Here is a 72,089-nt window from a genome sequence, read left to right as displayed (position 1 = left end):
CACCTGACTTTCAAAGCATTAGCTTTGGAAATCGGTAGGATTAGCTTACATTTATAGTTAAATTTACGTAACATTACCTAATATATAGAGCAAGGCCATGTCCAGGATTTTGTTTTGGGTTAGGGGTATAAAAAACTTAAAAAGCTCGTCAGAAACTTGCATATATGCATTTTTGTTACGTTTATATGAGTCTGACAAAAAAAAAATTGAGGGAGGTGGGATTCAAACCCTCTGACCTCTCCCCTGGGTATGGCCATGATATAGAGTTCAAGTGTACTTGGTGCTTCCTACGTTACGGATAAAATTTCTTCAGTAAGATTTCATAATAAAATGTAAAGCCTTAAGTTGTGGTAGTGGAGAAGGCTCGACGGTCAACAGTGAAAGCCCTAGTAGACATTAAGTGGCTTTCACACTATGTGCATAATTTTCTGTGCCAAGGTGTTAAGTTAAGCGCATGATCTTTCACAGTTAATAAGTTTTTTTACTAGGCTGACCTGAAAATTCGTAAACACACTATGTGCATAATTTTCTGTGCTAAGTGGTTAAGTTATACGTATGATCTTTTACAGTCAATAAGTCTTTACTAGGCTGACCTGAAAATTCGTAAACCATCATAATCATCAGCAAAGATCACCACAGCCATCATAAGCAAATTTTTCAAAAATTAAAAACAATGGGTGCAAAAGAAGAAGAAGAGATAGAGATTATTAAGCTTACATAAGCCTGAAAGGGTTTCCAGAAAACAGTTGATCAGTTTACTTTCAAAATTTATTAACTTTTCATTCAGAAATTTGATTTTGTTGCTGCTACGTTGAAATTTTAATCAACTTTGCGTTACCAGCACTAGGGACAAAAATCGCTAAGTGAGATTACGTAACGTAACGAGACTTGTTACGCGCTGAGCACGCTTTGAACAACAGCTTTAAATGAATTATTGAGCTGGGCAGTCAAATGAATAACGATTGAAACGAATGCCATCTTTTTCAAGGTTACTGGATTTATTTCAAATCCAGTGTGTTTTTTTTTTTTCACAACCCTACAGTTAGTAGCGTAATTTTGTCAAAATCCTAAGGAGGGGGGTGGAGAGGCAATTTTCCCAATACAACTGAAAATGGCGAAAACTAAAAAAGGAGCGATGTAGCGAAGATATTAAAGAGAAAACTGACATGTTTCTGTGAATGATTTAATTATCCAGTCTTATCTTAGTTTTGACAATTTTTGAAGAAACTAAATTTCTGAGGGGGACAAACTGTGGTCTGGGGGGGGGGCAAACCGAGGTCTAGAAGGGGCAGTTACCAAACTCCCCCATAGCATATTACGCCCCTGCCTACAGTAGTTTGATTCTTGACTACACATAGAATTAAAAAAAAGTATTGAAGACTTCAAGGACAAAAGTGTCATAATTTAGAAGAAATCAAACTTGACATGCCACATTTTTATAGATGCACAGACGCTTGGGTGACTGAACCATTTTTACTGTTACTGATCGAAGTTGCCGAGGTTCAACTGTACCGCTATTGGGAACAGTAACAAGGATACCAATTATGCATAAAACCTTCGTAATTTGGATAAATCCCACTTAATCTCGTGTTTACTGATCTAAGTCGATTTTCTCAATTCATTTCTATGGGATCAATATGTGAGTAAACCCATCCTGAGCCAACTTTTTAATCTGCAAACCACTTTATTTGCTCGATTAAACGGAATTTATCTCACTAAAAGTCGTCGCTAACCTTAATAAATCTTCATTTATCTAAGTTTCAATTACCCACGGTGAAAAAAAATTTGACACGTCATCAACTAATTGAGGGTGGTGTGAATCGCGATCAAAAGGTACTGCTTTAAGTCCATTTCTATTTCAATTTTTAAGTACCGAGAATATCAATATAATACCATTTTGCCCTCTAGACCCATCTTAGGTCAGTTCATTCCTCAAACCATGGTTTTCTAAAAAAAAAAATTTTTTGGGTTGTTTCCAAATTATGAAGTTTTAAGGGTAGTATGAGTTTTGCCAGTGTTGCCACGTTGAATTGTTAAAATTAAAAAGCAAAATTAGTTGATTATCTGACAGTTTTTTGAATCCGTGAAAATTTAAATGAAACACTTCTTAAAAAAATTTCTCAAAATATAGGGAGATCTAATTCTATATTAAAAAATTCCAAACAAATGTTTTGAAATCTTGAGGGGGGCAATTGCCGACACTTTGACACTCTGTATCCTTAATAAGTTTTCTTTTATCTGAGTTTTTAATTACTCGCTATGAAATAAAAATTATGATCGTCATCAACTAATTGAGGATGGTGTGAATTGTAATCAAAGGATATTGCTTAAAGTCTATTTCTGTCTTGACCTTTCAAGTACCGAGAACATCAAAATAAAATCATTTTAGCCTTTAGGCTTGTCCTAGGTCAATTCACACCTCAAACAATGATTTTCAAATATTTTTTTTCTTTTGGTTGTTTCAAAATTATGAAGTTTTAAGTGTAGTATCAATTTGGTCAGTGTTGCCACGTTGAATCGTGAAAATTAAAAAACAAAATTGGTTAATTATTTGAAAGTTTTTTATTCGTGAAAATTTGAGTAAAACACGTCTTAAAAAATCTTCTCAAAATATAGGGAGATCTAAAAATCTTTATCAAAAAATTCCAAATAAATGTTTTGAAATCTTGTGGGGGAGGGCAATTGCTGACACTTTGACAAACCACTTTGGGTGCTTTATTTAAGGAAAGTTACCTCAATAACAGCCTCCATATCCTTAATAAGTTTTCTTTTATCTGGATTTTTAGTTATTCGCTGTAAAATAAAAAGTTGGAACGTCATTAATTTATTGAAGTAATGCGTATTGTAATCAGAACATATTCTGAAAGTATTTCTTTCTTGACCTTTTAAGTACCGAGAACATCAAAATAAAATCACTTTGCCCTTAGACTTGTCTTTCACACTTCAATTCAATGTCAATTCACACTTCAAACAATGATTTTCAAATATTCTTTCTTTTGGTTGTTTCAAAACTATGAAGTTTTTAAGTATAGTATCAACTTTGTCGGTGTTGCCTCGTTGAATCGTTAAAATTAAAAAGAAAAATTAGTTAATTGTTTGACAGCTTTTTTATCTGTGAAAACTTGATTTAAGCTCTTCTTAACAAATCTTCTCAGGAAATCTCGTGGGGGGGGGCAACTGCCGACCCTTTTCCAAACTACTTTGTGGGCTTTATTTAATCAAATTTCCCTCAATAACAACATCCATATACTTAATAAATTTTCTTTTTTCTGGGTTTTAATTGCCCGCCAGGATATAAAAATTTGACACGTCATCAACTAATTGAGGGGAGGGGTAAATCGTGATGAAAATGTACTAAAAAACGCCATAATGAGAATATTGTTGCCATCCTGGAGCCGCAGAAAGTCTGTTCACCTGAAATCCGTGATTTTCTAAGATTTCTCTTGTACTACTACTAATAACTCACTGTGGCACCAAGCCGCCTGAGGCCAACACAGCTACGCACGCTCCTCCTCCAACCTAATCTATTCAAGGCCTCTCTTTTTACACCTTCCCACGAAGTTCCCATTTCCTTTAAGTCTTTATTTATGACATCCTCCCACCCCAGACGAGGACGACCTGCTTTCCGTGTAGCCCCAGTTGGTTGGCCAAAAAGGACAATCTTCGGCAATCTGTCATCCGCAGAACGTGACCTAGTCATCTCAACCTTTCTTTCATTATAGCCCTAGAAAGTGGGATTGAACCACATTTTTCGTACAACCTACTGTTTAAAATACGATGTGAAGTTTTAAGAGGCGTTCATGCTCGTTAGTGTTGCCACTTAAAAACGCGAAAATAAATAAGCAGAAATTAGTTAAATTTCACAATGTTGTTCATCCCTAAAAACTAAAGGGCTGATGATTCCCAGAGACAACAACACCTTCATATCGAAGTTACACCTTGTTTAGCTGTACCGTGTCTTATATTTTCAGCTAATTTTTTGCAGATTCTTTACCTATGTCTGATTTTGTCTTTAATTTGGTGCACACTTTTATCTGAAATTGCATAACTGTATATGGAGGTAATTTTCATTAAAAACTGGAAATTTTTACCGAACCAGTTCAAACGTTAGGTTTCGTTGTCCTTTGTTTGTCAGAATTGAGGATTCAACCTTTAGCTGAGAGATACTTCTGGTTTACACAACTTCGGAAAATATATGCCCTTTTTTCAAAAAAAGGGCATATGATTTTTTTCCATTAAAAAAAATCAAAAGATTTTTTTAATGAAAAAAAAGGAGATCGGGATTTTTTGGAATCATAAAATTCGGAATCACTTTTTGGAAATCTTTTGAAAAATTAGAACAGGAACTTTCTGAGGGAAATTTGTTCAATTGCTTCAGGCTTTGAGAGGGTTGCTGTTTTACCAGGATCTTATTAATTTTAATGTCTCCTTGTCCATCAAAAATTTTTCTTCAACAATTTTTGGAATTCCTAAAATTCACTAACAATTGTTTGAAATAATTTTCTGCTAGATTCCGAAAGCTCAGCTCACATAAAAATTGAAATCCAAAATTTTAATAGAAAGGCGGAAAAAAGGCTAAGCAGTATTTTATTACATACAATCCTGTACAGGAGGGGGGTGGGCAATCTCCCTGAAATTAAAGTGAAACGATGGATAATTTACTTCTGAGGTTAGTTGGACCGGTCACTCATCCCAGAAAAACTTAGATACAAAAATAGAACTTCGGCTCTTCTAACCTCCCTGTTAAAAATTGGTGAGAGTCAAAGCATTGTCATAAAATTTAAATCTTAATCGTAGTGAGCAGGGCATTGATAAGGACAAAAGCTCCCTTTATATTTTGGAAAATTTCGATTGTATGAAGTCCTCTGAAATCGTGTAAAAGTTTTAAGAAAGAAAAAATAATTGCAGTTCAATTTTTAATAATTTATCTTGAGATTTTTTCTTCTCGATCTATTCGCAAATGCAGATTTAATACAGCTTTTGTGAATGACTTAAATTATCGAGGTCACTAAAATAAGTCATGTTGGACCCATATCAAGTCTATTTGCTTCTGAAAACCGCGGTTTTGTAAGGTTTTGACTTTGACTCTTTTAAAATTGTGAAGTTTTTTGGGTGGCAGTACATTTTTGTCAATGTTACCACATTGTGTCTTGAAAATAAACAGTGGAAATTAATGATGATTGAATTTTACAACGCTTCCTGTTCCGTAGTAATTTAAACATTACCAGTCTGTAAATGTTTCGACCTTCAGGTTGAACTTTTAATCCTATGTACTTCGTCAAGAGGGTTCAAATCCCGATGGAGCCAACACTTTGGCTCTTGGGTGGCAGCACTTTTTTGTAGTGTTACCAAGTTGTGTCGTGAAAATAAATAGTGAAAATTAATGAGTTAAATTTAGCAATGCTTCCCGTTCCTTATTGGTTTCAACATTAACAATCTGTTAGTATTTCAACTTTCAGGTTGGACTTTCAATCCTATGTACTTCAGGGCAAGGGTTCAAATCCCAAAGGTGCCAATCCTTTGGCTTGGGGGTGCGGGCTATTGGTAAGACTGCAAACCAAGCCATCGTGAGTCTGGGGATCATATGGTTTAACAAAGCTCCTCGAATCAACTGAATGTCAGATGCCGGATGAAGGGGGAAACGCCTGGTCCTACTGCAAGTTTTTATTTTAATCTGTTGATTCCAAGTGATAGCTACGCATTAAAAATAAACCGACACATTTTAGAGCTCTTTGGTACCTCGTGTCTTATCTTGTTTTGGCTGATATTTCATCCCCGTTTTTTTTCTCAATTTGGTTATAATTGTCATTAAATTTCATTTTACAAACGCAACTACCAAATGTAAATGTTACCTTGTCATGTTTTAAGAAATTTTTGGTCAGATTCGAGATTATCAAGCTGCTTTTTCTGCGTATCAATGTTGCAATGATGTATGTCCTCCAGTTTTTACCAATTTTTTTTCGAGTAAATCGTTCACTCCATGGGTATGACACTAGAGAGGCAGATAATTTGATTGTTGAGTACCGAGACACCACACGTGCAGCTTTCGGAATTAGGTATTTAGCTCCGGCTATTTGGAATGATATCCCAGCTGGGATTAGGGAGGCGGAACACATTGGGTCATTTAAAGTAAAATTAAAAAAAACATTTATTGGGAGTGGGGAGATATTTTCTTTTTTTTTTTATTATTCTTGTTAGCCTTTCCAGCTAGCAACTTTGCAGCTAAAGTTGCTAGAGGTTTGGGAATTTTCCAACATTAGGCAGTTTGAGCCTTACCCGGGGCGGTTGTGTGTATGTATAGTTTTTGTAATTAGTAGTTAATAAAGCAAGTAAAGTCAAAAAAGTCCACATGGAAGTCTTTTTCATTAAAAATTAGTTTAAAAAACTTTCCGACAAAGATGTTTTTCAAAAAAAAGTCAAGGCCATACTAAACTTAAGATTACCAGATACAGATACCTGTTAAAATTCAAACTAGAAACAACAAGGAGTTATTACTAAAGAACAAATGAATCCCAAAACGAACTGCAATTAAAAAAAAACAATCATAGAAAAAAAACATACAACAAGTACTAATATAAATGAATAAATTAAAAAAATACTATTCAAGGACAAATGAAACCCAAAACGGACAAAAATTAAATAAACAATCATAGCAAACAAACATACAATAGGTACTAATATAAATGAATAAATAAACCTTAAACGAGTGAAGCTCAAATTGAATATGCAAATCAAGCTTAAAACGAACAAAAATCAATACAAACAAGAGTTTGGGTTTTGCCTCCTTCTCTCACTGTAAAAGGCTAAAACCTACTGCGCCATTGGCGCTTTACTGAAAACGAATTATATTAAAAACATTTTCTTTTGTTCTTATTACAACACTTAAAATGAACATAAAAATTAGAGTAGAACTAAATTTTGAACTGATGAGCTTTCAGCAATTAATATCATTATATATCAAATATTAAGTTTAATTTTATTAGTTCTTTCCAAGACTGCTCAAGACAAATATAGTTTCGCTGCAAACAAGAGTTTGGATACAGCCCCCTTAATTAACTGTAAAAGTCTAAAGCCTACTCCGTCATTAGAGCTTCACTGAAAATGAATTATAAGACAAATATTTTACTTTCCAGTTATTACAGTATTAAAAATAAAAATAAAAACTACAGCGAGATAAAATCTTGAACTGATTATCTTTCAGCAATTGATATCATTATATATCAAATATTCAGTTTTATTTTATTTGTACTTTCCAAGACTGTTCAAGACACTTAGTTTTCAGTAAAATGCCAATGACAAGTGGGTTTTAGACTTTTACCGTGAGATAGGGCAAAACCCAAACTATTATTTGTAGGGATTTTCGTTTGTTTCAAGCTTGATTCGCCTATTCAATCTAAGTTTCATTCGTTTTAAGATTTATTTATTCATTTATGTTAGTCCCTACTGCATGTTTGTTGGCTATGGTTGTTAATTTAGTTTCTTTTCGTTTTGGGTTTCATTTATTCTTTAATAGTAATTTTTTGTAACTTATGGATTTATAGTAGTACTTGTTGTATATTTTTTGCTATGATTGTTCATTTAATTTCTGTTCGTTTTCGGTTTCATTTATTCTTTAAACGTAATTTCTTGTCGTTTCTAGTTTGAATTTTAACAAGTACTTGCATCTGGTGATCTTGAGCTTAATATGGCTTATACTTTTTTTTAAAAAACTTCTTTTTCGGAAAGTTTTTTAAATTAATTTTTGTTTGTTTTCGATTGCAAAAAGTTTCAAGTTTTTAGAAAATGCCTTATTTTAAATTCAGTTTTTTTTTTTCAACATCAAACTTTCATCAAAGTATCAAAACTAGTATGTTGACATGAGCATCTTCGTGAAAGATTATTAAAACTATTAAAGACTTTTTGATACTAACAATAAGTATAGGGTTTTCTAAAATGCAGACATCTACATAATACAGTATTCTCTACATGAACATCTACATAATACATCTACATGAAATGACGTGTTACTACATCGACATCTACATAATAAACATCATGTAGTTGTTTTACATGAACATCCTTATGAAAGACTATTAAAGACTATTTAACACTAGCAATAAAGTTAGTGATTTGCTATAATGCAGATATCTACATAATAGAGAATATGTAGTAGTCTTTAAATGAGCATCTACATAATGTAGATCAAGTTGTAGTTTTGGCATGAGCATCTTCGTGAAAGATTATTAAGACTATTACAGACTATTTGATACTAACAGTAAATATAGGGTTTGCTATGATACAGACATCTACATAGTACGACTATTAAAGACTATTTAACACTAGCAATAAAGTTATTGATTTGCTACAATGCCGATATCAACATGAAAGATATTATGTAGCAGTCTTTAAATGAGCATCTACATAATGTAGATGAAGTTGTAGTTTTGGCATGAGCATCTTCGTGAAAGATTATTAAGACTATTAAAGACTATTTGATACTAACAATAAATATAGGGTTTTCTAAAATGCAGACATCTACACAATACAGTAGTCTCTACATGAACATCTACATAATAAACATTATGTAGTTGTTTTACATGAACATCCTTAGGAAAGACTGTTAAGACTATTAAAGACTATTTAACACTAGCAATAAAGTTAGTGATTTCCTACAATGAAGATATCTACATAATGGAGATTATGTAGAAGTCTTTAAATGAGCATCTACATAATTTAGATAAAGTTGTAGTTTTTGCTTGGACATCTTCGTGAAAGACTATTAAGACTATTAAAGACTATTTGATATTAACAATAAATATAGGGTTTGCTATAATACAGACATCTACATAATGCAGTAGTTTCTTCATGAACATCTACATAATGGACATCATCTAGTTGTTTTACATGAACATCCTTATGAAAGACTTTTAAAACTATTAAAGACTTTTTAATACTAACAAAAAATTAGTGATTTGCTACCAAGCAGATATCGACATAATGCAGATTATGTAGTGATTTCTGGATGAAACTCCTTTTGAAAGACTATTAAAGGCCATTTAACACAATCAAATAAAGTTTCCAGTTCACTCCATAGCTCAAACAAACTTTGATTTCATCTCCTGGAGGAAAAAAGAACAATAATAAAGACGTGATCTAGTTATATCAGACATGAAAAGGAGAAAGGATCATTAACTGAACTTGACAAAAGAAAATATAAGAAGGTTTTTAGAAAAATAGACAGTTCTAATTGTGGACAAAAAATATAACACATAGTAGTTTGAACCAATCAATAAAACGTATTTTGCCTCAAAAGGGGGTCGGATACGTTAATTACACAAACAAGATTCCACAACCAAGAAAAATTCGACACTCTTGGCTTTATTTAGTTCCGCAGTTTGTTTTTTTCGCCGGCAGAATTTTGTTTTTATTCAAAATTTTTTTTTCACTGAGGTGGCTGTTAGATATGTAGTTGAAATATTTATTTTTTCTTTTTCTTCTATATGTTTTCTTTATTCCTCACTATAATATCTTCTTTATAATCTTAAACGAACAATAATTGTGTATGTATATATTAACTCGAAAACGGTAATTTTTTTATGAAAATTGGCATACCAAAACAAAAGATAGGTCACGACTTTGGGTAAATTTGTCCCCCCCCCCAATTGCCCTTAATATATTTTTCCTAAGAGGATTCAGTATTTTAAAGGTTCATCGTCATCCTATCTCATCCATTACAAACTTCTTCAGTTTGTAGGCCAAATTAATTAGAGCTGATTGGACGGTTTTGCCTTAGCTTTTAGAACATGGGTAAGGGATTGGAAAAAAACAACAGGAAACTGAAACCGACATCTAATTTCCGAGAAATCATAGAAAACTTTTCGGTTTTTTGCCAGATATAGAGATGTTCAGTTTTATTCAGTTTTAAGTTCAGGGAAGCGCAGTCCTTAAAAATATTCTAGCACATATGTTAAGAAAACGCCAGAAATCAGCTTAAAAGTAATTTCATTTAATCGAATTTGGTATTTTTGGGAGTTCCCTGTTGTAATATCCGCTTTGATTGAAAACCTTATCGACACATTAAAAATAATATTTAACCTTAACCTTCTTTTCAATCAAATTTGATAGTCAACCACAAAGTTTCAATAGCTTTCAAAGATCACTAATCCCCTTGGAGAGTTCACTATAGGCCCCTTTATCTTTGAGACGTTCAGCCAGTGTTGAGGCTCGCAAAAGAATTTTTAAGGTATCGAGTCCTCTCAAATCCCTTGTGAAGTAAAACTAAGAAACTAAAAGACCGAAAAACTGTCAAAATAAAGTTTGATAGCATGAAAATAGGGCCCACAAAACAGGGCCCTGTTTTATGTCTAAAATTCGCTTCACAGAGCGAAGCTCAGTCCTCTGGTACTTTTTCTCCTTTGAATGATTGTTCTAAAACACAAAATCTAGAAAAATCGCATAAAGAGGTTATTTTTTAGTGAATTAGGGTATGGGGTATGAATTTCCGGGGGGAGGGGGCTATTCCAACGCCGTTTTTATATCTAAAATTCGCTTCACAGAGCAAAGCTCAGTCATTTGATGAATTTTCTCCTTTGTATGTTTGTTCTTCAAAAAATAAATCTAAAAAAATTGCAAAATGAGTTTTTTTCTTTTGTGAGTGAGGATACGGGGGGGGGGGTTACTTTTTCGGGGGGGGAGGATACACTGGACACTATTTATTTGTCTTAAATTTGCTTCAAAGGGCGGAGCTTAGTCTTCTGGTACTTGTTTGAATGATGGCAAGGGGTGTGGTTTTTCAACAGTCGACATTCAACATGAATTTGACATTTCCCAAACCAAGGCTGCATAGACTGCGCATGCGTTTAGATGTGGATCGGCTTATAGGATCACTTTAGGTCCGGATTAGTTTAAATCTAGTGTCACCTGTATCTTTTGATGATGGTACAGTATTGCCATTCCATAATGATTATTTGATTTTGCTATTTCTGCTGCAGTGTTCAAGAAGAACACTAGATTTTATGGTTTTTTAGGCAAAGTGGCCCGTCTTTTTTTTAATTTGTCAGACAGCCTCAGCCTCCATTGGCACCTTTAAGACTCAAAAAGGCAAATCAGACATATTTGAAGTGGCTTTTTTTCAGAAAAGTCTGTTTTCCAACGAACAAAAAACTTTTTAAATGGCCAACATTACCCGAAAAAGCCATTTTGAAGACAGATCTTGATACTTAATCACTTTTTCTCCAGCCATTCCCTTAGCGAAATTTGCTTGCGAAATTGCAAAATCAGTTTGCTCCCTCTTCTGTCAAGTCAAATCAAATGTCGACGCATATTGTCAAATCGTACCAAGGTCAGAATCATGTTCACTCTCCCTCCTTATTATATCAGCTGCGAAAATATGGGTTGATAGAAATTTGTGGTACACTTATATGTTGTATAGTTGATATATATATATATATATATATATATATATATATATATATATATATATATATATATATATATATATATATATATATTATATATATATATATATATATATATATATATATATATATATATATATATATACTTATATGTTGTATAGTTTATATATATATATATATATATATATATATATATATATATATATATATATATATATATATATATATATATATATATATATATATATATATATATATATATATATATATATATATATATATATATATATATACATATATATATATATATATATCATGAAAAGAGAAATCACCAATGCAACAGCACAAACACAAAAAAAAGAAAAAAAAAGGAGAGACAGAAGGAGAAAAGGAAGACTGTTTTCCTAAATTAGTGATTAATATAGACCAGCACTTGAATGAGGCCTTAACCCTACTCATCCATACAATCACATAGGTCAAACAGCATAGCCATACACAATCAACCATAAAGAATAATCCATGGACAGGCAGTCATGTCGTCAATAAGTATAAGTCGTCATTTACCATACAATAGAAAAAATAATAAAGACAAATAATTCAGAGGCAACAACCCAACACAAGGGCGCATCAGGAGAATACACTGGCCTATATAGGGTTTCGCCACTTTAAATTCTCTACCCAGCCAAGTGTTGTGGCTACCACAGAATATCCATGGCATCCCCGTGTCAGGTATCACCCCCAAAATACATGCCTATGAAAGAAAAAAAAAACAGCAAATGTAAAACAACCAAGTAACACCAAAACAAGCTTATCCTGTTAATATATCCCTCTTTTTAGCAACAATAGGTAAACTAAATATAATAAATTTTACCAAATCACAAATACTAACACATTGCAAAAAACCTGAATGAACTAAACAATTATAGAATTCATCTTTACCATGTGGCTAATTTTAAAAAAAATCAGCTCAATTAGAAACACAATTCAAAATAAATGGCGCTGCAACAACATTTCTCGAACCTCCGAAATTAGTTGAAAATTTCTTTAAGTATTTCTAGATAATTCTTTTGATATTTATTTAAAAATTCGTTATAACGAAAACTAAATTTTTTAAATTGCCAAGTTAATTTATTTGCAGAAAAACCTCTTGATATCAATTTTTGGCTTAAGATTTTACATCTATTTTTAAAATCAATATAATTACTACAAATCCTTGCATAACGAAGTAACTGTGAGAAAAACGCTGAATATGTGATATTTGAGTGTATATTACGTTCAGCGAATGGGAAACTAATCACTTCAAAATCAAAATCATCCGTTTTATTATACATTTTAAAACTTAATTTATTATTATCATAAATATTAATATTTAAATCTAAGAAATGATCTTCATGACCAGCACCATGACTAGGTTCAAGAATAAGCTCTGATGGATATATATTTTTAGAAATATCAATGAAATATTTACAATTTAAGACCAAAATATCATCTAAATATCTTTTATTATTTGACAAAACATGTTTTAAATTAATTAGATTATTCTTATCCATCATATATTTATATTCTAGTTGACTTAAAAACAAGTCAGCTATAAATGGGCTGGCATTCCCCCCCCCATGGGAATTCCCGCAATTTGCTTGTGCAAATCACCACCAAATCTTATATAAGTATTGTATAAAACAAATCCTAATAACTCAAAAATCATATCCAAGCTGTAACATCTCAAGTTAACTGTAGTATCAAAGCAATTTGTCCATATAGCGTTTTTATTATAAGTGTCTATTTTTAAGAACCTCTTACTAGATAAGAGGAAAGATTTCTTGATAACAGTTTTTAAATTATCAAACACTACATTAAGTGATAAATTAGTATACATTGTCGCAAAATCGAAAGACTCAATTCTTTTAGCTGAAACCATTGTTAAAGAATCTATCACCTGCAGTGAATTATTAACACTCCAATATGGATTAAAATTCGAAAATTTTTTAATACCAGAACAATAGGTTTTAAGTTTATTTACAATTTCCTTTAAAATTAAAGAGAGGTCAGTAGCAGCAATGCGGGTTGGACATTTAGCTGCTCCAGCAATAAACCGTGGTTTAGGGGGATTCTTATGAAATTTTACAGTCCAATATAGGAAAGGGAACTTTTTATCATTGTCATTTATTTTAATATTAAAATTTTTAAAAAGTATTTCTTCAGTCTTTTCAATTAAATTCTCATCCTCTATATTTACCTTTTCGTAAACATTAGTTGTGCATAACTCCCTTTTTAAGATATCACAATAGAGCTTCTGACAAATTATGGCAAAATTATTATTAGCTTTATCCACTGGCACAATTACAAATTCATTCTTTAGATTAGCAATTGCTTGTTTAATCTTCGCATTAAAAAATAATGATTTAGTGTTACTATTTTTTAAGTTAGAATATATTTTATTTCTTACTCTACTAATAATTAAATTCTTCCAACTTTGAAAACTCTCTTTATTTTTATTCTCTTTCTTACACCACTTATCAATAAATAAATCAAATCATTTTCCAAGCCATCAAGAACACTCGATGGTTTCAGATGATGAGAAAGACGGAAATTAGCCCCTTTATTCATTATAATTTGAAGATCATCTTGCTTTATTATTGACAAGTCCCCTGTTATAACATGTTTGTAAGTAGGATTTACAAATGGGCCAAGTTGCTTACAATTACAAACCGGTTTCCAATTTATATCACTATCTAATCTTTTTAGTATTAAATTATAATTAAAAATAATTTGCCCAATAGTTTTTGAAAATTTATAAGTTAAAACTGGACTATCATTATAATTCAAATTACTAGGAAGGGCCTGTTTCACATGCCGCTGATTTAAAATTTCTGGTAAATTAATATCTTCAATCTGCTTACAAGTAAAATTAATAGGTAAATATAATCTGTTAGCCTTATTACTAATCTTATCGAACTTTTTCTTTTTTGAAATAAATTTCGTTTTAGTTAGAATGCAAATTGTATCACATATTACTTTAAAATTATAATCAAGAGCTGTATTATTTTTAACAATCCAGAAAAGTTTGATTAAATTCCTCTTGGATAAATTATTTAGACATTTTATTACAGAAATCATACCCCTAGATTCAAGTAGCTGGCATAGATCTATAGAAAGCATATGTACATCTAATTCATTTTTTCTATTATTTTTCCTATGTCCTCTCGATCGTTTTTTACGTTTAGTAGGACAAGTAAAAGAAGGATGGTCCATAAAACCATCAATACATTTAACAACAACATGAGACATGTCACCATATTTTGCTACATGATCATTTAGCCCAAAAGGATAAGCTGTACCAAGAGTATGGATCCAGAAATCCTCCTGTTTACGTAGTCTATTATTCTTCTCTTCTTTCCCTCTTTACACCCTCCCAGGAAGTTCCCATTTCCTTTAAGTTTTATTTATGACATCCTCCCAACCCAGACAAGGACGACCTGCTTTCCGTGTAGCCCCAGACGGTTGGCCAAAAAGGACAATCTTTGGTAATCTGTCATCCTTCATCCGTAACTTAAGAACGTGGCCTAGCAATCTCAACCTTTTTTTCATTATAGCCCCAGAAAGCGGGATTGAACCACACTTTTCGTACAACCTACTGTTTGAAATACGGTCAGTCAGCCGGATACCCAGAACAATCCGTAGGCAATTTCTCTGGAAAACATCTAGTAAATTTTCATCTGCTTTTCGGAGTGCCCATGCTTCAGAGCCATATTTGACCACTGTCATCACTGTAGCTTTCAATATTCTAATCTTGGTTTGTAGACTTATCTTTCTATTCTTCTAAACTTTTTTTTAACTGTGAAAAAAATACCCTGAGCTTTAGCTATTCTTCTTTTAACATCTTCACTGCTCCCACCATCTTTACTAATAATACTACCAAGGTAACTGAAGCTTCCAACCTGATCAATCTTTTCGTTACCTAATGTCACCTGTTCATCTTCGCTTATTCCTAGCCTTAGTGACTTAGTCTTCTTAACATTAATTTTCAGCCTATTTTAGCACCCTGAACTCGTAAAACCTCTAAAAATTCATTCATTTTGCTCACACTTTCATCTAATATGCTTAAATCATTAGCATAATCTAAGTCTAGGAGCATTCTTTCTCCCTATTTGATTCCATGGTCTCCAATTGCCTTTCCTGTGCTCCTTAAGACATATAAAGGGGGATAGAACACAACCCTGCTTAACTCCTGATTTAATACAAAACCAGTTGCTAACCTCATTTCCTACCTTAACCGCAGCAGTATTATTCTCGTACATAGCGCAAATCACTTTAATGTATGTTTCTGGTATACCATATAACGGTAAGACCTTTGTTAACGCTGTTCTATCAACAGAATCGAAAGCTTGCTCATAATCGATAAAACTAAGGACCAAAGGTGTTTGACAACGAAGGGACTTCTCAATTATTAACCTAAGAGTGAAAACATGGTCGACACATCCTCTACCTTTTCTAAAACCGCATTGTTCTTCCCTTAAAACTTTGTCTACAGCATGTCTCAGTCTAAAAAGTATCATATTACTCAGTAATTTGCTACTTACAGAGACCAGACTAATGCCTCGATAATTACGACACTCACTCTTGTCACCTTTCTTATACAGTGGTTTAATTAAGGTTTTCCTAAAATCATTGGGTACTTCCCCTTTTTCAAAAATCATGTTCATAATCTTCAGTAGCTTATTCCTAACCTCAGAGCCACCATATTTAAGAAACTCATTAATCATACTATCAGTACCTGGGGCCTTATTATTTTTTAATCCTTTTAGTACTGTCGCTAATTCTTCCTCACTAAACAAATCTTCCTTCACATCCAAGGTATCACAAACTTTTTCGTTTTCATCTATATCTTTTCCTGCAACTGTATCTCGGTTTAGCACATTCTCAAAATGTTCCACCCATCTTTCTTTAACTTTTTCCTTATCACTAATTGTGGCCCACAAACAATACAATACAAAACAATACAGAATAAGAACAGGATAAGAAAATACGAAATAAGAATTTAGAATTTATTTAGAATTTAGAATTAATTCTAGAACTTAATTTAAAATACAGATTTAGAATATATATATATATATATATATATATATATATATATATATATATATATATATATATATATATATATATATATATATATATATATATATATATATATATATATTTATATATATATATATATATATATATATATATATATATATATATATATATATATATATATATTTATATATATATATATATATATATATATATATATATATATATATATATATATATATATATATATATATATATATAGACATTTAGATACATGCATAGACTATCGATTATTAGCATAGATTGTAGAATTATATAGACGCCATTCAACGTTTTTTGAAAGTTCAATCTCTCAAGTAAAGAAAACAGTTCAATCATCTTTTTTTTATTTGGTTCCTAAGACAATTTTTATCAGTCAAAATACGCTATACGTTCCTTTCCCGCTCTCAAAAACACGAATAATTGAACGTTGGAGACAAAAATAATTATTTATTTTTTATACAGTCTTTGAAAAAAATTACTGTGACAAGAAAACTTGCTTTTATCAGCAGTCAAACAGACAAGCTGACTATATAAAATTATTCTAGATACTAGCATAATTTTGCGGTTTTACGAGTTTTACAAACATTATCTATGTTTGTTTTTTTGTAGGGAGGGGGGTCAAACCCCTAACCTCTTCCCAGGGTACAGCCTCACGTGTGACATACCTCCTTTTGAATTGCTCTGACCGATGTATATGGCCTCAAGGAGATTTAATTTCAACAAGATTATTTAGTTTTCAGCTTCAAGAAGAAATCTTTTATTTTTCTTGGTTTTTGAAAGGGAACAAAATTTCCGTATAATGATGTCTTAAAATGAGCAAACATTAAATTCAATTTCTGAACAAACTTCATTCGTCCAAATCATGTCTTATGAGGTCTTCTAGTGTTTGTCCATTGCTGGAATATATTTTCTCAGTTTTATATTATGTTTTCAACATGAAATGGCCGGAAATTGAAATATTCTTTGAAGTGGATATGTTTGTCAATTTGAAAAGAAAAGATCAATTGACAGACTGAAAATCAATTATGGGGGTATCAAAGTGCACAAATGGTATTCTCAGAGACTATTTAAATGGGACTATCTTCTCAATTTTGCATTATGTTTTTTACAGAAAATGACAGGAAAATTGAAATTATTTTTGAAGTGGACGTCTACGTCACTTTTGCGAATAAAAAATGAGATTTTTGGTGTCACTCAATTGACTGAGCGAAAATCACTGAAGGGAATATAAAATCGCCGGTGCATGTGTACCTGAGCCACCGTGTACCTGCACCACAAGCAACTCAACCCCTGTGACTGAACCACCGTGTAACTGAACCACCGTGCAACTGAACCACCGTGCAACTGAACCACCGTGCAACTGAACCACCGTGTAACTGAACCACCGTACAACTGAACCACCGTGCAACTGAACCACCGTGTAACTGAACCACCGTACAACTGAACCACCGTGCAACTGAACCACCGTGTAACGGAACCACCGTGCAACGGAACCTCTGTATAACCACACCCCGTGCAACTAAACCCTCGTGTAACTGTGAACCAATGGGCAACTGATCCTCATTCAACTAAACCCTCGTGCAGCTAAACTCATGTGCAACTCAGCCCTATTTAACTGAATCCCGGTGCAGCTGAACCACCGTGCAACTGAACCACTGTGTAACTGAACAATCGTGCAATTGAACCATTGTGCATCTGAGCTAATGAACTCAATTTTTAGTATTATAAAAATATTAGGCAATATCATTGGGTAAAACACAAGTTAGAATTTTTACATGTTCAACCTTGTTGGAACTACTTGTCTTTTAAAGTCATGATATAAACACATGTCAATATGATTCATAAAAAAGCTTTTTTTGCAAATGAAAAAGAGGATCCGAGGTCACAAACCATCAAAACTGATTTTATTTCTTTTTTTTTCAGATGAATCAAACCTTTCTGAACGTCAAGTAATAAACATATGTCTTTAAAATATTTGACCTTTGTCAATCTAGATAACGGATTTTAATCAGATGTCTTTGTGGAGATTGCAGCTGAAAAGGATATGGGAGGGGGACTGGTTGCACTCCAGCCTTTTTAACATTTCTTCAACATGTCCTGAAAGTTTTAACTTCATACCCTCAGGTTTATACCCTTAGCTGTTCTCGAAACATTGCAGATGCAACGTTTTTTAATCTGGATGCACATTATACCTCTTGATTTAGTTGAAGATGATCCTAAATACTTTCCGAACAATGTGAAGGCTCATACCATCAGCCATTGTAAATATTACTGGTATTTCCTTTTTACAACTATTTTAGGAAAAAAAATTTTTTTAATTGTTTTTGGTATTCTTCTTGACATTTCCCCAAGGTTTGACCTTAATACTCCATGCTTTTTTTTTATTTACAGGATCAAATATGTCCTCTTTTCTTGACAAGAAAAACCTCTTAAGTTAACAATAGGCAACTTGTATAAATTAGAGCCCTTGCACCAGAGACCGAGGGTTGTGAACCCATAGTGAATTAACTATGGCATGGTTATTTGATCTTTGAACTGTTTGAAATGAAATGGCCGTTTCAAAATTTAGATCAGAGGTCTTTGGGGAAAAAAGACGGGGGGTGGAAGCCCTCTGATCACTTTTTACTCAGTACATCCTCAAAATGTTCTGCCCACCTCTCTTTGATTCTTTCCTTACCAATAATTGTGGCCCCGTTCCTATCTTTAACTGGGACAAGTCAGGATTTACTACTCCCTCTCAATTTATAAACATGCCAGTGCAATATTTTACTGTTATGCCGTCTAGCTGCATCTTCCAGATCCTCGGCAGTTTTATCCATGGCCTCCACTTCATACCTCCTTAGTCCATATTATAGTGCTTTTTCCATTTTCTTTGTATTCATTTTGTCTTCATATGATCTACCACTCAAATAATTCTTGTACAAACCCCTTCTCCTCTCTATCCAACATAAAGCTTTTTCACTAATATTCCTAGCTGCAGTCTTAACTTTGTTTCCTAAGACGGAATCAGCAACTTCACAAATCGTTTTTCTAAAATTATTCCCATCATCTTCCATACTGTCAAATTTTAAGCTCTCATGTTTAGTATTTAACTGTTCCTGGAAAGTTTCTATCAAATTCTCATCCCAGCGTCTACCAACATCATAACTTCCCGGGATGTAGTCCTTCCGAAATTCCATCTTTAAATTAACCTTAGGTAATACTATATGGCGATCTTTACTTTTAACATCAATAGCAGCACTCCTATATACTCAAGTATCTTGTATTGAACCTGCTAGTCTTCGGTTTACAATAACATAATCAATAAGGTTTGCTGTCATACCATCACGTGAATACCATATCAAATTATGGGCCATTTTTTGACCAAACACCGTATGGGCTATAACTGGGTTGTTATACCTTAAAAAATAGCAAAAGCCTGTAGCCATTACAATTTTCTTTTCCTACACCAAATTTACCTAGGCTAGGATAACATCTATCCTTATTTTTACAAGCGTGGGCGTTCAGATCTCTTAGTAAAAACACCATATTTCTATCCAGTACCCTGTAATTTGCTTCTGTAACTGTAAGTAAAATTCATGTGAGTCACTAGTATCTCCGTCAGTTGGTTCAACAGGGGCTTATACTGCTATAACTGATATCCTGAACTTTTCAGTCATAAAATGAGCAATTATTATTCTATTATTTATACCTTCCCAGCCTAAGCAAGGCTTAGCAGCTTCCTTATTCATCATGAGCCCTACTCCCTGCCTATGTACCCGATTCTTCCTGCCTGAGTAAATAAATTTCATGCTAATGAAATGAAATCAATGCTACAAATGAAATAAATTTCGTGCTAATTTCATGCTTCCCACCTCTGGGATGTGAGTTTCTGAAACTCCTAATAAGTCCAGTTCGAACCATCTGAATTCATCAGTTAAAATACCGATACGATTGTCATTTTTTAACTATGCCAGTGCAGGATGGTAAAGGTAAAAGGTAAAGGATACGGCATTAGACTTTACAGTCCGTACCGGAGGTGCTGAATCTCCGTTTCAGGATGGGAGTCAAAATATCTTCTCAAGTCTATACCGAAGCGATTAAGCCGGCTTAGGATTAGATGGCAAGAAGTCCCGGGGACCTGCAGTGTAAATGGAGGCTCAGTGCCATCCTAGGCCCTTCTTGGTCACAACATGGTTTTCAGCATTTCAACATGGTCAACGAGAGTCAAAATCCTGCACTGACAGTCCCAAGCATATTACCTCCAACTCAGTATGTGCTCATGCCTACAAATATTATGCTACTACGGGGAGGCAATCCATAGTGGATAAATTAGCTTGCTCTGGCTAAAATGGAAAAATCGTTCAGATATTTGAGCATTTGGAAAGCCTTGCTTGAATACATTAATTGCTACTGCTACGTCTCACGTCATCTGGTTTTTCAATCAAATTTACCTGACCAAAAATATGGAATTATTTGCCAAACACTTCGAGAAATGCTAATAGCCTACCAGAGTTCAAAAGTAAGATTAAAAGCTTCTTAATGGAAAATATTGAATTCGATTCTAATTCCTTTTACCGATAGTTCTCTATGTTTTGTTTTATTAATTTACGTTTGTTTTCTTTTCTTTTCCCTTCTTCTTCTTTTCTTTTCTTACCTTATATTTCTTTTCTTGATGATTGAATGAATACTGTCACCCGTTACGGGCAGTGCTCTCTTAGGGTGTAGTTAGTTTATAGTGTGTGATTTGTTGTTTTTGTTAATAAACGAATTGAAAAAAAAATGAATTGCCTCAAAGTTCAGCAATATTTACTCGGATTGGTTAGAAGAGCTGCTTGCTTAAAATTTTTAACCTTTTGTAGGTTTCAAAGGTTAAAAATTTTAACCTTTTGTAGGTTTCTTCTGTCTTATTAGTTAGAAGAAAATATAGATAATGGGGCTAAGTATGTCCCACTTTTCCATGTATAGTGTAAAGTTGGAAGAATACACGTGATACGCATTTAAAGGTTTCGTCATATAGAATTAATTCCGATCTTAATTCCGATTGTTGAATATTATTAATTCCGATATTGAATATAAGGTATTTTTAAGATTTCTACCACGGTTAAGTAGAACCTACAAAGATAACGAGGAAAAGCTTGGTACCTTCCAATCTATTTTGAACCTGCCAATCAACATGCCTTTGAAGTTTTAATTTGATAACCCTGGCTGTTCCTTAGATATTTCTGTTGTGCCTCTATGTTCTATTTCTATTGCGCCTAATATTTCTATGGTGATATTATATTATATTAATAACTAGTCTAACCTACAATTAGTCTAGTCTAGCCACTAAAACTAACACAGTTCTGTTGGTCAATAGACAATTCGTGAAAAATATTAATGGGGGGAGGAGGAGTATACAAGCAGGGGGGATTTTAAAACTCAGGTTTTAAGGTTTTCAACTACGAAGATTATGACCATATGGTTTTCATTTGTCCCAGAACCAAAATTCTTTTGTCATCATTTTCTCCTGAGTCAATGAGAACTAAATCCTCATATTCTTTTTTTTGTTAGAAAACAGAAAAAGTGGAATAGAAAAAGTGCACGACTGTGGCTGTCTTTTCTCAAATATTATGTTTCGCCTCTCCCTGCGAATAGTTGATTCAATTGAGCTTTTTTTTTTTATTAATCTGGACATTACATCTTCATTTAAATTTGTTAAGTGTGCAACCTAGGGCATCTCTAGTGGAAACACTTGTTATTGTGCCTGCACCTTTAATTTCAGCTAGAACCTGATTTTTTTGTATGTTTAATGCAGTGATTTCCAACCTTTTGTACCGGCACCCCCTTAAAAAAAATGGTGCTCCCCCCTTTAACAAACAAATTCTTGCGTCCCGTTAATTTATCTAAATATCAAATTTCATAAATACTCAACTGATAATATAATTTATTTAATGAGCTACAAAATAATATACAATATTACGTAAGAATATAATATATCTATTATAAGAAATATAATAACAAAAAAAAGAATAAATAATTAATACTACTAAAACATAAAAATTTAATGCGACAGTTGAGCTTGTTTTTCAGCACAAATTTTCTCAAACCGTGGCATTATTGAAGAAATCGAGGTTCACAGTTCCTTTTCAATCATTAAGCGAGATCAATACTTAATACTGGTCAGGATTTAAAATAATAGATCTGAGTCACGATGTCCTTCTAAATGTCAAAATTCATTAAGATCCGATCACCGACTCGTAAGTTACAAATACCTAATTTTTTCTAAATTTTTCCACTGCATTTAGCCCCCCAGATGGTCGAATCTGGGAAAACGACTTTATCAAGTCAAATTGTGCAGCCCCCTGACACACCTACAAATTTTCATCGTCCTAGCACCTCAAGAAGCACCAAACCCGCCAAATCACTAAACCCCTCCCCCCAACACCTCCAAAGAGAGTGAATCCAGTACGATTCTGTCAATCACGTATCAAGGATATTCATTTATTCTATCCACCAAGCTTCATCCTGATTCCACCACTTCAAATGTTTTTCCAAGATTCCCCTCTCCAACTCCCCCCAATGTCAAAAGATCTGGTCAAGATTTGAAATAAGAGCTCTGAGACATGAATTTCTTCTAAAAATCAAATTTCATTAAGATCCGATCATCGATTCGTAAGATAAAAATACCCCAATTTTCACGTTTTCCAAGAATTCCAGTTTCCCCTTCCAACTCCCCCCAATGTCACAGGATCTGGTCAGAATTTAAAATTAGAGGTTTAAAGCACAAGATCCTTCTAAATATCAAATTTCATTAAGATCTGGTCACCCTTTCGTAGGTTACAAATACCTCAAATTTCAAAATTACCCCCCCCCCCCTAATTCCACCAAAGAGAGCAGATCTGGTCCGGTTATGTCAGTCACGTATCTTAGACAGGTTTTATTCTTCCCATCCAGTTTCATCCTGATCTCACCGCTTTAATTATTTTCTAAGATTTCCAGTCCCCCGACTGCCCTCCCCCAATTACGCTTGATCCGGTTGAGATTTAAAATAAGAGATCTGAGTTACGAGGTCCTTCTAAATAAGAAGTTTCATGAAAATCCGATCACTTCTTCGTAAGTTAAAAATACGTAATTTTTCATTTTTCAGAATTAACCCCCCAATAGAGCGGATCTGTTCCAATTATGTAAATCACGTGTGTAAGACTTCGGCTTATTTTCCCCACCAATTTTCATCCCGATCCCTCCAATCTAAGCGTTTTCCATGATTTTAGGTTTCCCCACCCCAAACTTCCCCCAATGTCACCAGATCCAGTCAGGATTAAAAATAAGAACTTTGAGATACGATATCCTTCTAAATATAAAATTTCATTGAGATCCGATCGTAAGTTAAAAATACCTCAATTTTTCTAATTTTTCAGAATTAACCCCTCCCCCAACTACCAAACTACCCCAAAGAGAGCGGATCCGTTCCAGTTATGTCAATCATATATCTAGGACTTGTGCTTATTTTTCCCACCAAGTTTCATCCCGATCCCTCCACTCTAAGTGTTTTCCAGGTGTTAGGTTTCCCCTTCCCAAATCCCTCCAATGTCACCAGATCCGGTCGAGATTTAAAATAAGAGCTCACGATATCCTTCTAAACATTAAATTTCATTGAGATTCGATCACCCGTTCGTAAGTTAAAAATACCTCATTTTTTCTAAATTTTTAAAAATTACTAAGGATTTAATAAGAGTTCTCAGACACAATATCCTTCCAAACATCGAATTGCATTAAGATCCCATCACCCGTTCGTAAGTTAAAAATACTTCATTTTTTCTATTTTTTTCGAATTAACCGGCGCCCACTCCCCCCAGATGTTCAAATCAGGAAAACGACTATTTCCAATTTAATCTGGTCCGGTCCCTGATACGCTTGCCAAATTTCATCGTCCTAGCTTACCTGGAAGTGCATTAAGTAGTAAAACCGGGACCGACAGACAGACCGACAGAATTTGTGATTGCTATATGTCACTTGGTTAATACCAAGTGCCATAAAAAACCGGTTTCACATTGGTAAGATGGTACAAACGGCAATAAAATTTTGGTACTTGCGTAATATTCGGAACACACTCAATAAGTGAAGTTGGGTTCTTTCGTGAAACAGACTACGATGCAGGTACATTTTATGAGAAAATCTGGTTTCATGGCCACAAAGACAAAACTCAATTTAGTTTAATACGCATAGTGATAGAAGATAGTGTCTGAACATGGATTTTGAAATGAAGATTTGAAATTTGCTAAAGACTGAAAAAGAGGCAACTATGTTATTTCAGAGTAAGGGGTTGTTGCCCACCATAAAACAGTGCGTCAATGGACACAACATGACTTTACGCTCTTACGAGAAGGAACACATAGTGATAAAAGATACCTAACTCCACTTATTGAGTGTGTTCCGAGTAATACAGATGTACCAAAATTTTTAAAGCTTTGTTTGTCAAAGTAGATAAAATCGTCCCTTACTTGTAGCCAAAACATGGGGATTACGTATACTTCTGATTTTTTTTTTTTTTTTTTTTTTTTTTTTACACCTATTCAACTTTTTTGGTTTATATTCGAAAATGATATTTTGCAAACAGCTGCATGCCCCCTTGCAACAGTCTCGTGCCCCCCTAGGGGGGCGCATCCCACAGGTTGTAAACTACTGGTTTACTGGGTCACCAGAGGGTAAGTGGTCACGTGATTGCGTCACAATTTGTTCATTTCTTGTCGTTATAGTAGCTGAATATTTAAGCGTAACATACTTAAGACATTTCCATAAGGTGGGGCTATTCTTAAAGCTTCTATGGAAAATGTACTTATGCCCATTCAAGGTTAGAACATTTCCACCACGTAGAGATTTATTTATTGCAAATTCAGGAATAAGAATGACACAGATACGACAAGATTGTAATTGTAAAACCGATGCCTTTATTTGCCCATTGATGCATCCCTACCCGACCGACCATTGGTGCACTCCCTACCCGAGGCCTAGTTGATAAGTTCGTAGTTTGCAATAAAATCGAAACGAACACTCTATCGGCCTATGATGATGATTTTATTAAGTGATTAAACCTTTACAAGTATTTCACTGCTACATGTCTACAAACTAACACTACAAAGGAGGAAAAAAAATAGAATAAATGGAACTAATAGATGCTACAATCAAAGGCAACAATCAGGTATAAATATCAAATATTAACACCAAACCAGTCTTCTAGTTGAAACTAAAAATCTGTTCAAACACTCCTTAATACTTTATCAGAAATTACTGAACTAGGACAAAATGGGAAATTAATTCCCAAAGAATGGAGTTCTAGTTCCATACCAAAACGTTGTAAGAAATAAACAGGACAAGTAAACAGGAAGTTGCTACACGTTTCACTTTCACCACAAATGCACTCTCCGCTTCAAGCTTTTCCAATTTTATTTAAGAAATAATTTAACCGACAATGTCCTGTTATAATTTGCATTAGCTGGTGTGTAATATTCATTTAGAAGCAGTTATTAAATGGTCTTTTGATGGAAAGAATTGTATTGGCCATGAACTCACTCTATTAGTGAAACCTTGATACCACTTTTCATAAAGAACAATTTTCAGTTCCCCCCTATCTATATAAGGGAAAGGGAGGTGAGCTATCATCTGATTGAACATCCAAAAAACTTTTATAATCTCATCTATACATATACTGTGTGACTTTGTTCTGCTGGATACTGGTGTAATAGGTTCTGGCCAGTATTCTGGTCTACCCTTTTTTGCATAGCGCATAATTGTTAATTCTTTAGCTCTCAAATCTATTGGTAAAACTCCTGCTAACGCTGTTAGTACGTCAGTTTGAGCGGTGCGAAAAGATTTTGCGATTAAAATTAGAGAAAGCCTTTTCTATCGGCCTATGCTTTTGGCGATAGACCTAATCCTGAAAGTTTCACTCGATTTCGAGGGTTTAGGGGTTACACTGATGAGTATTACAAGTTAGAAAACGAAGCGAGAAACAGATTTTGAGCTTTTAATCAGCCTTAGTTATACACTTATTTGTAGGGCTTAATTAAACTTATATTTAGGGTTGGGTTAAAGGAGGTTTGAGCTAAATGGGGGTTTGTTAGAAAGAGGGTTCAGCGTGTAACTCTATAGTCCCATGTTTTTTGTTTTCCCCAAATCGCCCATGTCTTCTATGATCGTTTGTTTTAATTTGTGTTCGTTAGGGATTTAATTTATTTTTTGTAGTAATTTTTGATCATTTTGGGTTTGAATTATCATAGGAATTTATTTATGCTAGTCTGATTTAATATGGTTCTTTACTTTTTTTTGAAAATTTGTTTTTCTAAATAATCTTTAGCACTATAAAAAGTTGCTTTTTTGTTATCTAAATTCTCAACGTTCTAACATTTTCAACACAGGTTTTTATTACTCAAGATTCAGGAAAGGTCTGACTCCTCTAAGAAAAACACTTTAAACCGAAAGTTTCCAAACACAAGAGAAAATTGCCTTTGTGTCTGCTCCACCAAAGTAGGTAATTAACATTTTTCAAACCAAACGATAACCACCTGCGAGCGAAGACAATATCACAAAATGAAAGCAACAAGATAAGCAGTGATACAAAAAAACATTACAGTATATAGACGGTGGGACCCGGTCATTACCCCCCGCCCCCCCCACGAAAAAATCTCCTGGGGAATATACCCGCGGAAAATGCTCCCCCCTGAAAACACCTGGCCGAGGAAACCCCCCCCCCCAAAAAAAATACCCCTTGCGGTTGGTTAGTCTCCAACCACTTTCGCCTTACAAAAAAGATTAGAAATGCCTAGGGATTTTCAAACAAATTCTACCTTCATCCTCCTCTTGTCTCTCCCTTAGAGCTAATTCTGTATTTATCTGAAGGCTCAATGAGAACCGAAATGTTTTGGAATTGAAATGCGTCCTTTGAGGTATCTTCCTCATTCCCTAGCTACAAAACAACCAGATAATCCCATTGCAGAAGTTTCCGTTCCTTTTTAGCTTTGTTATTTGCCTATTGCTTACAGATAGTAATTGTCATTGGGAAACATACGGATTGCGTGGGGATTTTCTTGAGGATTTTCCACGAGAAGCAAATTCATAAACGGATTGGGGGGGGGGGGGGAAGACTTACACATAAATTCCTCCTTTCCACTTTCCTTAGGACTTCTTAATTAAAATAAAAAACAACACCACTCAAATAAAATTTTCAAATTTTGAAAACCATAATTTTTGCGAGGGGATATTTTCCAGGTGATTGGTATCCGTGAGGGGTATTTTCTGTGGGGGAGAGGGGTAAGATTTTACACCCATAAATAGTGACAGGGCGAAGGGAACCACCATTAACACACGTAAAAAAGGAGAAATAAATCTGGCTTTAAGAGTTTATGACTTCCGATTTTCTTCGTTTTTTTTTTACAGCGAATCACAGCTTTTTTATTATTCATCTTGACAGTCATTTATATCAAGACTTTAAAGGTAAACAATTCCAACAGGGTTGAAAATATAAAGATTCTAACTTGTGTTTTACCCTATGTAAGTATGGTGGTTGAGTTACACGAGGGTTCAATTCCACGAGGGTTCAGTTATACGATGGTACAGTTGCACTGTGGTACAGTTGCACTGTGGTTCAGTTGCAAGGTGGTTCAGTTTTACGGTGATTCAGTTGCGCGGTGGTTCAGCTGCACGGGGGTTTAGTTAAATTGGATTGAGTTGCACGGGTGTTGAGTTGCACGAGGGTTCAGTTGGACGGGGGCTCAGGTGTATGGTGGTTCAATTGTACGGTGGTTCAGCTGCACTGTGGTTCAGTTGCACAGTTGCTCAGTTGCAAGATGGTTCAGTTGCACGGGGGGTTAGTTAAATTGGGTTGATTTGCACGGGGATGAGTTGCACAAGAGTTCGGCTAAAGGGGGCTCAGTTATATGAGGGTTCAATTGCACGGTGGATCAGTTGCAATGGAACCCAGATTCCCAAAAGGGACTCTCAGTTATCATGTTATCGAATTGAAATAGAGAAGGTTATTTATAATTTGAAAGTTGAAACGTGCCGTGGAATTAGAAAATTTCCAACGACTCATTTATAATGCCAAGAACAGAATCTAGTACTTGAAGTTTGTTGGGCGGAAATTTACACAACCATATAAACCTTAATAAATTTTGGATAAATGAATTCGAAAAAAAATGAGAATTCTTTTTTTGTTGTTGGAAAAGATCTCAATATTCAGTTCTTAGGTGTTTGGTAGTGACGGGTTCCAAATTAAGAAATGAAATTCGGGAGGGGGGGATCAACAAATAATTAGCTAAAAAACATGGGGCTAAACAGCTTAAAAAGATGCAGCTTTCAATTGTAGTTGTCTCTGGAAAACGGCAGATTATTAATTTAAGAAATTTTATGAATGAAAAGCATTGTCTAATTCAGCTAATTACTTTTTCTTATTTACATTCGCGATTCATTCTAGCAACACTGACGAAAATGTGGCACTGCACAACGGTTCTGAAACAACAACAAAAATGAGGAAGAATGAGGAAGATGGTGTGCTATTGAATTAGAATGCTGTTTGGAATTTGAAATTTGGAACGTGCTGCGGAATTAGAAATTTTAACAGTTCGTAACAGTCAACTAGTTGAGTCATAGTTTACACACTATGTAATCTTAACAAATTTGGCTATAATAGCGAATTTGATTTTTTTTAAGAATACCTCAACATGCGTTTATGCAGTATTTAGCAGCAGCGGGTTCCAAATTAAGCGAGTTCTAATTTTATTTTTCTTAAAAGGAAAGGGGTTGGAAAATCCACCAAAAATTGGCTAAAACATATGGGAATACACAGCGAAGGCGAAGCTTCCCATTTTAGTTGTCATTGGGAATCAACAAATTGCTTGTGTTTAAATATTTGAAGGCGGAACTCAACTTTTTCTTTATTCGAAAAGCGTTGTCAAATTTGACGAATTAGTTTTTTTTTATTCGTGTTCATGATTTACCGTGGAAACAGTAGCAAAAATATGGTACTCTTCTACTAACGTTATAATTTTGAAATTACCAAAGGAGGTCTTAAATACTTGGTGGTTTCCAGGTATAAATAGATCTAGGATGAAGCCAGGGGGATGTTGATGTCCTTGGTATCTTAAGCAAGTTATCCATCTTTTCTTTACCTATGGTTAAGAACTCAATTCTTCATGATTAGTTTGTACCGTGAAGTAATAGCATGGGTCAAGTTGGATAATTTAAAAGTTTTTTGTCATACACTATACAATTTTACCGGGAGGAGGGGGGGCTAAAAATACTTTTTTGGTTGTTCGATCCTTATTAGTGAAGAATTCTTTCTACTAAGAAGGCTTTTTATCTAGCGCTAAAGATGCAATAGACCAAATTTTAGTATAGAGGGACAAAATTACAATTATTTATGCATTTGATAAAGAGAGATAAAGCGCATGTTATACAAAAGAGAAACTTATCAACGGCGAAAAAAAAAACCCCATGCCTTGGCTATTCTACTGCTTTGCTTATCCATTGCATCCAGCACCTTTACTAACAGTCCAGGGGAAGGGGTATCCAGGGGGTATCTTTCACCAGTATCAAAGTGGGGTGGTCAAATAATTTTTTTATTACTTGTAAAAGTGTAAAAAAATGTATATAATCATATTTTTAACATATAGTTTTTTTTTATAAAAATATCTCTGAAAATAATAATCCCTCCGAGCAAAAACCCCGGATAGTGCGATAGCATTAGGATAAATATTACAACCCACGAAAGTAACACTATCCACTTAACTGATTTTCACACTTCCAATCATAAGATCCTTATCCCATTTATTAATAGTCGTTTGAAAAAGGCATATTTTAGTGTAAAGAGTTCACACATACGTTACAGTCTTGACCGAGGGCTCAACGACTTTCAGAAATCATGTGTACCCGGAGACACGTGCCAAGCGTGGTAAAAGTGTGCCATGCGTGTCAGAGCTATGCCAAGCGTTGTGAGGACTATGGTATACCTGGCGGAACTGTGTGGGACGTGTGGTACTCTGTCATGTACACCAGATGACAGAAAGTGGGTGGTTCCTAAGCTTTGACATCCTTCCATTGTCCTTGAAGAGACAACTTCACACTCTCAGGTCCAAGTTGTATTACCGTATTAGGTTATGTCTTGGTCCACGTCTTGTGCTATTAAAAGACGCAAATCAATAAAACTAACATACACTTTTTGCTATATAACTATTTTTTCGGCTATTTTTTTTCTCCGCAGTTTTTTCTTCCCGAGAAAAATCAAGCTACTTTTTTCGGCTTTTTTTGAAAATCTAGAAAAACAGAATTTATTTATATCCTCGGCCTTTTAGCAACTTCAAAGGCTAAGAAAATCAGCTCTTTTTAATTAAATTTCCCTATTAAATCCTAAGATAGACTTCAAAGGTATATTATGTCAATTATACAAATTAAAAGCAATACACAAAACCAATTACCTCTCTTCTTAAATTTCTCCCTAATAGTAAAAAACTCAGACTAAATTACAAACAACTCAGCATTTTTTCTTTTCTAATGTTCAGTGTATTTAAGTGAAAACACCACCTAAATTGTTACCTTCAAGTTGCAGGGATAAGTCTCAAGAGATGGACATTAAACAACTGTCTCTGGATGTCACGATGCGACGCGGTGTTGAAACCTGCGTGCAACACAGGTCGGTTGCTGGAGACGCTTTACTATTCCATATGGTTTTTTGAAATGATACAGTCCGTGTTATTGAAAACTATAGCAGTACTCGTATATAGTTTAACATGAGAACATCGGGTTGTAAATATACGGAATTTTGAGTATTTAAGGTATTTAATTTACATATTCTCATTGCGTGTCGTTAAAGAGGACAATAAAGACTGATGATTGATACAAAAAACGTGGTAGTCTGCAAAACTGAATATTGAAGTGGTGCTATATATAGTTTCGTAGGAAAATTTTAAGGTATAGGCTAACTAAGCCTATGAATGCCTCTGAATTATTTGTCTATATTATTTTTTCTATTGTTTGGTAAATGACGACTTATACTTATTGACGACATGACTGCCTGTCCATGGATTATTCTTTATGGTTGATTATGTGTGGCTATGCTGTTTGACCTATGTGATTGTATGGATGAGTAAGGTTAAGGCCTCATTCAAGTGCTGGTCTATATTAATCACTAATTTAGGAAAACAGTCTTCCTTTTCTCCTTCTGTCTCTCATTTTTTCTTTTTTTTGGGTTTGTGCTGTTGCATTGATGATTTCTCTTTTCATGATACAATACAGTTCGTGTTATTGAAAACTATAGTAGGCCTAGTACTCGTATATAGTTTCATATGAGAACATCGGGATGTAAATATATAGAGTTTTGAGTATTTAAGGTATTTATTTTATATGATTTCATTGCATGTCGTTAAAGAGGATAATAAAGACTGATGATTGATACAAAAACGTGGTAGTCCGCAAAACTGAATATTGAAGTGGTGCTATATATAGTTTCGTAGGAAAATTTTAAGGTATAGGCTAACTGAGCTATATTCAGTTTGGATTTATACGGTTCTAGCTGAAACTTTGGTTTTGGCTCTGGGCCGTAGAGTTGTCAGAAAGAGTGAAACTTTAGGGTAAAGAGCAGGTCTTTGAGGAGGAGACAGTCCCTTTCATGTACGGAATAATTACTGTTCGTTTTAAGTTTTAATGTCGCTCCTTACTTTCAGTTAAAAATATGTCTTTTTTCTATTTATATATATTAGAGGGCAAAGGAGTAGTTACTCTGCGAAACTATTGAATATAAAATAAGGAGTGAAAATTTTCAAACCAATCAAAGAAGAAGAAAAACTATCTCTCGAACTGGAAATGTAACTTCTTAAAATGTGCAACATTTTATTTAAAACCTAGCAAGCACAATAATGAATGTGAGAATAAAAAAATTGAACTATTTCCTCTGTTTTTTGGTCAGAAAAGTATCATTAGCTTTCGCAAATAGGGCCTTTTTTTATAGGAGGACAATGGGTCAGTTACTTCACGAGAAGATTAAATAAAATATGAGCTTCACAATTTGGACAAAAATAAAGAGTAAGAAAATAAATAGAAAAATCTGCTCAAATATTCCTTTACCGTTTTTGTAAAGATTGATAAAGGGATAATTACCCCATAACGACATTTAACGTAAATAAGAATCGGTATCTTTTTTTATTTCAATAAACGTATCACACGTTCGATTGATAAACTATTAAAATAAAGTGCAAAATATAGAAAAATAAGTTCAAATATTTTTTTACTTTTTCTTGTTCAGAAAAGATATCACGAGTTTTTGTGATCATTTGTCTCTAAAGGGGATAATAAAGGGGCAGTTACCCCACGAGAACGCTGCACGTTAATAATGGATCATTTGGTCTTAAAGGTAATTGGAACTTTTTGTTTTTCTGAGTGTGATAATCTTTATGTGTAAAAAATCTAAGACGGGAGAAAATAAGGATATAGGGATCGGGAGAAAGTTACCCCCACTCATCCCTCGTAGTTTGTATGGAATTTTAACTTGCATTAGTACAAATCTGAGCCAAAAAAAAATTATAACTTGCTGTTTTCCTAGTGGGATAATTTTGACAAGATTCTAATAAGGATGGAATCATGTATCAAAAATCTGAAAATCATTAAGAAAAGATGAAACCCCTCCCCCTCCTTACCTCTAGTAGTTTTGTGCAGTTATTCTTTGTATTTATACAAATCTACCAAGCAAACAAACAAAGAAAAAATTGTAGGCGGCCCCCTCCCAAATTCTAGACGAATCACTGTCTAAAAAACAATTCGCCCATGCATTTCAATAAAGTGATACGAAATTTCGTTCGAAAAAACATTCTGTTTAAATGAGATAGCAATCGTCTATTATAGTTCCCTCTGAAATGTTTTCTACACTAGATTGGAAATTGGATTTGCTTATGAGGTCATTGAATCAGGATAGATTTAAAGAAATGTTGAAAGGTTAATGTGATATCCCATTAAATTCATCATTTTATGTCAGCAGTCATTTATTCAAAATGATCTCTAGTCATAACCCAGTGGCAAAAACTAAAAGACGTATACGACTTTTTCTTAGAAAGTAGAATTTGTTTTGCCTTTTTTTACAAGAATATGTTTTAAGTATTTTATAAAGAAAGATAACACAGTTTGTACAGGAGTAGCGAGATTTCACTTTGGTAAGACATATTTGGCCTATTAAAAGTTTTTTCTTCTTTTCCTCCTTCTTGGGTCAAATTTATTGGGTCTATTTAAATTATTTCATTTATTAACCTATTTAATTTATCTAATCTAATTAATTTTTATTCTTGCATTTTATATTATTTTCTTTCTGTAAGCGCCATTTTTTCTCAGAGTAAGTTGACTTTTATCCCTTCCCCCTTTGGTAGGCCAAGGGGTCTTTGCGGGAATTTAGTATATTGTATTATTGTATGTATGTTTCTTTCGGAATATATCTTGTTTAAGGCCGTATCCAGGGGAGATAGGGAGTTTGAAGCCCTGGAAACGCGTTTCAAGCGCGTAGAAGCGTAACAAAATAAATATAGTTAACCAAATTTTGGATGTGTTTTTAAAGTTTTTCTGTATCCCTCCCCCCTCGCCCCAAAAAACCCTTTCTCCTCCAAAATAAAATTCCTGGATACTGTCGTGGCCTTATTATCACAATCAAAAATAAATAAGAGCCGCTAATCCAAAGTTGCCAAGAGCTTTGCTCATTGAAGTGCAAAAATTTTGGCCCTGAAATTGCTTTTAGTATTACCTCGGTTTACAAGAGGGTGCTTTTGATGGCACCCTTTCGGTTTACCCTTTTGTAATACTAAAAGCAATTATACGCAAGAAACATAATTTCACTAATAATTAATTCCTATCTTCAATATCCGGCTTATCAGCATATGAAAAAAAAATTGCTTAGGACTCGTTAATCAGGCCCAAATGATGAGAAGGGGAATACTAAATGTTGAAGATTTAACTAAGGCTCTATAAGGGTAATACTAAAAAAATAAACCGACATTAAACCCAATAGCGTCCTTTTTATCATTCATTTCATCAGGTCCAAAACTAATTCCAAACTAATTAGTGGCTAATTAAGATGTACCAGGCTTTGTCAGATCTGACTAATTAAGAAAGTGCGGTGACAACTTTAATACAATAGACCAAAAAGAATCATTTTTGTGAACAGTGCCACTGAAAAGAAAGATGCCACTTTTTAATAGGGTAGTGTCGTGATATAACTTATGGACAGAAAGTACCAAAAGTGGCTACATTTGACAAAAATCTACAGCTACATCCCTTTTGTAATTGGGTGGATTCGGTATCTGCAAGTTTAAAGCGTAATCTTTATGCATGAGAAATTGGAGTCTTTTAATGTAAATTTCTCTAATTATGAAAGATTGAAATTTAGAACAATAGTTTCCATCTGTAGGTTGAACCTGACAAAATATATAAAGACATAGTATTAGCAGAAAATACTTGGAACAATTTTTTCGGCTTTTCAATCGTATATTAATCCTATATCTTATAATCAGAGCCATATCCAGGACTGTTTTTGGGGACAGGGGGTAGGGGAGTGTAAAAAACTTCAAAAATCACATCAAAAATTTGTTTATATTCATTTTTATGTGTTTACAAGTCGGAAAACCGTTCTAAGGGGGAGTTTCAAATCCCCTAGTCCCCTCCCTGAGTACATCCCTGCTTATATTATATTGCTTTTGGGATGCATTGTTGTGAATTGGCCCCGCCTGGACACCCTCCTTTTCACCTTCGTCATTTTCATGCCCTGTGTTGCCATGTTTTGGGGTTCTATTTTTGTTGTTGTCGCGTTTTTTGGCGGTTGATAGTTACTAGAATTCGTTTCGAGCGTAGTTCCCCTGTTGGCTTTGTTTGAATTAAAAAAAAAAATTTTTTTTGACTGAAAGTAAGGAGCAACATTAAAACTTAAAAGGAACAGAAATTACTTGGTATACGAAAGGGGCTGTTCCCTCCTCAACACCCCACTCTTTACACTAAAGTTTAACTCTTTCTCTCAATTCTACTTTTTAAAACAGTAAAAATTTTAGCGTAAAGAGCGGGGTGTTGAGGAGGGAACAGCCCCTTTCATATACGGAATAATTTTTGTTCGCTTTAATTTTTAATGTCGCTCCTTACTTTCATTTAAAAAAAAACTTTTTTATATTTAATTTCTGAACTTTTTTTTAACTAATGCATGTTTTGATTTTGGCTCTCCGCACATGAATAATTAACACAAAACTTGCGTATTAATTTTTTTTGGCTAAATCGCTTTCTCATAGTTTTGATTGGACAATTTTGAGAGAAAAGGAGCGGGGAGGAGGCCTAGTCACCCTCCAATTTTTTAGTTACTTAAAAAGACAACTAGAACTTTTAATTTTTTACGAATGTTTTTACTAGTAAAAATTTATGTAACTTACAAATTAAATTACGTAACGAACTTCCATCTTCGCATTTTTTTTACTACGTATATGAGGTATATTGCCCCCTCGTCAATTCCTCGCTCTTTATACTAAAACTTAAATTTTGTCAAAATTCCTTAAGAATGACCCCTGAATCACAAAGGCCGTAGAATAAATAGTTGAAATTACTAAAAAATACCTTAGCGTAAAGAGCGAGGTATTAGGAGGAGGTGAACACCTCACATGCGTAATAATTTCTGTTCGTTTTAAGTTTTAATGCTGCTCCTTACTTTCAGTTGAAAAAACTTTTTCAGTTTTGTTTTTTCATTTTTTTTAACTGCTAGAAAATCCTGCACCCCCTTTACACATACACATTTGTTACGAATTAGCTTAAGTAACAAACTTCTATATTCATATGTTTGTATTACGTATATGAGAGGGTTCGCCCACTCGTCAATACATCGCTCTTCACACTAAAGTTTAAATTTTGTCCCCGGAATCACAAAGGCCGTAGAATAAATATTTGAAATTACTAAAAAAACTTTAGCGTAAAGAGTGAGGTATTAGGAGGAGGTGAACCCCTTATATCCGCAATATTTTTTGTTGGCTTTAAGTTTTAATGCTACTCCTTACTTTCAGTTAAAAAAAAACTTTTTCATATTTATTTTTTCATTGTTTTTTTAAATAATGCTAGAAAATGCTTCGCCCACTTCATGGAAATCTTCAAATTCCTTCATGGAAAAGTTACCCCCACATAACTCCCTCTTCTCAACCCCTCCTCCCAACAAAAAAAAAACAACATGAAAACGTCTATACACATCCCAATAACCATTACTATATGCAAACACTGGTCAAAGTTTGTAACTTGCAGCCCCTCCCACGGGGACTCTGGGTGAGTTAGTCGTCCCCAAATACATAGTTATTAGGTTTTTCGACTATTGTGAATAAAATAGAAATCTCAGAATTTTGATCTGTTGACTTTGGGAAACAAATGGGCGTGGGAGGAGGCCTAGGTGCCCTCCAATTTTTTTGTCACTTAAAAAGGGCTCTAGAACTTTTGATTTCCGTCAGAATGAGCCCTCTCGCGAAATTCTAGGACCACTGGGTCGATACGATCACCCCTGGAAAAAAATCCGTGATCTGTCTTCTGGCAAAAAATACGAACTTCCACATTTTTGTAGATAGGAGCTTGAAACTTCTACAATAAGGTTCTCTGATACGCTGAATCTGATGGTTTGATGTTCGTTTAGGTTGTATGACTTTTAGGGGGTGTTTCCCCCTATTTTCTAAGGTCAGGCAAATTGTCTCAGGCTCGTAAGATTTGATGGGCAAGACTAATCTTGATGAAACTTTTATATATAAATTATGGGAATTCCCATGGGGGGGAATGCCAGCCCATTTATAGCTGACTTGTTTTTAAGTCAACTAGAATATAAATATATGATGGATAAGAATAATCCAATTAATTTAAAACATGCTTTGTCAAATAATAAAAGATATTTAGATGATATTTTGGTCTTAAATTGTAAGGATTTCATTGATATTTCTAAAAATATATATCCATCAGAGCTTATTCTTGAGCCTAGTCATGGCGCTGGTCATGAAGATCATTTCTTAGATTTAAATATTAATATTTGTGATAATAATAAATTAAGTTTTAAAATGTATAATAAAACGGATGATTTTGATTTTGAAGTGATTAGTTTCCCATTCCCTGAAAGTAATATACACTCAAATATCACATATTCAGCGTTTTTCTCACAGTTACTTCGTTATGCAAGGATTTGTAGTAATTATATTGATTTTAAAAATAGATGTAAAATCTTAAGCCAAAAATTGATATCAAGAGGTTTTTCTGCAAATAAATTAACTTGGCAATTTAAAAAATTTAGTTTTCATTATAACGAGCTTTTAAATAAATATCAAAAGAATTATCTAGAAATATATAAAGAAATTTTTGACTAATTTCGGAGGTTCGAGAAATGTTGTCACAGCGCCATTTATTTTGAATTGTGTTTCTATTTGAGCGGAATTTTTTAAAAAATTAGCCACATGGTAAAGATGAATTATATAATTGTTTAGTTCATTCAGGTTTTTTGCAATGTGTTAATATTTGTGATTTGGTAAAATTTATAATATTTAGTTTACCTATTGTTGCTAAAGGGAGGGATATATTAACAGGATAAGCTTGTTTTGGTTTTACTTGGTTGTTTTACATTTGCTGTTTTTTTCATAGACATGTATTTTGGGGGTGATACCTGACGCGGGGATGCCATGGATATTCTGTGGTAGCCACAACACTGTGCTGGGTAGAGAATTTAGAGTGGCGAAACCCTATATAGGCCAGTGTATTCTCCTGATGAGCCCTTATGTTGGGTGTTGCCTCTGAATTATTTGTCTATATTATTTTTTCTATGGTTTGGTAAATGACGACTTATACTTATTGACGACATGACTGCCTGTCCATGGATTATTCTTTATGGTTGATTGTGTGTGGCTATGCTGTTTGACCTATGTGATTGTATGGATGAGTAGGGTTAAGGCCTCATTCAAGTGCTGGTCTATATTAATCACTAATTTAGGAAAACAGTCTTCCTTTTCTCCTTCTGTCTCCTTTTTTTTTTTTTTTTTTTTTTTTTTTTTTTTTTTTTTTTTTTTTTTTTTTTTTTTTTTTTTGTGTTTGTGCTGTAGCATTGGTGATTTCTCTTTTCATGATATATATATATATATATATATATATATATATATATATATATATATATATATATATATATATATATATATATATATATATATATATATACATATATATATATATATATATATATATATATATATATATATATAAAATAAGCATTAAAATGCGATTCTTTTGATGTAACTATTGGTATCAAAATTCCGTTTTTTAGAGTTTCGGGTACTATTGAGCCGTGTCGCTCCTTACTTACAGTTTGTTACCACGAACTGTTTGATACTCACGATTGCGGCAGCTGAAGATTTTTTTTAATCAATATCAATAGGGGAATATTTAAATTTTGTTTTTTATGCGCTTATTTCATTTTATTAGCAGTTCAGTTTATGTAATTTTCTGAACTAAACACTATGATAGTTAATTCTTACTTCATTAACTTATATAGTTAGAATTATTTTCTTCTTAAGTTTTCCTAAGGGAAGTAAAGAGCGAGGATTGAAACTCAAAATGAACAAAAATAATTACTTCAGAGCCTACCTAACATATATCAATATAACTAGTACAAACGAACTGTTTGTACTAGCAGTGCCACGAACTGTTTGATGTTTGTGTTTCATGTCTTTCAAATCAAAATCTTGAATCATGAGAAAAAAAGTGGGTTCTCAAATTCAATTTTCTGGTTCTATAGTACTGTTATGAAGGTAAAAAAAAACTCACAACATTCATAAATTCTTTTTGGGTATTACTTTGTTAATTAACCGCCTCCTGTTGCGATTGCTGAGACTGAAAATAATTTATAAAATAGTTGAATAAAGTGGTTGCTAGTAGTGATCTGACGTTAAGCGTTTCTATAGATCACTGATTTAGTATTTAGATTTAATTTCAGATTAGCATTCAATTTTTTCTTTTTTATATGGTTATTTATAAAATAACTGTTAACATGCTTAAGTAAAGTTAATTCGCTGAATTTCGATAAGCTAATCGAATTAGAATGTTGGTTTTTCTTAATAATGGTCCTTATAATTCTTCAAAATAGTGTATAATAGACAAATTATATGAATTCTTAATTAGATGCTTCATGTTACGATTGATGAGACTGGAAACAATTTACAAAATAGTTGAATAAATTGGTTGTAGGCAATGATCTGACACTAAACGATTTCATAAATCACTGATTTTGTGTTCAGATTTAATCTACGATTACCATTCAGATTTTGTTTTTCAAGTCGGTTATTTATAAAAGAATTGTTGATGGTCTTTAGCAAACTTTAGTAGCTAAATTTGATGAGCTTCCTGAATTTAAACAACAGGTATTGAAAATAATAATCTTCACAATTATTCACCATATAGAAAACACCATGTATAGACACCCAGTAAACACCACATAGTAGACAAATCGTATGCATCCTTATTGAAATGCGGAATTTGGAGGAAAAAGATATTTTCTCACATTCGATTTTCTGCTTCTATAGTACAAGCAAGGTCGTATCCAGGAAGGGGGGTAGGAGGTTTAACCCCCTCTAAATAACAAAATTAATAAAATCTAATTTTAAACTATTTTTTAAAGTTTTTTGTAACCACCCCTTCCTCCCCCCGAAAACAATCCTGGATACGACCCTGAGTACAGGTATGAAGTTAAAATGAACTAAGAAAATTCATAAACCTTAACTCTTTTTATCAGCAAATGTGAGTATAGCGTGGCCCGGGCATTACTTAGTCAAATAACTACCTCCAACTCCAATTTATAGCTTTTCAAATAGTTAAATGAACTGGTTATAAGACAAAGATCTGGTGTTAAGCATTTTCATAGATCACTTGTATAACATTCAGATTTAATTTCAGATTAATGTTCGTTTATTTAATAGATGTTGACAGACCCAAGCAAAAGTTATTGTCTTGATTTCGATGAACTTATCGAATTAAAACGGCTTCTGTTTGAAAAATTAATCACCTTCGGAATTCCTTGAACGAAGAACAATAGGAAAATTAAATTAATACCTACGAGCGAGAGTGCAAACTGAAAAGAGGGTCAATTTCCACCCTAGATTTAGAATTTTTTGTTAGTATTTTAATCGAAAAAAAAATCCTAGATCTCGAAAAATTATGTTTTTGCGTCTTCATTAAAAAACACTTGAAGGAATCTTTGACTCTCCCCAGGGTTGTATCCAGAATTTTTTAAGGGGATGGGGAGTGACATTCTTTTAGGGGGGGTTAGAAAACACTTTAAAAACGTATAATAAATTTTTTCATATTTATTTTATTTCGTTTTTACGAGTTGGATGAACATTTTTTTGGGGGGGGGGGGGTCGAACCCCCTATCCCCCAGGATACGGCTTTGCATCTCACCCCCCTAAGTTTTTATGAATTGGTGCTGCTGCTTGTGGTAATCGTGAGCCTTGGAATTTCCTTATCTTTTTATGCATCTTCGCAAACTAAGCACTCGTGTTAAAAATGAGACCTAGACAAAACTTAAAAAAGATTTCTAAACAAACAATAACCAAGTTTAGTCAACGAGAAAAAAAAATAACTTCCCAATAGCTTTGTGTCGGAAGTATGCTGTAACTTCATTTGTTTACGTCAAATTGTTCATAGTCCAATCGTATTATTCCATAAGAGTATTTCAAAATCCGATTCAAAAGATGATTGAAGCTTCTGTGTGAAATTTTAAGCCAATAAGAAGAACGGAAATTGATTTGCACCTGATTTGTTTTCTATGTTAGGTTCTTATCCATTAAAACGAAAGAAAAAGATTTTGAGTCGGGAGAAGTTTTACAAAGAGAATTAAAAAATAACCTCTGTTTGTCTGATGTTTAATACTCGGCAAAGCCAATGTCCGATTCTAAATTTTCTCGCAAATAAAACCCAGCTGAGATAACTCAAAAATTGGTTTGTTACGCAACATCAGTTCGACACGAGAGCAAGTTGACCTTTTGGCATGATAACAATGATGAGAAAAAAAATAAAGAAGGTTTTAGTTCCTTTACAGCAGTGGAATTTCTCTAAAGTATGACTTCTGTTGTCTTAGAATCTTCAAGAGGATGTTACTCCACCCTAGGAGGATTGTCCTTCGGGGACGGAAGTAAGCACTACACTACTAAGAGGGTCACAAAACAGAAAATATACATATTGAAAAAGTGAGTAGGGAAAAAAGTTAGAAGAAAAAGATTATTCTCCCCTCTTTTGAGTAGTACGAGCTAAAACAGCAGAGTCGTATCCAGGATTTTTTTCGGGGGGTGTTTTACTCAATTATTTTTTTTCGGGGAAGGGGGGGGGGAGTACACGAAAAACGCATAAAAAATTGATTATATTTAATTTCGTTACGTTTTTAACGAATCAGACAGAAATTTCACGGAGGGGGATTCAAACCTCCTAACCCCCCTCCTGAGTGCGGCCTTGTAAAGCAGTAATATAAAGTAGCGAAAATAATAAAAAAGACCATGCATGGACACCAATTCAAGAAAACGTAGGGTAAGTCAAAATGTATACTTCAAAATCTTGGGAGGTTAATTTTGTTGTTTCATTCGATTTTTTGCAATGACAAAAAAAGTAGCCTACTCTCAAAATTAAGGGGGGATTAAACACTCCATGGGGATAGTAATTGCCCCTGCCTACCGCTCCCCCATTAGTGCCCCTTATAGGTTAAACCTTCCAGGGGTGTCTAAATAAGCTATGTTTATAGTGAAGTAGACGTGATTAGTGTTGTTAGTCGCCTAGTTGCCAAGAAGTTTATTTAATTGTTTTCCCACGGTGATCGCATCGACCCAGTGGGCCTAGAATGTTGCAAGAGGGCTCATTCTATCATAAATTAAAAGTTCTAGAAGTTCTAGTGCTCTTTTTAAGTGACCTAGGCCCTCTCCCAGGCCCATCTTTTTCCAAAGTCACCGGATTAAAATTTTAAGATAGCCATTTTGTTCAGCATAGTCGAAAAACCTAATAACTATGTCTTTGTGGACGTCTTAATCCCCACAGTCCCTGGGGGAGGGGTTTTAAGCTATGCAATTATAATCAGAGCCATATCCAGGATTTTTTCGGGGGCGGAGAGGAGGAGATAATAAACTTCAAAAAGCACAGAAAAATTTGTTTATATTCATTTTTTACGTTTTTACAAGTCGGAAAAGCATTCCGAGTGAGAGGTTCAAATCCCCTAGCCTCCTAGACTCCCTAGCTCAAACCCCCTTGAGGTGCATTGTTGCGAATTAGCCCCGCTGGGATACCCGCCTTTCCCCCTTTATCATTTTCCTGCCCTATGTCGCTATGTTCTGGGGTTCTGTTTTTATTGTTGTCGTGTTATTGGCGGTTGATATTTTTTTGGATAATTACAAGAATTGATTCGAGTGTAGTCCCTGTTGGCTTTGTTTGATTGTTTGTGTTTCATGTCTATCAAATCAAAATCTTGAATCTCGAGGAAAAAAATGAGTTCTCACATTCAATTTTCTGCTTCTATAGTAGCCTACTGTTATGAAGGTAAAAGAAACTCAAAACATTCATGAATTCTTTTTGGGAGTTATTTTTTTTTAATTAACCACCTCCTGTTGCGATGGCTGAGACTGAAAGCAATTTATAAAATAGTTGAATTAAGTGGTTGCTAGTAGTGATCTGACGTTAAGCTTTTTCATAGATTACTGGTTTAGTATTTATATTGAATTTCAGATTAGCATTCAGATTTTTCTTTTTTTAGATGGTTATTTATAAAATAACTGTTAACATTCTTTAGCAAGATTAACTTGCTGAATTTTGATAAGCTAATCGAATTAGATTGTTTTTTTGTTTGTTTAATAACGATCCTAGATTTCTTCAAAACAGTGAATAGTAGACAAATTATATGAATTCTTTTAACTTTTGCGGATAAGGGATGACAGATAGCCAAAGATCGTTTTTTTAGGCCAACCCTCTAGGGCTAAACGGGGAAAGCAGATCGTCCGTGGTTGGGGTGGGGGAATGTCATGCGTAGCTTTGTTGGCCTCAGGCGGTTTGTTGCTGCGGTTTTGTTGTAGTTGTAGTTATTGGAATGGTCCAAACTCTACTTTTTAAAACAATTAAAAAACTTTAGCGTAAAGAGCGAGGCGTTGAGGAGAAAGCAACCCCTTTAATATACGGAATAATTTCTGTTCGTTTTAAGTTTTAATGTCGCTCCTTACTTACAGTTAAAAAAAACTTATTTTTTCTATTTAATTTCTAAACGCTTTTGAATTGATGCATGTTTCGATTTTGGCTCACTGAACATGAATAAATAAAAGGAAATTTGCCTATTATTATTTTTTGCTTAATGGCCTTAAAAAAGAGGTGGGGGAGGAGGCCTAGTTGCCCTCCAAGTTTAGGTTATTTAGTAATGCAACTAGATTTTTTCATTTTTTACGAACATTTTTGTTAGTAATAAACATCCGTACCTTACGAATTAACTTACGTAACGATCTTCTATATTTGTGTATTTTTATTACGTATATGAGGGGGTTCAGACCCTCGTCAATACCTCGCTCCTTACATTAAAGCTTGAATTTTGTCCCAAATCTGTAAAAATGAATCACAAAGGCCGTAGAATTAATAGTTGAGATTACTAAAAATACTTTAGCGTAAAGAGCAAGGTATTGTGGAGGAGACGAACCCTCTTATATACGTAATATTTTATGTTCGTTTTAAGTTTTAATGCTGCTCTTTACTTCCAGCTGAAAAAATTATTTATTTTGTCATTTTTTTAAACAATGCTAGAAAATCCTGCACCCCCTCCATGGATATTCTCTTCCCTCATGAAAAATTCCTCCATGGAAAGATCCTCCCACATAACTCCCGACCCGTCTCCACCCAAACGCGTAAAAGTCGCCCTGAAAACGTCTGTATGCTTCATAATAACCATTACTATATGTAAATAATGGTCAAAGTTTGTAACTTGCAGCCCCTCCCTCGGGGACTATCAGGTATTAAGTCGTCCCCAAAGACATAGTTATTAGGTTTTGACTAAGCTGAACAGAATGGCTATTTCAAAATTTTGATCCAGTGACTTTGAGGAAAAAATGTGTGGGGGAGGGGGCCTAGGTGCCCTCCAATTTTCTGGTCACTTAAGAATGGCACAGTAGGAGGTTTGGCCCCCCTCAAAATATTTCCCCGAATCGTAAAACAATAACAAAATTCATAATAACAAATTTGATCTGTTTTTTAAAGTTTTTTGTAACCGTCCCTCCCCCCTGAAAACAATCGTAGATACGACCCTGAGTATAGGTATTAAGTTAAAATGAACTAAAAAAATTCGTCAACCTTAACTCTTTTGATCAGCAAATGTGAGTATAGCGTGGCTCGGGCATTACTTAGTCAAATAACTACCTCCAGCTGCAATTTCTGAGACGAAAAATAAATTTTAAAATCAAACAGTTCGTGGCAACGAACTGTTTGATTGAACTGTTTGATAACGAACTGTGCGACCCAGCTCAATAGTAACCGAAGCCCTAAAAAACTGAATTTTGATACCAATAGTTACATCAAAAGAATTATATTTTTATGCTGATTTTAAATATGTAAGTTTTATCAAGTTTGTTCTTACCATCAAAAGTTACGAGCCTGAGAAAATCTGCCTCATTTTAGAAAATGGGGAAATACCCCCTAAAAGTCGTATAATCTTGACAAAAACAGCACCATCAGATTCATCGTATTATAGAACCCTACTGTATAAGTTTCAAGCTCCTACCTACAAAAATGTGAAATTTGGTATGTTTTGCCAGAAGAAGTTTTTTTTTCCCAGGGTGATCGTATTGACCCAGAGAATATTGCAAGACGGCTCATTCTAACGGAAATTAAAGGTTCTAGTGCTCTTTTTAAGTGGCCAAAAAATTAGAGGGCGCCTAGGCCCCCTCCCACGCCCATTTTTACCAAAGTCACTGGATCAAAATTATAAGATAGCCATTTTGTTCACCATAGTCGAAAAACCTAATAACAATGTCTTTGTGGACGTCTTAATCCCCACAGTCCCCAGGGGAGGGGCTGTAAATTACAAACTTTGACTATTGCTTACATATAGTAATGGTTATTGGGAAGTGTACAGACGTTTTCAGGAGGACTTTTTTGCGTTTGGAGAGGGGGTTACGTGGGAGGATTTTTCCATGGAGGAATTTATCATAAGGGAAGAGAATTTCCATGAAGGGGGCGCAGGATTTTCTAGCGTTATTTAAAAAAACAATGAGAAAATAAATAAAAAAAAGTTTTTTTCAACGGGAAGTAAGGAGCAGCATTAAAACTTAAAACGAACATAAATTATTACGTATATAAGGGAGTTTGTATCCTCCTCAATACCTCGCTCTTTACGCTAAAGTATTTATAAGTGAAAGATAAAAAAAGAAAGATAAATTAAATTAGACGAAGTTTAGATTTTTTAGTTTATTTAGGTGAGGTGGTTGTACTTCCGGAGAGGGAGGGAGGAACCCTATGATTAAGAATGAAAAATATATAATGAGGAGGCGTGTGGTTGTGTCGAAGAGTGAAATGGGAGCCGTACTGCGTGTTAGTGATGAATACTTTATGTTTATGGGTCTCAACGTGAGTTTTGTCACAGAGCAGTGTACTTTAAGTTTTGTTATTTCCTTTTTTAATTAAACCCCGATTGATTGAAAAATTGAAATTGATTGATTGGCCCTTGTGATTCAGGGGTTATTCTTAAGGAATTTGGACAAAATTCAAGTTTTAGTGTAAAGAGCGAGGTATTGACGAAGGGGAGAGCCCCTCATATACGTATTAAAAATATACAAATGTAAAAGTTCCTTACATAAGTTAATTCGTAAGCTACGTATATTTATTACTAATAAAGACGTTCGTAAAAAAAAGTTCTAATTGCCTTTTTAAGTAACTAAAAATTCAAGGCAATCTTTGAGACAAAAGGATTTATATTCCCCCAAGAGAAGAGGAGATATTTCTGTGTTAATCTTTAACATTAAAAAGTGTGCTTTAATCCCAATTGCTGATTTCTGTGAAAAATCTTCCTTAGCCAATGACAGTATTCCTTGTTTTTGGAGAGACAAATACCCCACATCTCCAAACCACACTTACATGCACCAAGTAGCCTGAGGATTCGGTCTGGCACTATTTTAATCCAATTAAAAAATAAAAGAATAAGAAATTTGTTTATTTTTTTGTGTGTGAAGTTTTAAGCCAGTAAATTAAACTAAAAGTTCTTAGTCGCAATATTTTCACCAGTGAACACTCTATATATCTCTTTATTCATCATATTGATGAATTTAGTTTACATAAACTAGAATGATCCTTCTTTTCATTTATTTATTAGGAAATGTTTTGTTTTGTTTATGCCTGCAGTGTCATATCAATGAGTTTGTTTTCTTTCTTTTTTTGAGGGGGGAGGGTTACAATAAGTCTTTACAAAACGCAACAAAAAATGTCTTATTTGTATTTTGGTAACTTTTGTAGACCTACAAATCGCATATGAATGTCATGAGGAACGTTCAAACTGGGTACCTCCTCTGGATTCGGCCCTGGACGTCCAATTGGTTCTTTGCTTAATTTCAAAATCCTCCTCCCCCCCAAAAAAAATCGATTATCTTATCCGGCTTTTTTGTTTGGCATTTGATATGTTCATTGTATAAAATTTATTTTTATCAAAATTTAAATTCTTTCTATTTTCCACAATGAGCACAGTTTTTTTTTTCGTTATTTAAAATCTGGTGTCTTTGTTGATTGTAAAGTGGATTTTCCTGTTTACCAATGGGAGTAAATTCATTTTATTTCCTTTCCTATGAGAACAAACAGCTTTCTTTGCAGGAGCTTTCCTATTCAATTATTAAAATTGAGGTAAAGAATATTTACACTACCTTGGAAACTTCGGTTTTGGGAAACTATTGCTATAGACCTTGGTCATCTTGGCCGATAAAATTGTTACCAAAGCAACACGTTTGTTTTGTTTCTTCGTCATCGAACTTCGCTATCGTCATTGCCATTGTCATACACTGTAGCTTTCAACCCTGCGAACTTTCATAATTTTCCCAAGAGGAAGTTTTGACACGAATATTCCATAAAAACCGGCCCAAAACACGATGTGTCTGCTTAAAACCAACTTCTTTTTCCATGTTCTTATAGCCAAACAACATTATTTCTACAAATACCCTGTGTATGCAAACTAATATCCTGGGTCTTGAAAATATCCTGAAAATGTAAATAAAACCAGAAAAAAAATCACCAGAACTGGTAATTATTCTAATACGAAATAATTCCTTGTTTAAAACCAAGGAGAGAGTCAGAAGCTTTTTTCTGAGACAAGCTTGTTTAACTTACAATAATTCCCCAGCAGTGGTACCAATTCACGAAAATGTAGGTGGAGAGGGGGGAAACTTTTAGGTGGGCAATTATATAGTTTGTTCAATTTTTTTTCAAAATCGATGCCAAAACAAGTATTTTTCGAAATTCAGGGTGGGGGCAAAAGACTTATCTCCAGAAAGAGTTAGAAAACATTTTCTAAGAAAAAATTGTTCAACTTAAAAGACTTCTACAGCAGCTGCACCATATCACGAAAATTTAAGGGCGAAATGTATTTTTTAAAATTTGGAGTGGGCAGTTTTGTTCTTTGTTCAACTCTTTTAAACATAATAAAAAAAAATAGATTTTTCAAAATTTAGGTGTTCAATTTTATTATATTTTCGATTTTTTCAATGAAAATAGAAACAAATTGCACCGTTCAAAAATCTAGAGGAAGGGGTAACAAAATCCAGTGAGCAAGTGCCCCGTTCCCTAAATTGATGCTAATGTTACCAATGTAGTCATATCCAAACGGGGCATTTAGAGGGGCAAATAGGAAAGATATGCGATGCCTTGGAACAATTTACTCCTCTTTGCCCAATCTTTTCCACTGAGAGGGTTACTGAGAACGGATTTAACTCGATAATAGAGAAGACATTATGTAGTACTTTCTGTCAAAGTTATATATTTGACTCGCCCTATTAAGCAAAATATGCCTGACCGTTTGGTACGATTTACTTCCCTCTTAAAAATTGGGTGGTCAAAATAATTAGAAATTTCTGTTTTGTATTTATTTTTAGTAACTCTTTCATTAGTTGCAGGAACAAATGAAAAATCATGGTTTTTTATTAGAATTAGTTCTATTACATCTTGAAGGCCAGATATACCTTCATTGCATGAACGTATGTACGTTAATAGCAATTTGAAAATAACGAAACGTATTTTTCAGTTTATCACTTCCCTGCAAGTATATGTAACTTACCACTCTTTGTGCTGCCACGTCGACTGAAACATAAGAAATGTTTAATTCTGTTTATATCAAGGGCTGAGCCATTCGTTGGGTTGGTAGGGCCTGGAGCAAAATCAACTAAAGTGCCCCCTCTTGATTCAAATATAAATGAGAAAAGCTAAAATCAAGGGGGCAAACCCCCAGCCACAGCGCTGCTGCCCCGGTGACCCCTTCCCTCCCCCGAATGGCTCTCATCATATGTTACCTGAACAAATTTTATACACGCTTTATATCAGACACGTTCTTTGCGATTCTTTTCAGAGGAATAACAGGAAAAACAAGTTTTAATTGATAACTTGAATAATAAGGGGATAGATATTCAGAAAATTTAGAATTTAGGGGTGGGGTCTGGTCCCAAATTTTTGGTGTTGTATGAATTCTTTATTATTACTATGAGTTATCTCTTACTGCTATTGTTTCTGTTTCTCTCTTATATCTCTTTAATTGGTAGTGTTCCATTGACACCGATTTCGCTTAATAATTATTCTTACTAAATAACAATAATTATTCGTATTTTAGTTCCTATAAATCATTGAATTCTTCTCCACTTTTTCTCTCTCTATATATATTTTTTTTTTATTTATTTTTTATCTGTTGGTCTTCAAATAAAATATATATCTCTCCCCTCCTTCACAGACCATAGAACATGTGTGGGGATTATTCAATGTTTCTGGTCTTGTTTTTTTTTTTACTTCAGGTGTGCTAACTCAAATAGTGGTATGTCACAAAATATAAATTTGACAATATAAATATTCGACATTTGAAATATTCGCCAATATTTGTCACAATGTATGTTTGATGATATAAATAGATAGAAAAAAACTAAAAAATGCGTTTTGGATTTTCGATCGTTATTAACGAACAGTTGTTCGAACAAGGTTTTTAATTCGAACTCATTTTTAAGAAAGTCATCAGAAATATCTTAACACCCAAAGGAAATATTGGGAAGTGGCTGGAGTAATCAATTAAGCGTATTTCGCTTAAGAGGGCGGGGTAGAAATACCATTTTGACAGAAAATGTTACATACAGTCAACGGCAGTTCCGGCCTCTCTTACGTCGATGGAAAAATCTTGATTAGCCCCCCCCCCAACAAGTCTTCCAAAAATTTTAAGGTCGAGTTTAACACAATTTTCATTTATTAGCAAAATTTTCATTTAATAGAATTCTCACTTATTAACCCAAATTTTTGTTTATTTACAACTGAATTTTCTCTCTTTAATCCCTGCAAAATTATTAATTATTTCGTTCCAACTGATTCCTTCTAATTCTTCGCGTTCTATAACCATTAACGCTAAATAATTTAGTCGCTCTTGACCCGCAGTTGATTTGAGGTACGTTAATATTAATTTAATTTTACTAACCAACAGCTAATTACTGGCCACCGACATTACAATTGCTAATAATATTTAATAGGTGACTTTTACATTTTTTACATTGTGGCCCACAGTTGATCTGAGGTACGTTGATATTAATTTAATTTTACTAAACGACAGCTCATTATTGGCCACCAACATTACAATTGCTAATAATATTTAATAGGTGACTTTTACATTTTTTACATTGTGGCCCACAGTTGATCTGAGGTACGTTGATATTAATTTAATTTTACTAAACGACAGCTCATTATTGGCCACCAACATTACAATTGCTAATAATATTTAATAGGCGACTTTTACATTTTTTACATTGTGGCCCACAGTTGATTTGAGGTACGTTGATATTAATTTAATTTTACTAAACGACAGCTCATTATTGGCCACCAACATTACAATTGCTAATAATATTTGAAATAATATTTATTGCGTTAACTCTTACGCTTGCGGGGACCCCTTTGTCTCCGTATTCCATAATTGATTCTAACAACACTAAAAATAGTTAAGTTGGGTCTATTAACTTTTATTTTTAAGGACTGGTGATGAAGATATGGGAAAAACGAAAATATCGGACCAAACTTTTAAAATTAGTAATATGTAACTTTCAAATTAGTAAATTTCAAAATTAGTAATATGGAAAAATATTACTTTTCAACGACTTTTCAACGCCTTATACGAGTGTGGACACTAAATATTTAGTGCTAATAACATCGGTTGGTTAGAAAAATGAAAAGAGCTTCCTGAAAAGGATTTCAATCATGCCAGTTTTGTCAGTCCAGACTCTACTATTTCAAATATTTGGACATTAGAATTTGCAATACTAGACAAAATTAGCTTTATTGTCTCTATGAAAGTAGGGTTTCCCCTATTGGACCGTTTCTTCACCCTTTCAGAGTAACGATACACTTCCTCCCCGGAAGTATGTAAAAATAGAGTGAGTCACCCCACAGCCCCCCCCAATAATAAATAATAGTTTGAACCTATTATCTGCTTTATCGTTAGGGTCGATTATTTTATTTGTTATTGGTTGGTATTTGCTTCTTTATTTACATTTTGTATGCATCACTATTTAAATTTATTTAAATATATGCATTACTATTTAAATAGAGGCAACACTAAAGCGTTGATTATAGTAAAGGCAAAACGGCTGCAATGTTTTAATATTTTTTTCAAAATATATATTATCTTCGGACATATTTATATATATATATATTATCTTCGGAAGATATATTTTTATCTTCGGACAAACTTCGAAGGGGGATTATTCGATTGGAAATCGAAAGTTCTATTGTCCTTTTTAAGAGTCAAAATTGATCGGGGGCAACAAGCCCCCACCCTTTTTCCCCAAGTACATCCGGTAAAAATTTTGAGATATCCATTCTGTTAAAAATAGTTCAAAGGTAAAATAACAAAAACCTCCTGCATCGACACAAACCCCGTCGACACATAGGCGTTGTAAGTTATGCCCTGGGGACATGTATGATTCTTATGGAAAAGATGCTTGTATAAACTTCAAAGAGGGCTCATTTGATGGGAAATTGGGAGTTCTAATTCACTTTTTAAGAGTTGAAAGAAATTGGAGGGCAACTACTCCCTCCCCCACACATAAACTTTTCCCCAAACCCGTTCAATAAGAATTTTGAGAAAGCTCTTTTGTTAAAAGTAGTTTGGACACTAGATAACAAAAACTCCTGGGTCGAAACAGACCCCCAGAACCTGGGGCTAGTGTTTTAAGTTATATCCTGGGTATATAAGGCTGTTATGTAATGTTTGGTCTTATAAACTTCAGAGGTGGCTCATTTGATTGGAAACTGAAAGTTCTAGTTGCTAAGAATTATGTCCTGTCCTGTCCTATGTTATGTCCTGGGGGTATAGAAGATTCTTATGTAAGGGTTTTGCAAATAGTTCAAAGATCAGATAAGTCCAATCCCCACCCCCACTTAAATAACTACTTATGAACGCCATTTTAATGCAAAACTGGCCTTCTCTGCGTGGCCCAACCGCCAAACAAACTTGTCAATGATATTTTATTCCAAAAATTACGGCAACTCACCCCTGGATCGACTCCCAACCCTCCCACCAAAAAAACAACTTATTAATAATATTTTTTGAAACTTATGGGAGCTAAACCCCGGTCATCCATGGCTCGCAACCCCCCTCCCTCCAACAATTATCAATTTTTAATAAATCATGGGAGCTGGCCCTCCCTTCATGGCCTTACATCCCCCTCCAAAAAAATATTGACGATATTTTATTGCAAAAATCATGGAAGATGACCCCTGGCCCACCTGCCCCCTCTTACCCAAAAAACTCATTAACGATATTCTATTCCCAAAACTACGGGAATTCAGTTTATTACCTCCTTCCAAAACTGCTCAAGAGACCTATCACTTCAAGAGATCACTTCAAGAGACCCTTCACTACAAAGAAGAGTTTGGCTACTGCCCCTTTCCCTAAGGGCAAAAGCATAAGACCTACTCGTACTTAGCACTTTACTAAAATGAACTATATTACAAATATTTTGTTTTGTACTTATAACAACTTTGAAAATAAAACAAATATCGCAGTGAAACCAGACCTGGATTCACCAATAGGCCCTGTGGCTTTCACTATTCCCTGAATTTTGGGAATTTTCCCGTGAATATCGCAAAAACAAAGCGACAAAGGTGCCTGGGCCTAAAAGCGTTAAAGCTTTAATTTCGGCCCTGTTTTAAACAAAATCTTGAGCTAGTGAGCTTTCAGCAATTAATATTATTATATATCGAATATTAAGTTTAATTTTGTTAGTTCTTAACAAGACTGTTTATTTTTTTGGAATAAGAAATTATTTTGAAATAGGGAATTTTGAGAAACTTGAAACTTGAAAAAAACGAACATAAATTAATTAGAAAAAAAAGTTTTTTAAAGAAAAGTAAAGGCAATATTAAACTTAAATAAGAAATAGAAACCTACAATAAGCCAAACTCAAAATGACCAGGATTTACTATTAAATAATGAATGAAACCCAAAACGAACAAAAATTAAATAAACAATCATAGAAAAAAAATACTGCAGGTACTAATATAAACGATTGAATAGATCATAAAACGAGTAAAGTTTAAATTGAATATGCAAATCAAGACTAACACGCACAAAAATATTTTGCTATTGAAGTATCTATGAATTCCAAAACAAACAGAAATTAAATAAACAATTATAGCAAACAAACATACAATAGGTACTAGTATAAATGAATAAATAAATCTTAAACGAGTGAAACTTCAATTGAATATGCAAATCAAGCTTGAAACGAGCAAAAATCACTACAAACAAAGTTTGGGATTTGCATTTTTCTCTCACTGTAAAAGTCTAAAACCTACTGCGTCATTGGCACTTTACTAACAACGAATTATATTACAAATATTTTCTCTTGTACATATTACAACATTAAAAATAAACATAAAAATTACAGTAAAATTAAATTTTGAACTGATAAGCTTTCAGCAATTAATATCGATAAATATCAAATATTCAATTTAATTTTATTAGTTCTTTCCGAGTTTGTTCAAAACAAATATAGCTTCACTACAAACAAGATTTGACTCTGTCCCCTTTCCTAACTCAATTTTAAGGCCAACTGCGTCATTGGTGTTTCACAGCAAACGTATTACATTACAATACTATGTTATTACAGAATTGAAAATGAAAATAAAATTACAGTGAAATTAAATCTTGAACATATGATTTTTCTACAATTAATAACATTATTTCAGACGTTCAGTTTATTATTCTTTTTTTGTATTTTCCAAGACTATTCAGGACACATAGTTTTCAGTAAAACGCCAATGATGCAGTAGGTTTCATACTTTTACAGTGAAAGAACGAGGCAAAACCAAAAGTATTACTTGTAGTGACTTTTGCTGTTTTCAAGCTTGATTTGCATAATCAGTTTAAGTTTCACTCGTTTTAAGATTTATTTATCCACTCATATTAATACCTATTGCATGTTTCTTTACTATGATTGTTTATTTAATTTCTGTTTGTTTTGATTTTCATTTACACTTTAAAAGCAAAATGTTTTTCTTCATTTTAAGCTTGATTTGCTTATTGAATTTAACCTTTACTCTTTTCAAGATTTCGTTTTAAGAAACTTCTTTTCTGGAAAGTTTTTTTTTCTAATTAATTAATTAAATATGACAGTTAACCAACGAATGTTAAGTTGATATAAGCTTTTCTTTTTCTGTCTATAGCCCGTTTTATATGGGATTGATTGCCCCTGGGACTGGGACCAATGCACAGGGGCAACACTTTGGGAAAATGCAGTTTGAGGGGCGTAAAGCCTATTTTGAAATTCTAGGAGGGCAATTTTGTTGTTTTTCCGAACTTTTCAATGAACATACCAAAAAAAAAAACGTATTTCAAAAATCAAGGTGGTAATTAATCATCTCTGCAACAAGTGCTCCGATCCCAGCTTGAGAAATGATGGCTTAGAGCGTACTTAAAGAATTGTTTTCAATAAGTAAAAATGATAAGTAATAATGAAAGTAAATAATGATAAGTTAATAATAATAAAAAATAATAAAATAATAATAAAAATAATAATAAATATATATATATATATATATATATATATATATATATATATATATATATATATATATACATATAATATATATATATATATATATATATATATATATATATATATATATATATATATATATATATATATATATATATATATATATATATATATATATATATATAAACAAAATAATAACAATAAATAAAAAAAATAATAATAGTAAAAAAAATAATAAGTAAACAATAATAAGTAAAAATGAAAAGTAGCTGTAGAAGCCGGTATGAAACTAGTTCCAAATTTGGTCGAAATCTGACAGTTCAATGACAATTGAAGGTTTCAAGACAATTGACAACATGACAGCAAGAGGCAAAATACAACTGCTCTCATTTGAGGGCATAGGGATGTTACCCATAGTACAAGCACCTAGCCAGGATTTAATTAAGGAGAGGGTCACTCCGCCGGCATCGCTTGGGAGGGGGGTAGTTGCCCCCCTAATAATGTGGAAAAAATAATTATATATCCCATGCCCCTTGATTATCAGTCTACGGACCCGTATTTCCCTCCCACCCCCACCCCCCAGTAAAAATTCTGGAGACCCCTCTTGGGTCGCGGTATGGCACTTAGTCTGACATACAAGCGCCTATAATATTTTAGGGGGGAGGAGGATGGAAAAGAAAAGCGTAATTTTTAATACACCAAATCTTCCGGTTTACGTAACACACTAAATCTAATATCAAACAGTTCGTGGTAATGAACAGCAGGAAGGAGTGACCCGGCTCAATAGTAAACGAAACTCTAAAAAACGGGATTTTGATACTAATAGATACATCAAAAGAATCGGATTTTTATGCTTACTTTAAATATATAAGTTTCATCAAATTGAGTCTTACGCATTAAAAGTTACGAGCCTGAGAAAATAGGAGGAAACACCCCCTAAAAGCCATTGAATCTTAACAAAATCATACCATAGTACTCAGCGTATCACAGAACCCTCTTGTAGAAGTTTCAAGCTCTTATCTAAAAAAATGTGGAATGTCGTGTTTTTTGCCAGAAGACCGATCACGGGTGCGTCTTTATTTTTTTTTTTTTTCCCAGGGGTGATCGTATCGACCCAGCGGTCCTAGAATGTCGCGAGACTCATTCTAACGAAAATTAAAAGTTCTAGTGCCCTTTTTAAGTGACCAAAAAATAAAATGGCACCTAGGCCCCCTCCCAAGCTGATTTTTTCCCCAAAGTCAACGGATCAAAATTTTGAGATGGGCATTTTGTTCAGCATTGTCGAAAAACATAATAACTATGTCTTTGGGGATGACTTACACCTCCTGAGTCCCCGGGGGAGGGGCTGCAAGTTAAAAACTTTGATCAGTGTTTACATACAGTAATGGTTATTGGTAAATGTAGCCTACAGACGTTTTCATGGGATTCTTTTTTGGTTGGGGGTTGAGGGGAGGGGCTAAGTGGAAGCATTTTTCCTTGGAGGAGTTTTTCATGCAGACAGACCTTCGCTCGGTGAAAAGAAAGACAGCTTTTCAATCTCTTTCGCAAAACAGCTTTAATTTTATTCAGCTGAGACACAAAAATTTATGTAACGAGAATAAATTAAATTTCAAAATAGGGATAAGTCATTTTAAACAGATACAAAAACTCTGGATATTTCAGTTACATACAACAGGAGATAAACTAAAGTATTACAATTAAAACGATTGATATTTATGCAGAACAATATAATTACTTCCGGGTCATAAATACAGTAGCTTCCGGTTCATTGGTTAGAAGAGAGCTCATTGACAGGGTTGTCAATGAAGAAGAGGGCTCGTTGACAGGGTTGTCACTGAATTGTAAGCTTTTCTCCTTTAATATTACATAAATGAATGTCTCTGGTTAAAATGTAAATACCTTCGCGATTTAATAAGAATAGTAAAAATAAAAAAAATAAGCTAATGATATACATTAATAAGCCCTTAAGTTTGACGCTGCTAAGATCTTAGGCAAATAAATTAGAAATGACAAAATTCTGTTAAATTTGAAAGTCATTTGGTTGAGCAGGACGGTCACTGACATAATAATTACTAATTGCCAAGGCCTTAATGCTTAATGCTGTAATAACATGACTACGTGACGAAAATTCACACTGCAGAGATTACAACTGATAAACCTGACAAATTCCTGCATATATTTAGAAATGTAGATAATTTATTTAAGCATAACAAGCTAATTTTGAAAAATTACCTCAAATTTTGATGAATGTGAATATGAGGGATTCTTTGCTGACAACTCTAAGCATTTCGATAAGCGAGAATACCTAGTCGAGTTTTAGTTAAGTGGTTAGTGCCCTTGACTTGACTTGTCCATGAAGAAAAGAGTTCGAGTCCTGGTGTCGCTGGTTAATTGGGTTGGAACGGGGTCAGTGGTGTGACACTGTAAGCTCAGCCATAGTTAACCCAGCTCTAAATCGGTACCTGGAGAAATCTGGGGAAGGTAAATAGGAAAGGTGTGCAAAAGCACAGGATGGCAGACCCTCAACCCCCTCCCTCACATCGCACTTCCTAACTGAAGGACCATGAAATGGAGATCAACACTGACGGTAGGGACTTAAAGTCTAATGCCGTGTTCATACGTGGGGATCTTGAATGGGGGTCCAAGAGATCAGTATTTTGGCGATTTCCCGACAATTTAGAAATTTTTCCCCTCTCGAAAATTTCCTTAAATAACTATCCACGTTTGTCCCTAGTCAAAAATGAACAAAATTTGTGCTGGAAAAACTTATTTTATTTTATAATAATGATTCAGGCTATTATAATACAACAGAGTACAGTGGGTCTGGAGTCCAGGGTTGCCACCCAGTGAAAAAAATTACTAGATTTTAGTGATTTTTGGATGATTCATTGGTTTTCGCCAACAATCTAGCGATTTATTGCTGATTTAGTTTTTTGTTTAAAGAAAATATAGAAGATTACTAGAAATAATGATAAGCAACTAGGGGTGGAAGGCATCAGGCGAGACAGCACATCTGGTCTCAGCAGGAAAAAGGTTTCTGCTCCCCCTGTGCTGCAAACCACTTTCCTTTGAAAATTTCTTCACACAACTACTAACCTGCTCAAATGCCGGTTGCAAAATGGTTACTGCAATTAAGACGTTTTCTCGGGGTTTCGGATCACTTGGGTTTCAATTTAACCCCTCAAACAAGCTTGTTCTATCAATGGTTCGATCTATTTCCCCCTATATTATTTAGTTCCCAATATTTTTGGAAGTGTATCTTTTACCAAAATGCTGTGTCATCTTTTCTTTCTTACAGAAATGGTTGAAAAATAAAGGCTCCTGAAACAGGGACGTACGGAGGGGACGAGGGACTTGGGGCCTGCTCCCACTAAACTTCAAAATTTGCCGGAATTTCTTGGCAAATCTCATTCAAATAATCAAATAAAATTTGGTTTATTATTATTTATCCCCCCCTCCATAAAAATAGTCCGACTTATAGAAATGTAACAAACATGCATAGAAAAAAAATGTGATGCATCACTGAACAAAATGTATTTTGTTCAGGGATATCACTGCAATTACTGTGTTGTCAGTGTTATCACTGATGTTTCGGATTAAGTTTTACGTGGGTATAATTTTGCTTGGGACGACTTTTGCTGGGCTGAGTTTTACAGAGCTGTCTTAACAGGTTTGAACTTTGCGTGGATTGACTTTTTAGGCGGGCTTTACCTTTAACCCCTATTCTAGATCTCCATTTTTCATGATTATCGCGATAACTTTTATATTTAAAATATGACTGGATTATTTTTTACTTTTTTTTATGAAGTTGTGCCAACACCGGAATTAAATCTACAGTAGTCACACGGCTGCCTCTATTCTTAGCATCAATTCTCCCCGTCGTGTTTCCCGTTTCCCGTCGTGATCTCCCTAGTTTTGACATAAGCAGCGACAAAAATACGTAGATTCAGCCAAAGACGAAGGAATTTATTTTTGATGAGTAAATCATTTACTGGGGACAGGAATATACGCCAAGGGCCTCAGGGCCTGAATCCCCCATAACCCTAAATTTTCTTGAATTTATAGGCACTTCTTATTCAAAATATGAAATAAAATGTATTTTCTATTATCATCACCACCCTACAAAAATCCTGTGTGCCTTACTGGTTAGGCATAGATTTTTACAGGGACACAGGCTTAAGGAAACATTAGAGATAGGCTAATTAAATTGAAAAACTTTTAAAACGTAAGAAAAAATTGTTAATATAATTTTTGGTACGGATTTATTAGTCAATTTTTTTTTGGTGGGGGGGGGGAGCAAACCCCTTGGATACTGGCTTGTATGTCGTACTTTAAAATAGTTAACCTCTGGCAGGTTCAGAGCGTCATACAACTGTCTCTGTCATATAACTATCTCAGTTTCTTGCAGTGACAGCATTCCTGTCGTTGTTGTCAGTTGTCTGTAAATGTATTCCCCTTATTAATTTTTCAACAGTTAGAAATCAATGACGTTGAGTGATTGATTGAGGTGAAGGGTCTTGCAGTTGAAGTGGTAGCTTATCTAAAATTACGAAAGCTTATTTATAAGTCAACTTGAAAAGAATTTGATGTATTGTTTAAAAAGTAATTAGTCAATAATAATTATGCAAAAGCAGAAGAGCTGAAATATGTTTATCTCTCATAGACTAGTTATGTGTATCTTTGATCACCGAATGACTTCACTAAAATTCTGACGCATCAACGAATATATCTCCTGACTTATTATTTTGATATATCGTTAAGTACGCTATGTTAATTCAAAGGCGTTATTAATTTCTTGGCTGAAACGCTAAGCAGAGGTGGGGTGGGGGTTCTAGCTGCATTCTAGATTTGCCCCCCCCCCTTTGAGTTTGAAAATTATTGATCTTATATTTTCAGTTAAAATAAAATTGCCCCCTCTAGATACATCATTAAGTCGTCGATGATAATGCGAAGGCGTTATTAGTTTCTAAGAAGAGGTGCTAAGAAGAGGCTGCAGTAAGGGAATTGCCAGTTGACTTCTAGATTTGACTGGAAATTATCAAATCTATAAGTTTGAAAACTCATACCCCTTTTTATTTTGAAAATTATTGCTTTTTGCATTTTCAGTTAAAACAATAGTTTCCCCTCTAGACTTTGAAAATAGCCTTTTTAATTCTTCATTAAGGAAACAGAGAGAAAATTTTTGCCTTCATCCTTAACTTTCCGTGATTTCTCCCCTCCTTAGACACGCATAATAATTTTTACAGCAGGGGCTCTAATTGGAAGGAGGTCAATTGCCCCCTAGATTTGATTATCCACTAGATTTTGAAAATTATTTTTTTTGTTTCTTTTTAAAAAAGAATTGAAAAAAATTGCCGCTCCCTAGATTTTGGAAAATACTTCTGTTGTTCTCAACCAAAAAAACAGAAAATATTGACCCCTCCTCTTTTTCTTTGCTCGAGTTCCCCCTCTTTGTACCTTTTCGTTAACTAGCATCCTTGTTTCTTAGACCGCGCTGCGATTTTATCTATACTTAAAAGGAAAATGTTAAAAACCTGTAAAATTTTAATAATAAATGCAAATATTTCGGCCTCACAACTGGAAACCGGAGAATCTGGAAAAGAAGGAAAGCAGAAAAAGGAAAAGGGAGACAATAATAGTTTTTTTCATTTTTTGAAAAAAAGGAAAAAAAACTACTAGAAAAAATACAGAAAAAAACACACACACAGAAAAAAACGAAAGAAACTCACATTTCACAAACTATTTTTGTTGTTATTAAACATGTTGAATATGGTAATTAACGCAACAAAACACAAAGCAGGGTGAACACTACGCACTATTATTTATGCCTGAGTTGTTTTCTAATTTAAGGTTCAAACAAAATGAAACAAAATGTCTATGCTGTTTCTTATATCCTAGGTCAAATTTTTTAATACCAGCTGTAGGTCAAAAGTCTTTTAATGCTCTTATTTTCTAAAAATTTAATAAAATCTCATCAACGTTCTGGATCGCTGGTATTTTGTCTTGTCCCAATGTCTAACCTGATGAACACTGACTCAAAGTCCTCCTTTGAAGGAAAACGTATGAATTCAGTAAATGTTCATACGTTTTCCTTCAAAGGAGGAAAACGTATATATTTTTATATTATATTATAAAAATAAAAATATAAAACGAATTCATACGTTTTCCTTCAAAGGAGGACTTTGAGTCAGTGTTCATCAGGTTAGACATTGGGACATTGGGAAAGCAAAATTTACGATTTATCACTTCATTAAATTTTGCCAATACAATGCATTATTGGAGTGTAAATACGGCAAACTTACGGTTGAGAGTACAAAGCTTATTTTCCTCAATATAAACACAAAGAATCGTACTGATTAAATCACCAAGGAGAGGTTTTTTTTTTAAACGGAAACAAAAACTTGCAGAACCATATATCTGTAACCATGTAAACCATAAGCCATATGGTTTACACCAAACACCATAAAGTACCAAGGTCAGTGAAAATGACATATGAATATTTGAATTGGTTAAGTGGGAACTTGCACAACTATACATATCTGTAACCATATCAATCATAAGCCATATGGTTTACAACGTACACCATAAAGTACCAAGGCAAGTGAAAATGGCATCTGATTGTTTGAATTTGTTAATTGGAAACTTGCACAACCATCAATACTTTAAAAATCAGAGAAAAAAATCCGAAATAAATTTTTAACGAAGAGAACTCCGTGTGCAGTTATGCGGTTTTTCATAACAAGAAAAAACTGGCCAATGAGAAATAAACTGGCAAAAAAGGGTGGTAAATAAAAAAAAAATAACAGAAAGTGTGGAAAACTGGCAAATAAGAAATAAATTGGCAAAAAACAGGGTGGAAAATAAGAAGCAAATAACGGAAGGGGTGAAAAACCGGCAAATAAGAAATAAACTGACTAAAACAGGGTGGCAAATAAAAAAAAATAACGGAATGGGTGAAAAACTGGCAAATAAGAAATAAACTGGCAAAAGAAAGGGTGACAAATAAGAAAAAAATATCGAAAAGGGTTGAAAATTGGCAAAACTATATAGCATCAAACAGCTTAAGAAAAGTTTTTATTTTGAAGGCGAAGTTGTCTTTGGAAATCAACAGATTGTTAATGTTTGAATTTTTGCAGACGAAAAGTATTTCTAAATTTAATTCATAAGTTTTGCTTATTCATTTTCATGGCTCAACATGGCAACGCTGATGAAAACGTTACACTACCAGAAAATCTTTATAATTTTAAAATATGACCCCCAAGGGCTTATATAGGGGATGGGCTAGGGGGTTTGATCCTCCCCCAAAATTTTTGATATCTTTTAAACATTTTATAGCCCCCTCCTACTTTTTCAATTTGACGGTGCTAAATTAATATCTTTTCTGTAACCAGAGATTTTCCATGAAAGGTAGAAAAGCAAACTCGAAGCTTAATTTATTGGAAACTAATTAAATAGCCTAAATTGGAAGTTTTATTCAGCCAATTGATTTTCTAAGCTTTTGATAGAAATTGACTTAAAAGGAAAACCAAATTAGTGAAAATGGATTGCTCAAACTAATTGAAATTAGTGAAAAAAATGGATTAGTGAATTGTTAGATAAATAAAATTAACTTGGTTGTCGCGAAAGCATTATTCGTAAAAAAAAAACAAAAAAATCAGAGGCTTTATGGTAATAAATTTGTGGAAATTAGAGCAGCATGGATATTTTTCCATACCGGTAATTGATTTTTTGGTTAAAATTAATTCTTGTTTTCTTTAGTTTTTAGCTTTTCAATGCTGTAATCATAAAAGAATAACTTTCTGCAATTTCAGGAAAGTGCAAACAACGATCTAGTCTTTTGGGGATTTAAAGGGTTTAACCGTCTGGGAGAGAGGGATATTATCCAAGGACCCTACCTAGTGCCCATGAATCAAAAAATGATTGCATGATTCTGCTTTCAACAAGGCCGAAAATGTCAACCACTTTTAAGACATGCGCTTAACGCGTTTTGCCTTCGGTGTCTGTGTTGCTCTAACTGCCTCTCATTTGCAATCAGGTATATCAGCAACCACCCTGAACAATCTTGTATTTATTACAATTTGATTTGGGACTGTCATGCTCATAATTAAGATTTAATGATTAACATTTAAGCATGCCCAGGGACTTTTTTGGGAAGAGATAGAGGGGCACTTGCCTTGGGTGGGGAAATTTTAGGGCGCAAAATTTCAAACAAATAATCTAACGGCTATAATCATTTTGTAAGTTTTATAATTTTATTAATAAAGTAAAGGGGGCAGTAAATAAACGAAAATAATTAAAAAGTTACTAATTAATTAATAAAATAAAAACAAAGAGACAGAAAAACCACAAGATGAAAAAAACAAAGGGGACTATGGGTAGTAGAGCAAAAAGATAAACGAAAACGAACCGGATATTTTGCCTGTATAAAATAAGGCGTTATAAGATGAATCTACTCCATTTTGATATAATGCTATTTTCCTATCTTAAACAATGCTCAATATCATTCTCAGGAATTGGTATTTTTTTAGTGAGACATTCCATGTTTATACTCCTAAACATGGCCAAAAATATGTAGTAAGTATTTCTTATAAAAACACCATTGGTAATTAAATAAAAAATAAACTGTCACGCGCACTCCAATTTCTAAGAAGCTCTATTTCAAAATGGTAGAAATAAATGAAAATATGAATGACACCTAGTCTGAAACAGCTTAGTTATCTAAATTAAACGTAGGAACCGGATTTTGTATATGTCCTTCGATTTCTTCAAAAACTTCCGTTAATTTTTTTTTTCAAAAACGGACTGTTTTCACCTCAAACTTTATTTTTGGTGAGATTACGGCTTGTAAAGCCAATAACGCTTAGGGGGAGTTTAATAATTTTCATAGGTCATTTTAAACAAGATATTGCCTTTTTTACTACATAAGAAAGTGTTACGTGTTTCCTTGTTTTTTCAATAGCTGCGTCCAATTTTGTCAAAACCCTTTATCTGTCGCAACTTCGACAAACAGGCTGGTTGAATTTGACTTGCGGAAGTCTATTCCTAATGGGGTTGTTTTATTACGGCCTGACTTGACTACTTCGTTGACGGCTATAGAGAAATATAAAGATGCTAATCTTTATATATATCTAATAGAAGGGAGCCGGTGTTTACTGACGTAACTGAACTAAGGCAGCTGATGATCGAATTCAATCTATTTGTAAATATAATGATATTTAATCAGGGCAGTCTTAACAATTTTGAATTTTTCAGTGTTATGATAATAAAACAGAGAATGTTTTAATGCACATTGCTCTTAGTAAGCTGTAAATGATTCTGATTCAATTATTAACTAGTTAAAGTTCGTATTGCAAAAAATGAAGTTTTCTATATAATAGTTTTAAAAGTATCATACAAATATATATATATATATATATATATATATATATATATATATATGTATATATATATATATATATATATATATATATATATATATATATATATATATATATATATATATATATATATATATATATATATATATATATATATATATATATATGAAACCCTATTTGAAATTTGATTGCTATTTGAAACCCTATCAATTTAAAAGGCCTCTGAGTCCCTTTGGTTTAAACTGGGACGTAATACCCACGTCGTTGCAAGCATTGGCGATAAGACGATTTTTTAGATTATAGAATTTACGCGGGAAAAGTTGAAAGATTACTCTTATACACTAAGAAACAAAGATAAAATCTAAAATAACTTTTAATTAAATGAAATTTAATACTAAGAAATAAATAAGACAATGTCTCTATATACAATTGTTGCTAATGTGATTGAGCACCATAGAAGAGTTCAAATAGAGTTCGTTTTAGTTTGTCTGTCCAGAAAAAAAATATATAATAGTAATTAGAATAATTAAATTAAAATAATTAATAATAATGAATTAAATAAATAATTTAAATAATAAATTAAAAATAATAACAAAATAAATTGTTAATTAATTAATAAATTGAAAATTTGTTTTTGTAATAAATTATTTTTTTTCTAATTCGGCCTGAAAATTTTCATGGGAGACAGGGGGGGGGGCTACTAAAAGTTTTGCTCAACGCACAAGAATGGCCGTACCACCACTGAGTATATCGAACCATTCTCTAATCGCCAAAAGATCATAATTCATGAGTTGAAAATTGTACAGGAGGCTTAAGTCTATGTAGGCAAGTTTAGGGAAATGAATTCACAAAAAAAACTAAAAACTAAAAAATGGAGAGACAACTATCTACTTTTCTGATCTATATTCAGATCACCTCAAGAAGCCTAATATGGGTAAGGATGTCTCCTTTTTGTCTTAATAAACGCTTTTTGCTTTTCGAGCACATATAAATAAGTTCCTTCGAACTTGTGACTAATCTTCATCAGCGGCGTCAATTTTCCTTCGAACTTGTGACTAATCTTCATCAGCGGCGTCAATTTTCCTTCGAACTTGTGACTAATCTTCATCAGCGGCGTCAATTTTCCTTCGAACTTGTGACTAATCTTCATCAGCGGCGTCAATTTTCCTTCGAACTTGTGACTAATCTTCATCAGCGGCGTCAATTTTCCTTCGAACTTGTGACTAATCTTCATCAGCGGCGTCAATTTGAAAAAAAAATTGGGGCGGAGAAAAATTCATTTTCAATATTTAGAGGCGGAGTAAATTTTTTCAGTAAAAATAGAAAAAATAGGAATTTTTCAACGAAAATACCCCCAAAAGTTATTGTTCAAAACCTAGCGGGGCATAGCCCACTATCACTCCATTGAAGCGATTGATCTTCATCCCCCTGGTGCTGTCTTATCAACTCAAAATTATACACGTAATTTTTCAATAATGCATTTCTGTGTTAAAAGAATTACTTAGTTTCTGAAACAATGAAATACATTTTATTGAGCAATTTCGAAGATTAATATCTTTGGAATTAAATGTATTTTGAAATAACAAAGACCCAAATTAACGGTAAATTTCAAGTTGATTTCAGAATTTCAAAATGAGCTCAATGAAATAAGCTCACATCCAGTTGAGACAATTTTTTAATTAAGAAAAAACACTAAATATGTCGGTTCAAGATACCTCTACCTTCAAAGTAAAGCAGCACTTCTATAAGCTATTGTGTACCCTATGTATTTAGCTAATTTTTTGTTGATTTTTTGCCAATTTTTTTTATTTGGCACCTGCTGCTACCAAAACTGCGTATTTGCATACGGTTTTTTTTCATAAAAAAAACTAAATCCCTGGTTTTCCTAACTTTTTAAGACATGTATGGTTGTCTAAGATTTCTCTTAACCAATCCGAGCCATCATTTTTCATTTTCTCTGTCTTTGTTACTTTAACCTTTTTGCGTTATAACCTTAGAAAATGACATCGAGCAACTTGTTTGTGCAGTTATAGCATCATGAACGCGTTATAGGGTAGTGTGTAGGTATACTTTCTGTACTGTAAGCTATTTAAACTATCAGACTTGCACTTCCTGGCTGAAGGGCCATTAAACAAAGATCAACACCACCCCTACAGTCCCTACCTGGCGGTAGAGACTGTAAAGTCCAATGTCGTATTATTTACCTTTTTTCCGTTTTACCTTTTATCAGTGATGCCTATGTAATGGCCGTGATGTAAAATTTCGCTTTGAACTTAAAATAATGGATCTTCCCAGTTGAACCTGCGGTGTCATCTTTATCATTAATAGTTTGAACTATTTCCAAAGTTTTTATTTCTAGGTATTATTGCATTACACAAAGACTTGGTGTTTATACTCATGGGGATTATTCTTGAGCTATATCCAGAAGACTAAACGGATTTCTTCAGACTCTAGTGACGTCAGTAGGAGTCTAATAGGAGGCAGTGAAACATTAGGAGCTCTAAGGATAAATGATGATATGGAGCCATGTACAGACTATTAAAATATGACGGAAATACTCTCACAACATTCCAGATTGTATCCGAGGATTTAAAGATGTTGAAATTTTTCAAAAATATTCCACAGAATGCTGAAAGTGTGGCATGACAACGCTTAAAGCATAAAAACGGTTAATATCTACCAGTTCAAGTGTTGTTACTAAGAATATCGTCGATTTGATATTATCTGTTTTTATCATTTTATATACTGGAAAAAATATATAAAAAATACAGAAAATGCAATTTAAATTCTAAATATTTTCTTGAAATGGATAATAACTACGATGTGCCTCTGATAGTGGAGGAAACTGATCTAGAATTTCACGCCTATGCTATCAGGCCTGAGACATATTTCGTGCCAATAATTTTTTCCTTCATATTCATCACTGGAATTATCGGCAATGGTTCTTTGATAGTAATATATTGTCGGCACAGAGCAATGAGAACGGTTCCAAACACATTTGTGTTAAGCTTATCAATTGGTGATTTACTTGTGATTCTCATAACTGTGCCGTTCACTGCATGGATTTACACCTTTGAATCATGGCACTTTGGTGAAATAATTTGTATATTTAGTGAATTTGTGAAAGATGTCTCTACTGGTGTTTCTGTTTTTACACTTGCTGTATTAAGTGCCGAAAGGTATTGGGCTATTATCGACCCCCTAGGAAAATATTTACATAAAGGGAGTAGGGTGACAATACTAACAGTAATTAGCATATGGCTCGCATCTTCTTTGATAGCTGTGCCAACTGCTATTAATACAAGGGTTGAGACAGTAAGAGCTAATGTGATCTATCGGGATAATGGCGAGCTCTATAATAAAACAAAAGATACCGACTTTTGTTCTCCATACCCGTTGGCATGGCTCTCAACGGGGTATCATCATGGTATAATTATTGGTAGATTTATTGTCTATTATGCGCTGCCATTAGTTGTAATCAGCTATTATTATATAAGAATGGCTTTACATTTAATGAGGCAGGCCAGTGGAGTTACAGGAGATATGATGAGACATGGAAATACTTTAATAGTGCGGAAGAAAGTCGCTAAAATGGTTTTGATTTTTGTTTTTGTCTTTTTTCTCTGCTTTACCCCTTATTATGTATTTACTTTTTGGTTTTGGTTTCACGACCATACTGTGGATAGTTTTACTCCATTTTGGAATTATTTTCGTATTGTTTCTTTTTGTTTAGTGTACGTAAATTCGTGTGCCAATCCATTAGCACTTTTATTATTTAGTCAAACTTATCGAAAGTGTTTCTTTGACTTTGTTGTGCAGTACTTATTATGTCGAAAAACAGAAGTGCAGAGAGAATGGCCACAAATTGAACGAGGGACGAGTTTGAGAACGTCAAAGTCGGAGCTACTGACGTTTTACAGACAACGTAGGGAAACGGCTTCACTTATTAGAAAGAGTCTGGCGGCTTCTTCAGTTGCACAATCTTCAATCTAGAAATTCTCGCTCTCTGTCCAAAATCGTTCAAAAGGAAGTATTATGAAAAATAAGGGGATAATGGCTACTTATTGAATGAAGTGTGAGTTTCAGAATGTCAAAGCTATTGACATTTTACAGACAAAGTTTGGAAATGAATTGTCCTATTAAAAGGATCTGGTGGCCTCTTCTACAGCAGAATCTTTGATCTAGAATTCCTCCCTCTCCCACCAAAATTGATCGGAAGCTGGTAATAAGGGGATATGAGGGGGACTGGCCAGTAATCAAATGTGGATCGAGTTTAGGAACGTCAAAATCGGAGTTGTTGACCATTCACCGACAGCATGAAGAAACGGCTTCTCTTGTTGTTGTTGTTGTACGGCTTCTCTTATTCGAAAGAGTTCTCCCTCCCTCTCCAAAATTGATCCAAAGGTGGAAGTAAGGCAAAATGAGGTAAGAATAGCAAATAACTTAACTTGGAATGAATCAAACTTGGAGTTGTTGATGTTTTAGAGACAACGCAATGAAACGGCTCCTCTTATTAGAAAAAATCTAGTGGCTTATTTCTCCCTCAAAATATCTCATAAATTTCTTTTAATGCACAAAAGGGGAAAAAGAGTGAATAAACAACTAATCGAAGTGGGTCGAACTTGAGAGCGTCAAAATCGGATTTCTCAAAATTTTACTGACAAACTTATCGAAAGTGTTTCTTTGACTAGGTTTTACAAAAGTTATGATGTCGGAAAGTGGATGTGAGGGGAAGAATGGCCACTAACTGAAGGAGGGATAAGTTTGAAAAACTCAAGATTGGACCTATTGACATTTTATAGACAATATAGGGTAACGACTTCTCTTATAAAAAAATCTGGTGGCTTTTTCTAGTGTAAAATCTTCAATCAAAAATTCCTCCCCCCCCCCTTCTTCAAAATGGTCAAAGGCAGTATTAAGCAAAAATAAGGGGACAATGGCCCTGAACTAAATGAAGTGGAAGGTTGAGAACCTTAATCTCAGGGATACTGACGCTAAAGTATTAAAGTGGCTCCTCTTATTAGGAATAGCCTTGTGGCTTCTTCAGCTATACAATCTTTGATCTGGAATTCCTCCACCCCTCTCCAATATTCGTCTAAAGACACAAATAAGAGGAAATAAGGGGAGAAACGCCTCTAATTGAGCATGGGCTAAGTCAAAGACGGTAAAATCGGAGGTGTTGACGTTTCACAGACGACATGGGGAAACAGCTTCACTCATTAGAAAGAAATGCGGTGACTTCTTCAGGTTTAAAACCTTTGATCTAGAATTCCTCCCTCACTCTAAAAAAACGGTCTGAAGGCGCAATTAAGGAGGGAATTGATAATAGTTAGACGCAGGCCGGGTTTAAGAATGTCAAAATGGGAGTGGCTGACGTATTACAGTAACGTAGGATAATGGCGCCTGTGTAGAAAATAGATGGCGCTTTCTTCTATTGAAAGATCTTTGATCTAGAATTTTTTGCTTCCTCTCCAAGATTGGCTGTACCAAAGAAACAATGTGAAAATTTCAATATTACTCGGTTGGTTCTCCTGTGTGAGATTTCAAACCAGTAAAAAGAACAAACACTTCGAATCACGAGATTTTACTACAAGTATTCTCTCTGGTTCTTTGGGCCTATATATTTTGTATAATTCGCAGGTTCTGGCAATCTTTCTAAAATCTAGGCATCCAATGAAACAAATTCTTTTATGTATGATTCCTCCCCCCTTTAATTTGTTATATCTAGTTATGCCTATGAAATGAATTCTGTCTTTCAAATTAAGTACGTTGGTTACGTTAAGCACGTTAGTTGAAGTACGTTGTATACGAATCAGAAAAGTTCATTTTGCCGAAAGTTTTTATATGCTTATAATGTAAATAGTTATGCTTAAATTATCTTAAATTTATGATTACTTCATTTATATTAAACTGTGTCAATTATAATAAAATTCGCCGAGTTTAATTTTATTTACTAACCCAGGTTTTGACACTCTTTTTAAAATCTAGGCATCCTAAGAAACAAATTCTTTTAATCTCTCACTGTCATGACAATGTACACATATGTTTCCAATAGTGTTACCACTAGTGCTTGTTTCATAGTTAGAAGATGAAGTATTTCAAGAAAGTGTGTACACATGATAGTATTATTGTAGCATTGAATGATGATAAAGACAAATATTTGAACTATGAAGCAAGCACTAGTGGTAACACTATTGGAAACGTATGTGTGCATTGTCATGACAGTGGGAGAATAAATTTCTTTGGAGCACCGAAAAAATTTAACTCTTTTAATGGTGGATATACGAGAGTGAGATCCCCAGAATGATATCACTTAAAAAGAATGTCAACATAAAAATAATAGTTGATGATGAGACTCAACTTCTTGCTAGTGATTGTGGTAACACGTTATCTAGTGATAAATCCTACCGCCAGCTTTCAGTTCTTAGCATTCCACGGAAAGTCATAAGAAGACAGGCGTACTTCTCTACCAATATCATAAGCCACATCTTGTCTACGTGCCAAAACTGTTACCTTAATGATAGTTCTGGAACTGAGCTGTTAATAATATGGCAAAAAAACAGTGAAATCGCAGGCAAAGTAAAAAGGGCACTGGCAGATAATATCACCAAGGAATATAAAAACGAATCAATGTAAAACAAGGCTCAAGCAAACATAACTGCTACCATCGACAGTTTATCAAGAGATATAGTCAATGAATCCAATAATATACTGAAAAAACTCATAATGAACTTATAGTTGAAACCATGTTGAAAGGCGTGTATGAAAATGCTGGTCTATACTCAAGGTCTTCTAATGAATGCGGCTCAAGATGGAATCATTCCCCAGTACAAGACCAAAATTAGGCAGATGCTTATTAAAATACCCTTCCCTGTGAAGCTCCAAATTATTAGTTTAAGGAAATTTTAAGAAACTATTGCACAAAAATTGCACTGATTCAATATTTACACTGAAGATCCAATTTTTTTTTCTAAATTTAATCAACAATCCTATGTTTTAGCTGTTATGCGCGAAATCTAGGACTAAATCAAAATTATTAAAACTAACATATTATAAAACCAGGCTAAATAAAAAATGAAATAATATTATTTTTAAAAGTGTAAAAAAAGTTCGGAGCAATCTTGATGCCTAAAACAAGTAGAAAAAAAGTCATGACTGCAACGAGAACTGCAACCTAGTGAGGTTGCAGTTCTAGAGCAGTTGCAGTTAGGTTGCAGTCCTCACTAGAGTGAGGGCCTATAGTTCTCACAAGCTTAATAACGTGTTTTGAAAAAAAAATTCCTAATGAGGATAAATTTCATTTGAGGCTGATTCAAGAATAGTAGCTATTATTTTTATTAATTTATGTAGTAAGGGTTTACTGCAAAAACAAATAAATAAGAATCTCAAAGAGAGCCTGAAACCACCCGAAAAAAGTCTTGGATGAAAATAATAAGTGCACCATTGGAATCATTTAAGTCTGAATTCCACCATAGTGGAATCCCACCCTCCCCTTGCCAACCCAGTTTGAACAACAAGAAAAATCAATTTTTTGCATGGAAAACAGAAAACAATTGTATCTAACCAATGGTTATAGAATGGTGGAAGAGGCCCCAGTTTGAAAGCAAATCACTATTGCTAGTACCATTGTTAAGCAAGAACAGAGATCATGCCACAACAATGCTACTTTTTCTGTTATTTTGTGCCACTAAACCTTGATTTTTGCCCAAAGAGAGTCAAAATGCCAGGGACACAAAGTCTAAGATAATCACTCGATTTTTCATGGTCTAAAAGGCAGGTTTAGAGGTCTAGAAGGTCGTGCTCTAAAAGGCAGGTTACAAAAGTCATTGAGGCCCCCCTCTTGGAGCATGGCAATAAAGTACTATGTCAATGCCACAGTGAGTTCCGTGTTCATTAATAAATAACCAGGTAATAGGTAAATAATCAGGTGATAATGACACAAATGCCGCAATACTGAC

The 72,089-nt window shown here is 33.8% G+C and overlaps 1 protein-coding gene across 3 annotated transcripts; it reads left to right on the top strand.

Moving 5' to 3' along the window:
- Positions 1-31,169: 31,169 nt before the first annotated feature.
- On the top strand, positions 31,170-70,061 carry LOC136039559 (neuropeptide CCHamide-1 receptor-like). 3 transcript variants are annotated; one of them, XM_065723399.1, is made up of 2 exons: positions 31,170-31,300; positions 66,491-70,061. In XM_065723399.1, the coding sequence occupies exon 2, from the start codon at positions 66,937-66,939 to the stop codon at positions 68,122-68,124; it is 1,188 nt and encodes a 395-aa protein (XP_065579471.1). In that variant the 5' UTR covers positions 31,170-31,300; positions 66,491-66,936; the 3' UTR covers positions 68,125-70,061. The 3 variants fall into 3 exon arrangements, with proteins under 3 accessions (XP_065579471.1, XP_065579472.1, XP_065579473.1); XM_065723400.1 differs by lacking the exon at positions 31,170-31,300 and adding an exon at positions 31,830-31,855; XM_065723401.1 differs by lacking the exon at positions 31,170-31,300 and adding an exon at positions 41,365-41,719.
- Positions 70,062-72,089: the final 2,028 nt, after the last annotated feature.

This window comes from Artemia franciscana, chromosome 19 (genome assembly GCF_032884065.1).
Source record: "Artemia franciscana chromosome 19, ASM3288406v1, whole genome shotgun sequence".
Classification (NCBI taxonomy): domain Eukaryota; kingdom Metazoa; phylum Arthropoda; class Branchiopoda; order Anostraca; family Artemiidae; genus Artemia; species Artemia franciscana.
This window is presented reverse-complemented; position numbering and strand designations above follow the sequence as displayed.

Excerpts from the sequence above, each read along its gene's own strand:
- LOC136039559 (XM_065723399.1), top strand. The coding sequence starts at position 66,937 with ATGGATAATAACTACGATGTGCCTCTGATAGTGGAGGAAACTGATCTA.